Source organism: Peromyscus eremicus, chromosome 1 (genome assembly GCF_949786415.1).
Source record: "Peromyscus eremicus chromosome 1, PerEre_H2_v1, whole genome shotgun sequence".
Taxonomy (NCBI): domain Eukaryota; kingdom Metazoa; phylum Chordata; class Mammalia; order Rodentia; family Cricetidae; genus Peromyscus; species Peromyscus eremicus.
In genome coordinates this window covers 75,428,160-75,496,345 of record NC_081416.1, presented here as the reverse complement: position 1 = coordinate 75,496,345, position 68,186 = coordinate 75,428,160, and the positions used below count along the sequence as shown (strand labels likewise).

At 49.3% G+C, this 68,186-nt stretch overlaps 5 protein-coding genes across 7 annotated transcripts; 2 read left to right on the top strand and 3 right to left on the bottom strand.

Moving 5' to 3' along the window:
• Positions 1–11,681: 11,681 nt before the first annotated feature.
• Positions 11,682–15,823, bottom strand: Cd2bp2 (CD2 cytoplasmic tail binding protein 2). 3 transcript variants are annotated; one of them, XM_059250921.1, is made up of 7 exons: positions 15,712–15,823; positions 15,121–15,227; positions 14,776–14,911; positions 14,502–14,659; positions 13,967–14,402; positions 13,782–13,888; positions 11,682–13,707 (listed from the first exon to the last, which is right to left on the bottom strand). In XM_059250921.1, exons 2-7 carry the CDS (start codon positions 15,196–15,198, stop codon positions 13,597–13,599), a joined length of 1,026 nt encoding a protein of 341 aa, XP_059106904.1. In that variant the 5' UTR covers positions 15,199–15,227; positions 15,712–15,823; the 3' UTR covers positions 11,682–13,596. The 3 variants fall into 3 exon arrangements, with proteins under 3 accessions (XP_059106904.1, XP_059106912.1, XP_059106895.1); XM_059250929.1 differs by having other exon boundaries at positions 15,121–15,221; positions 15,712–15,819; XM_059250912.1 differs by lacking the exon at positions 15,712–15,823 and adding an exon at positions 15,515–15,705.
• Positions 15,824–17,411: 1,588 nt separating this feature from the next.
• Tbc1d10b (TBC1 domain family member 10B) lies at positions 17,412–28,444 on the bottom strand. The gene is made up of 9 exons (XM_059266586.1): positions 27,503–28,444; positions 24,409–24,508; positions 24,028–24,135; positions 23,823–23,929; positions 19,941–20,055; positions 19,750–19,815; positions 19,374–19,563; positions 18,930–19,084; positions 17,412–18,843 (listed from the first exon to the last, which is right to left on the bottom strand). Exons 1-9 carry the CDS (start codon positions 28,429–28,431, stop codon positions 18,223–18,225), a joined length of 2,391 nt encoding a protein of 796 aa, XP_059122569.1. The 5' UTR covers positions 28,432–28,444; the 3' UTR covers positions 17,412–18,222.
• Positions 28,445–31,400: 2,956 nt separating this feature from the next.
• Positions 31,401–34,189, top strand: Myl11 (myosin light chain 11). Its single transcript, XM_059250898.1, has 7 exons — positions 31,401–31,512; positions 32,784–32,876; positions 33,083–33,158; positions 33,332–33,436; positions 33,527–33,605; positions 33,894–33,942; positions 34,032–34,189. The coding sequence occupies exons 1-7, from the start codon at positions 31,510–31,512 to the stop codon at positions 34,134–34,136; spliced, it is 510 nt and encodes a 169-aa protein (XP_059106881.1). The 5' UTR covers positions 31,401–31,509; the 3' UTR covers positions 34,137–34,189.
• A 209-nt stretch (positions 34,190–34,398) lies between these two features.
• Septin1 (septin 1) lies at positions 34,399–41,597 on the bottom strand. Its single transcript, XM_059257701.1, has 11 exons — positions 41,574–41,597; positions 37,811–37,901; positions 37,638–37,724; positions 37,277–37,400; positions 36,554–36,688; positions 36,347–36,464; positions 35,700–35,801; positions 35,481–35,580; positions 35,131–35,296; positions 34,817–34,907; positions 34,399–34,724 (listed from the first exon to the last, which is right to left on the bottom strand). Exons 1-11 carry the CDS (start codon positions 41,595–41,597, stop codon positions 34,638–34,640), a joined length of 1,125 nt encoding a protein of 374 aa, XP_059113684.1. The 3' UTR covers positions 34,399–34,637.
• A 5,128-nt stretch (positions 41,598–46,725) lies between these two features.
• Positions 46,726–64,490, top strand: Znf48 (zinc finger protein 48). Its single transcript, XM_059257584.1, has 3 exons — positions 46,726–46,783; positions 59,488–59,712; positions 61,911–64,490. Exons 1-3 carry the CDS (start codon positions 46,726–46,728, stop codon positions 63,704–63,706), a joined length of 2,079 nt encoding a protein of 692 aa, XP_059113567.1. The 3' UTR covers positions 63,707–64,490.
• Positions 64,491–68,186: the final 3,696 nt, after the last annotated feature.

Below are 68,186 nucleotides of genomic sequence, written 5' to 3'. Positions count from 1 at the left end.
ACAGCCACTCAGACCCAATCAAGTAAACACAGAGACTTACATTGGTTACAAACTGTATGGCCATGGCAGGCTTCTTGCTAACTGTTCTTACAAGTTAAATTAATCCATTTCCATAAATCTATACTTTGCCACATGGCTCGTGGCTTACCGGCATCTTCACATGCTGTTTGTCATCGTGACGGCTGGCAGTGTCTCTCTCTCAGCCTTCCACTTCCCAGCTTTATTCTCCTCCTTGTCCCACCTACACTTCCTGCCTGGCCACTGGCCAATCAGTGATTTATTTATTGACCAATCAGAGCAACACATTTGCCACACAGAACATCCCACAGCACCTGGCTGTCCTGGATCTTACTCTGTAGACCAGACTGGCCTCGAACTCAGAAATCCACCTGCCTCTGCCTCCCAAGTGCTGGAATTAAAGGCAAGTGCCACCACCAGTCCCCAGGGAATCTTAATTTGTTTGATAGAAATCAGGTGAAAATATAAAACCACAAAAAGTAGATTGACATCCTCTGAGTTTCTCTTAGCTTGCTGCTTTATTGATCCTTCCTGATGGGGTTGACAGGGCTCTATGGAATGTTTGTTATTTCTAAATAGGCCAGCCCCCTTTTTTGTTAGACGACAGTATCTTTACTATGGTCAGGTCATGAGTACTTACTGGAAAGCAGTTCTCTCTGTGCCTGGCTGTGGCTCCGGAGCCAGGCAGCAAAGGTGCCCACCCCTAGTGTGCAGACTTGAGACGAAATTGCTTAAAATAAAAGGAAAGATAGAGATTGGCTTGCTCTGATGTACATTTGGAAGGTTAGAAAAATTTGAACTGAATTGTGGTGATATGTTCCCCAAAATATTGTGCACCCTAATAAACTTATCTGGGGTCAGAGAACAGAACAGCCACTAGATATAGAGACCAGAAAATGGTGGCACTCACACCTTTAATCCTATCACCAGGGAGGCAGAAATCCATCCGGATCTCTGTGAGTTTAAAGCCACACTGGAAACAGCCAGGCATGGTGACTCACACCTTTAATCCCGGGAAGTGAGCCTTTAATCCCAGGAAGTGATGGCAGAAAGCAAAAAGGTATATAAGGTGTGAGGACCAGGAACCAGTGCTGGTTAAGCTTTTAGGCTTTTGAGCAACAGTTCAGCTGAGATCCATTTGGATGAGGACTCAGAAGCTTCCAGTCTGAGGAAAGAGGATCAGCTGAGGAATTGGCAAGGTGAGGTAGCTGTGGCTTGTTCTGCTTCTCTAATCTTCCAGCATTCACCCCAATAACTGGCCTTGGGTTTGTTTTTATTAATAAGACCTTCTAAGATTCATGCTACATTGAATAAAAAAGGAAAGGACATAAAAATGCCAGCTGGAGCCTGGAATAAGGAAGAACAGCTGAAGGACGGGCTGGGATAACAGCTCACTGCATTTGGAACAGGAAGTTCCCGGGGAACTTTACTTGGTGTTTCTTGTCTGAAACAGGATCTTACTCTGGAGCCAAGGCTGGTCTGACCTCAGAGCTATCCTTCTGCCTCAGCCTCCCAAGTGCTGAGGTTACATATCTGCACTACCACCTGAGTTCTCAGTTTGTTCTGGTCTGCTTGGCCAGTCCTGATTTGCTGACACTGTGGACCAATACAGGCCTGGGCTCCATCCCACAGCATCCACTCATAGCCACCCCCCTCTCTCCTAGCATCCCCTTCTAAGTGTCCTTGTCAGCAAATACTTACTGACCACCTATCACAGTGCCTGGGTTAGTGCTCCGTCCTGGGGATATGTCTTTCTCCAGGGTTCCGACCTCTGAGGGAGCCTATTGTGAGCACTAGTCTGAAAGTACAAGGATTATAGGGGCCCCACCCAAACCTGGGGTCAAAAAACCACTTCTAGGGCTGGAGAGATGGCTCAGAGGTTAAGAGCACTGACTGCTCTCCCAAAGGTCCTGAGTTCAATTCCCAGCAACCACATGGTGGCTCACAACCATCTGTAATGAGATCCGGTGCCCTCTTCTGGCCTGTAGGCAGACATGCAGGCAGAACAGTGTATACATAAATAAATAAATCTTTAAAAAACAAAAAAAAAAACAAAAAAAAAAAACACTTCTAGCCAAGAAGTGGTGGTGCACTTTAATCCCAGCACTTCGGAGGCAGAAGAAGGATATCTGAGTTTGAGGCCAGCCTGGCCCAAAAACTGAGTTCCAGGACAGTCATGGCTACACAGAGAAACCCTGTCTCAAAAAAAGGAAGAGAAGGAAGAAAGGAAAGAGAGAGAGAGAGGAAGGAAGGAAAGAAAACACCCTGGGCTGAGGGTAGAGCTTGAGGGTAGAGTGCTTGGGCTCCATCTTTGGCACTGATCAAAGATTGGCAGGTGGGGTGGAGCTTCCTGATGCAGGCTGGGATGATGACGTCTGCCTGTAATCGCGGCAGACCACGTCTCCAACAACAGAGAAACTGAAACAGGTCTATGCCTCATGCTGTACAGCTATTGGCCAAGCAAGCCTTGTGTTTCCCTCAGGATGGGCCCCTGCAGGCCCCACATTCCAGCTACCGGGAGGGTGACATGTGTATAGCAATCCCTCCTGTCAAGAGCGGATATTCATGAAATGTGTGCAGAGATGTCTCCGTGCACACTACTAGGCCTAAACGCATGAGCACTCGGGCACTTTCAGGAATAATCCTGTCAAGAGAGTTGGCTCAAGGTTAAGAGTTCTTGTTCTCTCAGAGAAGCCAGGTTCAACTCCCAGCACTTATATGGCAGCTCACAACCCGCTGTATCTCCAGTGTCTAAGGACCATTCCACAGGTTTTAGACCTCCAGAGGGAGAGCTCAAATGCTCCACCTCTACATGGAGCCAGGGAGTTGGTAACAGGAAGGCTTCAGGCAGCCTTACCGTGGTGGTCACAGCCAGTCTCCCCAACTGCTTTTCTCCCCACACCTGTCCCTAGCGTATGCTGCAGGACGTTCACAAACACGGAGAATGGAGCCCCCTGCTGACCTCCAGAGAGAACTTCAGGGTGGTCAGTGGAAAGCTAAGTCTCTCCCAAGCCCGTTCCTGCCGCCGCTGACCAGGGACATAAATCGGGGTTAGGTTTGGACACCAAAGAAATTAGTTAAAAAATAAAAACAAAGCCCAGAGGTCAGGCATGGTAACCCACACCTTTAATCTCAGCACTCAAAAGGAAGAAGCAGGTGGATCTCTGTGAGTCTGAGGCCAGCCTGGTCTACATAGCAAATTCCAGGCCAACCAAGGCTACATAGTGAAATCTTGTCTCAAAAACAAAGGCCAGGCACGGTGACCCACGCCTCTAATCCCAGCACTCAGGAGGCAGAGGCAGGCGGATCTCTGAGTTTGAGGACAGCCTGGTCTACAGAGTAAATTCCAGGACAGCCAATGCTATGTAGAGAGACCCTGTCAGAAAACAAACAGGGGCTGGAGAGATGGCTCAGCAGTTAAGAGCACTGGCTGCTCAACCAGAGGTCCTGAGTTCAATTCCCAGCACCCACAGTGGCTCACAGTCATCTATAAGGAGATCCGACGCCTTCTTCTGTCATGTAGGCATCCATGCAAATAGAGCACTCATATACAAAAATAAACAAATCTTTAATAAACAAACAACAAATAACAACAACAACAACAAAAAAACCCAAGAAATGTGGTGGCACAGGAATCCAAGGGATTGCAGAGTGGATAAGAAGCTTGTTGCCAAGAGTGACAACCTTTCACCACCCAGGCACACGGGGTAGAAAAACTCCCATGATGCCTCTGATGTCCCAGACACGTGCAGTAGTATGTGAGCACATACATCCGTACACACCTGGGCACACGAACTAGATAGATAGATAGATAGATAGATAGATAGATAGATAGATAGATAAACAAATACTTTTTAAAAATAGAGGAAGGCCAGGCAGTGGTGGCACATGCCTTTAATCCCAGCACTTGAGAGGCAGAAGCAGGCGGATCTCTGTGAGTTCGAGGCCAGCCTGGTCTACAGAGTGAGTTCCAGGACAGCCAGGGCTACACAGAAAGACCCTGTCTCAAAAAAACAAAAGAGACAGAGAGAGATGTGGTGACACAGAGCTGTCATTCTAGACTTGTAGGGCTGTAGCAGGAGGAACAGGAATTCTAAACCAACCCAGACTACAGAATGAGACCTTGTCACCAGAAAAAAAAAAAAAAAAAAAAAAAAAGGAGGGAGGGAGGGAGGAGAAGAGAGAGGAGGACAAAGGAAAGGAACATGAAGGAGCGAAGAATTCCTGTTCCTGTGGGGAGATGGGCAGTTCTGGGAGACTGGCGGGGAGGAGGTTCTCCACAACCCTCCTGTCAACAGCTGCTCTGCATCCATCCATGTGGACGTGGGGCATTTGACCTCTCCCAGGACCCTCTGGAGGCATGCAGCCTGTGGGCTTTGATCCTGAACGTGTCTAGGTTTGTTTTTACCTAGTAACTTGCCTGGCATCTTTTTTTGTTTGTCTGTCTGTTTGTTTGTTTCTTCAAGACAGGGTTTCTCTGTGTAGTTTTGGTTTTTGTGCTTGTCCTGGATCTCGCTCTGTAGACCAGGCTGGCCTAGAACTCATAGAGATCCGCCTGCCTCTGCCTCCCGAGTGCTGGGATTAAGGCGTGGGACAGCACCACCCGGCCTTGCCTGGCATCTGTCCTGGTCTTGTTCTGTGCTTAGGCAAACGTACTACTGCTGTGGGATGGTCTGTATGTCAAGTGTGTTGCTGATTGGTCAGTAAATAAATCACTGATTGGTCAGTGGCCAGGCAGGAAGTATAGGCGGGACAAGGAGGAGAATAAAGCTGAGAAGTGGAAAGCTGAGAGAGAGACACTGCCAGCCGCCACCATGACAAGCAGCATGTGCAGATGCCGGTAAGCCATGAGCCACGTGGCAAGGTATAGATTTATAGAAATGGATTAATTTAAGCTGTAAGAACAGTTAGCAAGAAGCCTGCCACGGCCATACAGTTTGTAACCAATATAAGTCTCTGTGTTTACTTGGTCGGGTCTGAGGAACTGTGGGACTGGCGGGTGAGAGAGATTTGTCCTGACTGTGGGCCAGGCAGGAAAACTCTAGCTACATACTACCACTGCCTGACACTTGTCCTTGTCATTTAGTACGCTCACACATACAGCGCTGCAGCACAGGACCCAACTGGCAAGTGTGTAACAGGCTACACCATTTAGGTTTGTATAGTAACACTCTGTAATGTTGGCACAACAATACAAATTGTATAAAAAAGGAAAAAGCAATCACCTAATGAGGTGCTGCTGAGATGGTGCCCCCCCTTTTATCATTTTATTTTATGTGTATGGAGGTTTTGTCTGTATGTATATCTGTGTTCCACCTGTGTGCCTGCTGCCTGTGGAGGCCAGATGGGGACCTCAACCTTACTAATATTGTGACCCTTTAATAAAGTTCTTCATGTTGTGGTGACCCCTCAACCATAAAATCATTTTCATTGCTACTTAACTGTAATTTTGCCACTGACATGAATCATAATGTAAATATCTCTGTTTTCTGCTGGTCCTAGGTGACCCCTGTGAAAGAGTCCTTCAACTCCCAAAGGGTCATGACGCACAGGTTGAGAACAACTGCCCTAGAGCCAGAGTTACAGGTGGTTGTGCACCTCCACGTGGGTGCTGGGAATTGAACTCAGGTCCTCAGTAAGAGCAGCCAGTGCTCTTAACCAATGTACCAACTCTCCAGCCTGACACCCCCAATTCTTTTTTTTTTTTTTTTTTGTTTTTTGTTTTTTGTTTTTTGTTTTTTGTTTTTTTGAGACAGGGTTTCTCTGTAGTTTTGGAGCCTGTCCTGGATCTCACTCTGTAGACTAGGCTGGCCTTGAACTCACAGAGATCCACTTGCCTCTGCTTCCCGAGTCCTGGGATTAAAGGCGTGGGCCACCATCGCCCAGCCTGACAACCCCAATTCTTAAGTGGCACATGACTAGATAAAACTGGACAAGGCACCTCAAAAGCTTGCCTAGCACCTCAGCACGCTCAAGGCTCTGGGTTTCCTTGCAGGGAGAGAGTCCAGGTGGTGGCTTAGAGGGACAGACACAAAACAAAACAAAAGATACTGATTTAAAAAATGAAAAGCAGGGGCTGGAGAGCTGGCTCAGCAGTAAAGAGCCCTGGCTGCCCTTGTGGAGGACCCAGGTTCATTCCCAGCACCCACAGGTGGCTCACACCTATAACTCCACTTTGCAGGGTTCCAGCACCCTTTCCTGGTCTCCAAAGGCAGCACTACACACTCATGGTGCAGACATACATGCAAACATGTATACACATGAAAACAAGTAAAATCTTGAACAATGATTCCCCCCCCACCTTGCCACACACACACACACACACACACACACACACACACACACACACACACCCCAAATATACTAAAATCCAACAGATGGATGTCGTGGCTCTGGAGCCTCCTCATGTGGGAAGGAATGGTGAGTGTGTGTCAAAGACACTGACATTAAGACCCCTCCAACCCGCCTGGCTTGTGGAACAAAACCACTCATTTTTTGCTTAGTTGGGTTTTTTGTTAGTTGGTGGTGTTAAGACAGATCTCGTGTAGCCTAGGCTATCCTTAAACCTGCCATGCAAACTAAGGATGATTTGAATTCCTGATCCTCCTGCCTCTGAAAGGACCAAGCAGACTCCATAACAGGCTGCTCAGTCTTCTCTCAGAGATCAGGCCTCAGTTTCAGTTTCCTGAGACTTGAGCAAGCAGTTTCTGGGAGGGTCATGAACAAAAGACATAGTCCTTGCAGTAGCTCCCTTTCTGCACGTACTCTGACCACTCAAGGTTCAGCCAGTTGTTTACTGTCTGGGACCCCTCACCAACTTAGAGCTACGTGCATTGGTCAACGTAAACATGCGAGGCCAGCCAGCCCTCATGGTAGCTTAAGGACAGAGCCTGGGACTTGTCCAGGCCTGCCCAAAAATGATAACTGTAACCCCCAATCAGTAAATTCAAAGGTTACATACCCTTACCCAATCATATAATGCAAAGGCTTGTACCACCCTGCTTGTGGTTTTTCCTTTTAAAAAACCCTCACCCTGAGAGCTCAGGGCCATCCTCCTCCACCCTCTGTGTCAAGTGTTGGACATGGACCAAGCCCAGGCTTGCTTGTTATCAATAAACCACCGTGTGTTTTGCATCAGATATCGGCTCTGTGGTAGTCTTTCGACGTAGACACAACACCTCCACCTCCCAAGTGCTGGGTTGCAAGCATGTATCAGCACACTTGGTTGTTGTTTGATTTGGGGGGCTCTATAGCTCAGGCTTTCCTGAAACTTGAGACTCTCCTGTCTCAGTCTGTGGAGTGCTGGAATCACAGGTATATCTGACCACACCCCATCCCGTTTATTTTAGCCACTTTAGTCCTTGTCTCCACCGGTTCTCCAGATGCCCAAGACAGAATCCAACACCCTGGACCTCACCCAGAGTGTCCAGACCCCCTGCCTCACATGGCTTGTTATTTCTTTGGTAAGAGGCAGCAGTCCGAGTTAGGTGTGTTGAATGCTATGGTGTCATCTACATCTTTGACCTTAAGCCCTTCTTGTAATTTGCTCACAGGATACTCCACGGAGTAAGTTTCACTCACTGTGTTAGTTTTATGTCACCTTGACACAAGGTAGAGTCATACGGGAAAAGGAACTCTCAACTGAGAAAATGTCTCCATAAGATTTGCCGGTAGGCAACTCTGGAGTACATTTTCTTGATTGATGATTGATAGGAAGGGCCCACGCTCGCTGTAGGGCCCATAGTGTAGGCCATCCCACCCCTGGGCTGGTGGTCCTGGATGCCATAAGCTGAGCAAGCTAGTAAGCAGCATTCCTCCATGGCCTCTGCTTCAGTTTCTGCCTCCTGGTTCCTGCCCTGACTTCCCTCAATGATGGAGCATGACCTGAGAATAAACAATGAAATAAACCCTTTCCTCCAGAAGTTCTTTTTGTTTTGTTTTGTTTTGTTTTGTTGTTTTTGAGACAGGGTTTCTCTGTGTAGCCCTGGCCGTCTTGGAACTCCATCCTTAGACCAGGCTGGCCTTGAACTCGGAGATCCATCTGCCTCTGCCTCCTGATTAAAGGTGTGTGCCATCATCACCTGGCTTAGGTCATGATGTTTTTATTACAGCAAGGAAAACATTAACTAAGACACCCACCAGTGCCCTCTGGGTTCAAACGTCTATATACCATCATCCAAACTACACCTTACCTTCCTAGTCGGCAAAGCAAACGGCCCCACAAGAACTTCGGCTCCTGATCCTCCTGCCCGGCCTCACAAGGGCTGGGCTCACAGGTATGAGCCACACCTAGCCATCACATTCTCTTTGGTCTGCCTCTGGAAATACGGACGGGGAAAAGCTGGCTTATTTTCTCTGTCATCAGCACTCTACCTCTCTCTAAGGCTAACTAGTGGAGAACACTGTGGGAAAGGTGGTTGATAAGTTTTAGGTCTCCTGAAGGCCTCTCCACCGACGCAGCAAACTGAATCAGACTGAATTAGGAAAAGCCCAGGTTTAATGGGTAAAGCGTTCACAGGTGATTCCCGGCCCCTCAGAGAGGAGACAGGGCCTAGAGACCGGAAGAACCATGTGTCTGTTTTCTGGGATGCAGCTTACATACTTTATGGGAGTGGTCTTGAGCTTCTCTGGGGGAGCAGCTGTGTTTGGCGGGCTTTGGGGAAAGAAATAGGGGAGGGGAGTGGAGGTGGATCTTCCACCAGACTCCTTCCAAACAGTGGTTTAGTTACTGAATTACACATCTGAGTTACACACTCAGTGGAAGAAACAACCACCAAGCTGGCAAGTGGGGAGTGGAAACCGGGAAGCCCAGAGCTAAGCCTGTAGTTGTTTGTTTACTGTTTGAAGGCCCGCCATCCAGCTCCCAAATAAATACATGGAGACTTATTCTTTTTCTTTTTTTTTGGTGTTGTTTTTTAGATTTATTTATTATGTATACAGTGTTCTGTCTGCAGGCCAGAAGAGGGCACCAGATCTCATTACAGATGGCTGTGAGCCACCATGTGGTTGCTGGGAATTGAACTCAGGACCTCAGGAAGAGCAGCCAGTGCTCTTAACCTCTGAGCCATCTCTCCAGCCCCGGAGACCTATTCTTACTTATGAATGCCTGGTCTTAGCTTGGCTTGTTTCTAGCCAGCTTTTCTAACTTCAATTATCCCGTTTCTCTTTAACTATGTTGTGTCTCTGGGCTTTTACCTTTCTTTATTTTATACATCTTTCTTTCCTTCTTATTCCGTGGCTGGCTGTGGCTGGCCCCTGATGTCTTCCTCTCCTTCTTCTGCTCCTCACTCTCTTCCCCCAGATTTCTCCTTCTATTTATTCTCTCTGCATGCCAACCCCGCCTATCCTTTCTCCTGCCTTGCTATTGGCTGTTCAGGTCTTTATTAGACCAATCAGGTGTTTTAGACAGTCACAGTAACACAGCTTCACAGAGTTAAACAAGTGCAACATAAAAGAATGCAGCACATCTTCACATCACTAAAAAAAATTCCACAGCATAAATGAATGTAAGACATCTTTAATATTCCACAACGTAAGTCCCTATGAATTGGTCTTTCCCTGGTAGCGGGAGAGAAGGGCTCCCAAGGTAAGCTGCTTTCTTTCAGTCTTCTGCTCCATGAAGTTCAGCCTCGCCATAGGCCCACAGCAATTGTGGGCTGAAACCTCAAAAACTAACACAAGAAAAATCTTTCCTGGTGGTGGGGGTGGAGGAGGGGGACAGGGAAAGAGGGAAACAGTGCCTCGGGCCAGGCTTGGGGGATTAAAATTATCTGCTCCACTCGGCAGTCTGTGACTGGTATATGGTGAAGGCAAAAGAAAAAGGAAAAAAAAATAGTAGCAGGGCTGGAGTCAGACAACAGAAGACCTTCTCAAGTAGCTTCTAGCTTTGGGACTTTATCTCAAGAGCAGGAGGCAGCCATTAACAGTGTTAAATAAAAAAAAGAAAAAAAAAAAAGAAAAGAAACTGGGCATGGCACACCTTCTAACTCCAGCAGTCAAGGGGGTGAGACAGGAAGAGTCATTCAAGGGCAGCCTGGGCACTGAGAAATAAAAATTTTTATAAAGGGGCCCGGGAGATGGTTCGGCTGGTAAAGGTATTTGCTATCAAGCCAAACCACCTGATCAATCCCCAGGACCCACATGACTCCCATCCTCTGTCCTCCACATGTACAACATGACGCGTGTGAGTGTGCACACATAAATAAATGTAATTTTAAAATACGTTTAAGGGTTAGGGATGTTGCTCAGTGGTAGAGCAGTTGCTTAACACAACACCTTGAATATAATTCTCCCAAACCCCTCCCCACACCAAAAAGGCAAACCCTACAACTGGGCTGGGCAACTCCTCGGTGGTAGAATGTTTGCCCAGCAGATGCAAATCCCTGGGTCCACTCCACTGCAGTGGGCAACGCAAGCTGGACTTGATGGGGGGGGGGTCAAATCTGGGTGGGGAGGGAATAAGGTCGGCTATGAGAGGCATTGGAGAAGGGAAATGAATATAATTAAAATACATTGTATGAAATCCTCAATTAATATATTTTTTTTAAGTCCTGGGTTCCATCACTTGCATCACATTCAAGAATAAAAATACAGGACAGTAGGGGAAAACCACTAAAATCCAAATAAAATGTGAAGCCTATGTAATAGTAACATGCCATGCATCCAAAAGACAATTAAAACAACAAAGAACGAAGCAATAGGGCTGCCGTGGTGGCGGAGCACACCTTTAATCCCAGAGCTTAAGGCAGAGGCATGTGGATCTCTAGGTTAGAGGTCACCTTGGTCTACAGAGTGAGTTCCAGGCTAGCCAGAGCTACATAGAAAAACTCTATCCAAAAATAAATAAATGAATAAAGTTACATACTACACCATGCATAAACTCTAAAAACAGGTATAAAAAGTGAGACAGAAGAGATCATACGCTGTATGGTTCCATTTATCCAAAACACCCACAAATCTAGAGACAGGGTGTTGGCAGAGGCCGCCGGGGCTAGAGAATGAGTCATCAGCTAATGACAAACAGCTCAGTTGTTTTAATTAAAAAATTTTTTTAATATTATGTGTATGGGTGATTTGCCTACATGTTATGTCTGCACCACATATGTGCAGAGCTAGAAAGCATGCCTGCAGAAGCTAGAAAGCATGACATTCCCTGGAACCCAAGTTAGAGATGACCGGGAGCCAATGTGTAAGTACTGAGAATCAAACCTTGGTCCTTTCAACTGCCCAGGCATCTCTCTAGCCCTTTTTTTTTTTTTTTTTTTTAAATTACATTGTAGTTTTATTATTGAGGAGGGAATTTACCTAGCACTTGAGAAACAGAGACAGGTAGACCTCTGTTAAGTTCAAGACTAACCTGTCTACATAGTGAAATCCAGGATAGCCAGAGTATAGAGACCCTGTCTCAAAAAACTAAACACCACAAAACAAAAACCCACTCAATTACTGGCTTTGTGCTGAGAAAGTCCATGGTCATACCACTTTGAATGTTGTATCCAATCTCAAAGCTAAGCAGGGGTGGGCCTGGTTGATGCTGAGATGGGAGGAGACCTACAAAGACCTCTGTGGTGAGGCACTAATAGGATTCCAAGGTGGTTGTGGCTCCCCCAAGCAGGTGTGTATTCATTTCCCACTGGTGCTTTATCAAATGACCACAACTCAAGTGGCTTAACACAGATTTATTATCTTACAATTCTGGAGGTTACAAGTCCAAAGCTGGGTTATCACTGCTGCACTGCACTCGTCTGAGAACAACCCATCTTCTGTATTTTCTGTTTCTCCAGGCCATCTGCACCCTGACACATACTCCTCTCTTCCATCTTTCAGACAGAGTCCTCTGCTCTCTTGCTGGGAGTCTCTCAGTTCCTTTTCCAGCATAAGGACCAGTGACCACAATGGTCCCAACCCAATAATCAAAGGTAATCTCCTGGTTTCAAAGATTCTCAATTTTGTTCAGCATGTGGCTCACACCTTTAATCTCAACACTTAGTAGGTGGAAGCAGGTAGATCTCTTGTGAGTTCCAGGTCAACCAGGGCTACACAGTGAGACCCCCATCTCAAAAAATTTAAGGGAAAAAAAAAATCAACTTCACCAAATCTGCACAGCCCCCTCCCCTCTGCCACATAAAGCGTAACGTAATATTCACAGGGTCTGGGGTCAGGAGTGGGTACCTTTAGGGATTGATATTCTGCCCCCTCATGGATGTCAACAGTGAAATGCACTCAGAAAGCAGTAAGGGGAAGAAATCAGCTCTAGACCGGTCAAATCTGAGAAACCTGGAGGACAGACACCTAGGGGAAGCACTTGGTATCCATCTCACCAAACTTGTGAACACTCACTCAGGCTACGGGCACGGCAGGATTTCACCCATCCCTAGACACCAGCTTTTCACTTCTAGTATCTCCGAAAGCAAGTCCATCCTTGAACCAGTAACACCTTACACTAACATTAGGGATGTCTCACCACTAATGGGCTTCTCGAAGTCAAAGAAACTGTGGTCTAGGCTGGCAGTAACCAGGGTCTAATTGTTAGAGAAGTCAGAGGTCTCTGCATCAAGCAGCCCCAACCAAGCCAAAGCCCCTACTTTCCAAGTTCCGAGCCTGGTCCTGCTAGTCTGTAGCTCGGGTACTTCTCATGTACAGGTGTGTACAGGGGAGGTGAGCACAGAGCAGCAGGGTGTGTGTGTGTGTGTGTGTGTGTGTGTGTGTGTGTGTGTGTGTGTGTGTGAAGCACTGTTGTTAGGTCCCTGTCTGACCCACAGCACTCCACTGCACTCGGCTTCCTGGCAGGGGAAGAGTCCAGGGATGTTTCCTCAAGGCACCAGCCCTATGCCAGAGATGTGGGGCTGCAGGGCCTGAGAGGCCAAGGAAGCAAAGCTTTCTGCCAAGAAAGGTCAGGGGAAGCAGCTCACTGGGTCTGGGCCAGCTCCCTAATTTACTCTGTGATCTCCAGGAAGTCACTGGCCCTCTCTGTGCATGGTGGCCCAAGTGACTCTGGAGGGCTACTAAGTTCATACTTTACCTAAGAGCTATGGGAACTACTGCAAGGGACAGAAAAATCAGACTGGGGGAGAGGAGAACCCATGTTTAAGAGACTTCCTGTGCATTCTCAACAGGATCTCAAACTCTCTCAAATGTTCCAGTTATGAGCAAGGGGGCCACCGGGCCAGAGAATCTGAGGTCCTAAAAGCCAAAGATCAGCAGAACAAGGACTTGCAGGGGAGGCGGGAGAACAGAGTGACTGAAGGGAATTTAACATGGCAAGTCACAGGACACCAGGCGGGCCCTACCATTGCCACCAAGGGAGAAAACATCTGAGGTGGTCCAAGACACCAGAGAAGCACCTGAGGAAGTCTCTTGGGAGGAAACACTCAGGACCAGGTGAGGCCAACAGGAGCTATGAAGAGCCCTGGCTTCTGGCTATCAGCACAGTCCAGGCCCTGATGCACACTCAGGGTTTATTGGGAAAGGGAAACAGGCTGAAAAGTAGCTTCCAATATCCTCACTGCCCAGGGCAGCTGGGGCCTCCTCTGCCAAGTCCGAGAAAGAAGGGGCTGCCACGCTGGGCCCTTGGGAGGCTCACGTGTAGAGATCAAAATCAATGCGTTTGGAATTGTAGAACTGACCGCCTGGAGGGTCCAGCTTCCGGCAATAGACGCCATCCGGGAAGTAGCCTTCACTCACCCAAGTCTGCAGGAAGAGAGGACAAAGCTGAGGAAGGGGACAGGAGCGGGGAAGGACACACAAGACAGGAAGGGGCTTACCTGCATCTGGGCGCTGGTGAACGGTCCGTACAGCTCTGCATCCCCAGTGTTCTCCCACTTATACTCCCACATCACATCCATCAGACCATCTCCCACCGACTCTGCTTCTAAAACAACAAAGGTATTTGGGCCTCAGGCACCCAGTCTCCTGCCCACACCGCCCCTCCTGTGCCCGCCAAGCTTACCTCCTTTATGGGCAGGGGTTGGGGTTTCCAGCTCCCCCTCGGTCACTTCCTCGGCAAACATGTCCAGGGAGGGCGGAGGTGTGGGGTTGTGGGATCCCTGGGTCTGACACCCCAAGCCCTTCAGTCTCATGGCCAGCCGTTCCCTCGTCTCCTGGTACACACCGAGGTTGCCTCGGGCCACCATTTGATCAGCCAACCCAGAGAGCCGGTCCAGGCGCTGTGGGGAACTGGGCCGTCCAGTCCCCTTGCTGTCCCCTTTGCCTCCTCCTCGGGCCCCCAGGCGCCTAAGAGCCCCAGCCACTGTCTCTCTTGGCAACAGCAGCTCCAACAGTCCCTCCAGGAGGGCTTGGGCACTCATTGGAGTCTGACCCAGGCTGTCTTCCTCCTCTGAGTCTGACACCTGGTGCTTGTCAGGTGGCCGTTCCTTGATCCTCACCTATGAGGGAAAGACAATTATTATTTCCTACAAACTTCCACCAGGGCCCAGGCCCAGCACCTCCGTTCTGGCCCAGCCAGGACAGCTCCTGGGCCACACCCAGTCAATGTTGTCCAACCAGCTGTCTCGGATCTGCGCATCCTGGTTCAGGAAGTAGTTGCCGTCAGCGTCAAAGTGGCCTTCCTCCATCTCTTCCTGCAGATTGAAGGGTGTGATCCTCACACCCCCCTCACTTGGGAGAGTAGCTGCTTCCTGACCTGCACCAAAGACATGGGGACCCCACGCTAGGCATGCAAAAAAGAAACCGCTCACCTCCCACCTCCATATTCAGACTCGTCCCTCCAACACAGCTAATGCTTTGGGAACAGCTCACCTTCTACATCCTCTGAGGCCAGGATATCATACTTGCTGGACCCCTCCTCATCATCATCCTCCTCATCACTGTCTAAAGAGTGTTTGCCTTTGAAGCGGCTCCCAGGACCCCCTGCTCCAGCCACAGGGTCCACCAGCTGTGAGGAAGCAGCAGCAAATGAGAAATTCAATCTACTGGCTAGTTTCCCAAATACTCCAGGACCGGTATCCAAACTGGAAACCTCCCAAACCCAGTGCACCAGGGAAAACTAACCCTTTATTTCCTTTCCCAGCTTTCCTCCCAGCAGACTCCTTCCTCCTATTTCCCCTCAGTCCTCCACAGAACTTAGGCGTCTGACCATCTCACCTTCTTTTTGGGGACACTGATTTCATCTTCATCATCCTCATCTCCCACACCTTGGAAAGTCACTTTCCTCTTTGGCATGACTGACAGAACACTTCCTCCAGCTGGACCTCGGATAAAGATATGGAAGGAGTAAGGAAATCAGGTAAGGAGAGCCGGCCGCGAGAGCGCCTAGGCACCCAAACCATTTTTCTTGGTAAGCGCCAGGTCCCGTTTGAGAGAGGAAGGACCACTACCCCATCCGAAAGGAGAGCTAGCAGGCAGGACGTCTGGAACTGGTTTGGCAATTCCGAGCCGCCGAAGGGAGGATACGTGAAGGACCTCCGCCCCCGCGTGGACCCTGTGGGTACTCCCACCCAGGAAAGAGAGCCAGGCTCCCTACGTCATCACTCCCTACCAGTCCGGAGTACAGAACTCAACCAGCTCTCCCACCCGGGTGCCCTCAGAGGCCGGTCGGACCCAAGAGCTGGCGCCCTAGTTGCTTCGAACTCTCAATTCCACGCAGAGACTGCTCGACCACGTTTGATTCGGCGTACAGATTAAGGAGGAAGCAAATCCGCAGGGATTCGAACAGACTCGCCGACTGGTGCTCACCTAGGAACCCAGGGTCAGGCGGGGAAGAAAAGGAAAGATGCTTTCGCCAGTATTACATCCGGGGCACTCGCCTCCATCACCCGGAAGGAGATTTTGGGGGACGCCATGAGGGCCGGAAGTGGCTTCACTCCTATCCAAAAGACCGTGGGAGCGGGCGGATGTATACCTTTAGCCGAGGCATCCTCCGCAGGAAGTGACGTAAGGTCCAAGAACGACTCGCGTGAACTCTTGTATACCTGCTTCACCAGGCTCTGAGGATGGCGGGGAGTGTTTGTTATTCCTCTGCAGTGGAGGCTCTGGTGAGGACGTGGCGCTCTGTCTGCTTACAGAGGTGGCCAAGGCCTGGATGGAAGGACAAAGGCCGCGCAGAGGCTGTGGTTCCAGTTTGACATTATAGAGAGGGTTCTTTGCGCCCAACGGCGTTCAGTAGAAACCCTGCTTTCCAAGTTTGACACAGTTCCAGCCCTCGGGAAATAGAGGCAGCATTGATTGTCTTGAGATTGAGCCCAGCGGGGACACAACGTGAGACTGTCTTTAAAAAAAATCCTTTTCTTCCTGAGTCCTGTTTCTGATTGTCAGCACTTGGGCACTTTCCAAACCTAGCTCCTTTTAGGACCCAGGAAGTCATTTGCTGCATGTCTGTTCCCTACTCAATTCCTAGTTTCTGCAGTGGAACAGCCATAACAGGAAGTGGCACTGACATTGGTGCTCAGCGCTCAGCCAGAAACCCATAATGTCCTGCTCTCAGGTACACCCAGAAAAGCTCCTGAACTAATTGCAAAGTGAAGCCTACCCCACCCTTTAGCAAACTGCGAGGTGATGGAATCCGGCTCCGGCAGAGGTGGAGCCAGGTGAGATCTTCCCGTACAGTGAGGTCTAGATACGGAGCTCTTGGGAACGACTCAAAGCCAGAACACCTCCACCCCAGGCTAGCTAGGTCAGGTGACCCTGCAGGAGCTGGATGAGGGTGGCCACATGGACCACACCTTTCTCCTCCAGGATTTTCTCCATTCTGAATCACCATGAAATTTCATTGGAAATGTGTCCTCAGTTCTTGCATGAGCACAGAACACAGGTCCTCGCCCAGGAGGGCATCTTGCTAAGGAGCCTGAAACACCAGCTCCCAGCACTGCTGGTTCATCCGGGAGGGAACTTCCTCTTCTACCTACCTGGAGACCACACACCCAAGCCTCATCCTGCTGAAGAACTGCCAAGAGGAGCTCCACCTTAGGAGCTCCACAGAACCCCATGCCTTTACTATCCTGACCCCTGGGTAGAAAGGTGGGGGGGCCACAAGGTAGCCACAAAAAACAGCTGGGCAATAGGTTGTGCGCACCGGCTGAGGTGAACTGAAGGCAGCTAGTCCACCCTAGAAACGCAGTACAGGAACTGTACCAAGCTGCTGACCAAGAACTTAGCTCAGTCTGAAGACTGGTTTTACAGCCCCCCCTCCCCCCATGCACAAGCATGGAAAGGAGATCCCGGTGCTTTGAGCTGTCCCAGGAAACCAGTGATATTTGAGGCAGCAGATCTCAAGCAAAGCTGAGGCAGGAGGTGGACCACTATGCTTGTTGATCAGAGATGGAGCAAGGGTCTAGATGTACCTGCTAAGGTCAGCAGACTGCGCTTATGGTGACTCAGACTTTCTTCCTGGCTCCCCTTACCCCAAAGCCCTCTTTAAATAACAAGGCAAGAGACAGTTCCAGGTATAACAGCAGGTTCTTTTTCCGGTTCCTCAAAGCGCCACAAAACCACCACTGGGATGGGACCAAGACAGAAGAGAATGTAAACATTGGGTTCCACCCCTGGACTCAAGGGAAGACCCTTACTCAGAGAGGGGCTTGATGGCTGGAAAGGAACAAAATGAGACAGGCTTCCTGATGAGGCAGCAGAGAGGCCTGAGCATACAAAGCAAGTGGGTTAGGAGGGAGAGCAGGACACAGGTGGAAAGGAAATGGAGGACATTTCCTTGCATGTCCCCTTAAATAAACTGGAGTACAGGAGCACTGTGGGACACAGGTCAGAGCACTCCACCCCAGGCCAACCTGACCTTCTGTACATAATTACAACACAAGGATATCCAGGAGAGAGAAAACAGCCTGGCCCCCAGAAAGACAGTGGGGTGACAGGCAGGGCCCCAAGACGGGAAAAGGAACCTAGCTCCACCATCTAAGGGAAGCCACTGGAGTGTAAGAATCTGCAACTGCTAACTGTCATTGCCAAGAGTCACCCTTGTAACAAACGGCAAATGAAGACAGCACCCCAGAAGGAATTCGTAGGCCTGACAGAGACCCAAGCTGGGCCTAAGTGGACGAAGAGTCTCCAGACTTGGTCACTGCTACCCTAGGAAATATAGCTGTCCCATGCACTGTGGCTGTCCTGGCCATGTAGGATCAGCAGCTGGCAAGGAGTCAGGGGAATCAAGCCACTTTCCTCAGAAAAAGGAAGAGCCTGCCAAGGGAGCTGGGAGAACACCCCTGCCAGGCCATGTCATCCCGACCCAGCAAGAGGTCAGAAGTAAGCATCCTGCCGGGCTTCAGCCGCAGACCTGTCCCCACCATCATGGGGTGCGGGAGGCCCATCTGCCTTTCGACGCAAGGAAAGTTTCCGGCCTTGGCCCTTCTTCTCCTGTTTCTGCCGCTCCTTCTCCTGCTTCTGCTGCTCCTTCTCCTGCTCTTTTTCCCGTTTCTGCCGCTCCTTCTCCTGTCTCTGCCGCTCCTTCTCTCGCTCTTTCTCCTGTTTCTGGCGCTCTTTCTCCTGCCGCCGAGCCTCCTTGCTGGTGCCTAGTGGGGTGCTGTTGCCAGTAGGTGAAGGAAGTGACGGATGCAGTCCCTCAGCAGTGACGACAGCCCCAGGGACGGGGCCGGCACTAGCCCTGCGGACAGGAGGTGGTGGGGAAGGAGCCCCTCCAGCTGCCCGGGAACCTCTGCTCTTAAGACTAGGGAGGCTGAGGAGGCTGGAGGAAGGGCCCAGGGGTGGCTGCTGCCGCCTGCGCTCCTCATGGATGGCTCGGGAGCCATGTAGTCGCCGCGAGGGCCGATACTGTAGCTCTCCCCTCGTCTCCCGCCACTTCTTCAGCTGGGCTGCGTTCTCTCGCTCAATCAATGTTTCTGTCACTGGGAGGTTGGTTACCTAGACAGAAGACACGGGAGCCAGAGTAGAGATGGGTTTGGGAATGGGCTGAGGCGGATCAAGGGGTGCTGAGGCTCAAGGCCTACCTCATGCACCAGGAAGTCCTCCTGCATACACTGTTGTGGCAGGTTTCGAAGCTGCTCCATGGTTTCATACATGCCTTGACAGGAACGAAGCTTCTCCACAGTACCCAATGTGTGTCGCAGCAAGACCAGAGCCACTCGGAAGATGATCTTAACGCCTAGAGGGGCGCAAAGAGAGATCAGGTCCAGGGTCTCAGCCTGTGTCATGTAGAAAAGACAGTCCCTGTTGCTGTTTACTGCCCTCCTTACAGGTGAAGGAAGCTGCTAAGGCTGCAGGTTTCTAGAAGGCAAGCAGACTCTAGACTGATGGCTTGAATCAAGACGGGTCCTGTTTTCCTGCCTGCAGACTGCGTATTCTGAAGCTCAGGCCCAACAATACTTTTGTCCATGGTCTACCAATAAGTGACAAATCCTAGCCCCCCTCAGCCTAGGAGGCAACTGAAATACCTTCACAGAAAAACATGTCCCAGACACGCAGCACTGAAGCCCAGGGGAGGGTGCGGGCAAAGATGCACATGAACCATTCTGTCATGTAGAGCACGGGGTCAATGCGCTGCCGCCGAAGATGCCGATGTGCCAGCGGGGAAGCCCGGCGTAGGAGCGCAAAAAAGATTTCTCCATCCAACTGAATGGCCTCCTAGAAGTGATGGGAAGAGCAATGAGAAACATCTCTGGCTTGCTAAGTTCCCTCAGGGCACAACGAAACCTAAGAGGGTGTCTTAACCTCAGTGGTAGAGGAACAGGACAAATGAGGCAAGGCAAGGACCTAGGGCAGCCGTGGGGGAAATCACAGCCCCAGTGCACCCAGCTTCCAGACACTCACCAGCCCTGCACTGTAGTAACCTGGGAGGTACTTGTCGCAGATCTGTACCAGGCACCAAAAGGCTTGCTAAGAAGGGCAAGAACAAGGAGGCAGGGACGGGGCCTGAGAAGCAGGGAGTAGGCAGCTCTCCCATCACCACGGTATGTGGAGATCTTCCCACCCCCGCCCCAACCAGGTCCACATAGGCTGACCTCGGCAGGCATATGCATGAGCAGCACGGCAGCCACGGGGGCCTGGGCCTGACAGTAGCCCTCGTCAGGCCTGTAGATGGTATAGGCCTTCAGGATTCGGTACAGGTCTTGTTGCCTAAGTGAGTGCAGAAGATGGCGGTCATCAAACCTGCCCGAACCCCAGACCGAACTCTCTCACAGCAAGTTCCAAGCTAGTCTATCTGAGCTTTACCAACACTTAACCATCTGTCTTCCCAGACCTGCCTACCGAAGGTTCAGTCACACCACTCTAGGCCCTAGCCTTTCACCCTTGGCTGCATACCCCATAAACTTCCTACCCATTTCCTTCTTCACCTGCAACCACCCCCAAAGCAATCATGGTCATTGTCTCCAGGAACGTGTCAATAGCCACAGTATCAGCCCTTCTCTGGAACCAAGTGTTTTTATACCCCAGGGCAGGCAATCAACAGGGTCATCTGTTTCACTGGATTTCATCAGACCTCCCGGCATGTCAAATAATCCTGGTTCTTGGTGAAGGCCAGGAAACCAGCTGGACCTCACATCTTTCTCTTATCTCTGTACTGAAGCCAGATCTGTGCTCCAGCCCTTCTCCTTTTCTCTGCTGAGTTCCATCATATCCAGTAGTTCCATCTACTCCAAAGCAGCTTCCCAGAGGGCAGCTACCAAGTCTGAGCCATACTGTATCCTGAACTTCAGTGACATCTGTTCTATCTTCCCCTCCATAGCTTCTTCCTTCTCTGACTTCTATTTCTTGCCCCAAAATATCTATCGACCTCCCAGATCTCCCTGCTTCCAGTCATAATGCTAATACTGCTTATATTAGTACCACCCCAAATCCAGTCATTTATGTCTTATCTGCAACTACATCACTATTACTTTAAAAATTTTTTGAGGTGGGGTTTCACATAGCCCTTGCTGGGTTCTAACCCTTTGTCTCCAAAAATGGCCCTGAATCCTGATCCTCCTGCCTCCATCTCTCTAGTACCAGGATTAAAGATATGGACCATCACACTTAGTTTTCTGTGGTGCTGAAAATCACTCAGAGCTTCATGCATGCTAGACAAGCACTCTACTGGATGAGCTACATTCCCACCCTATTTACTTACTTTGTATTTACTTCGCAAAAGTTCTAATAAAATAACATATTTGATGATGCTGATTATTTTACCTAATACATAGTAAAAGTAATCTATACCGAACTAACACTAACAAAATACTGTAGTTGGAGAGATGGCACTTTTTGCTCTTGCAGAGGACCCAAGTTCAGCTCCCAGTACCCACATACATGGTGACTCACAACCATCTGTAATTCCAGTTCCAGATGATCCCACACCTCTTCTGACATCCTCTGGCACCAAACATACAAAAATGTAGCCTCTACCATATCCACCCTTCTGCCTATGACTAGATCCCAGCCTTCCTTTCTGCTGTGAGTATGCCATCTTTTCTGCTTCATCCATTTTTCTATTAAATCATTCCCATCTGCATAGTAATAATCTGCTTTTTAAATTATTTATTTTGCAGTTCTAGGTTTGAACCCAGGGCTCTGTGCATGCTAGGCAAGCACTCTATCACTGAGCTACATGTCCAGGCCTGCTGTTTCTTCTTTTTTTCTTACTGAGGTTGTCAGGCTTGTAAATCAAGTGCCTTTATTCACTCAGCCTCCTCACTGACCCTCACTCTTGTGTCCCTTCATCCCACTCTCCCCTCCAAAGAACACACTCTTTCTCTCCTTACCTAGTCAGCCAAGCTGCTCTAGGAACTACACTGTCCTAGAGTCCTGTGTCCTTCCTCCTGTACTTTCCGCAGGCATTTGCCTACTGCTCCCCAAAAGTGCTTTTATCAAATCATTAAGAAGCCAGCTGGAGTGGCTCACATCTTTAACTCCAGGACTCAAGAGGCTGAGGCAGGCTGAAGATTTCTGGAACTCTGAGGCTAGCTCAGCTATAAATGCAAGACTGTCTCAAAAACAGTCACTAATGACTTATATAGTGTTATGTCCAAACTAATTCACTAATTCTCAGATTGGATTTCCTCATCCCTCAGCACCATTTCCTGAAGTGGGTCCTTGAGGCTCTTCCTCACTTTCTTTTAGAAGTCACACTCTCCCTCCTACCCCTATGGCTTCTGGCCCTAGTGTCCTCTGTCAATTTTTTTCATTGTCTCATCCCCAAAGCACTGGTACTTCAGGGCTCAAGCTTGCTTGCTTACCTTCCTTTTTTTTTTGAGACAGGTCTCACTATGCATGCCTGGCTGGCCTAAGACTCACTCTGTTGTAGACTGGATTAGCCTAAAACTCGAAGGGATCCACCTGCCTCTGCCTACCCAGTCCTGGGATTAAAAGGTGTGCCCACACAGCAGGTCACATCTTCCTTTTGAGTCTATACTTGCGGTTCTGTGACCTCATCTTGTTCCATGGGGGAGTCTAATCCCTCCATAAGCACACTTTCAATTCCCAACTTATTGCCAATTTAAACTATTTTCCTGAAATCCAGACTTATAACTTATTGGGTACCCAAACTGCCTACATGCCCTGGATGTCCAATAAGCAACCACCCTCCTAGTTTGAGACAGAATCTTAATCTAGCCAAACTGTCCTGGAACTCAAGATGTAAGACTGGCCTTAAATTCATGGCAATCTTCCTGCCTCAGCTTCCTAAGTGTTGATTTGATACCCAGCTCCCACCCCAACACATAAAAGTCTACCTAAGTACCTGAGACTACAGGCATGAGCTACCAGGTCTGACTCTAAAACTTCTGACATAACCCCAAACCTACCTGTCCCCGCAATTCTCTGATCTTGACTAGCAGGTAACAAGTCTCTCACACTGATTGTTCTTGTAACCCTGTCCCCACATGATCTCCTCCTCCTTCAGTACTTCAGACCCCTCTCCACTATTTCACACACACGCTCCACTTCATCTGGGACTGTCTATTCCCACACGAAAGGATTTGGGGTTTTAGCCCATCGCTGTCATCTGTGACTGGAACAGTGCTTGGCAAAAGTAGGTACTCAACTGTTATTTGTTAAAAGATGGTCGTTTATTTAAGCTAGGCATGGTAGTACATATCTATAATCCTAGCACTCGGGAGACTGCAGCAGAATACCGAGTTCAGATCACTCTGGGTTACCCAGCAAGTTCAAGGTCATTCTTAAAAACAAAAAAAAAACAAAAAAACAAAAAACCAAAACCTCACACTGTCTATGGTAGTGGTGGCATGCTTTTTAATCTTAGCACTTGGGAGGCAAAGATAGATATGATTTTGAAGCCAGTATGGTCTACATAGTCAGACCCTGTCTCAAAGAAAAAACAAATACATATTGTTTTTTATATTACATAAAGAAAGAAAAATGTTCATCTAGGGCCGAGAACATAGCTCAGAGGTAGAAGACTTGCCTAGCATATGAGAGGCCCTAGGTATGAGCTCCAACACAACAGAAAGGCCATACAACTACCTAAGATCACCTTGTATACTAATAAGGAGTGGTACCTATATTTCATCTTGAGGAAGCTTAACCTACAGAACAAAAATCCAAGTGCTTTGGCTCTTAGTGAACTGGCCCAAACTTCCAGATTCAGCACTATAAAACCCCACTGTCCAGACACTGCTTATGCAACTTCTCATGGAAGAAAATCCTACCCTGTCCTAGCCCCAACTATCTTTTGAAACCCAGCACAAATACAACCTCAATAGTCCTTGATGTGCTACACAAAGGCCACATTAGAATCTCCCTAGACACTTAACTCTACTTGACACTCAAACGATTAACAACCAGTCTTCTAAGAACCCTAGAGGGCAAGAATTGCTTGGAGCAAGCCCTGTATCTACCCAGAACCTTCACAGATGATTGCTAACTGACCCACACAGTCAGGCTCTTACCCATGCCCTCCTCGAGCAGCAAACATTTCATGGAAAGGGAACTGGCGATGCAAGTCCTTCTCAATCACATCCAGCCACTTGGGGTCCCCAGGGGCCCGTTCCAGCTCCTACAATAGGAGAGCAGGGATTACCTCAGGATCTGGAAGAACTGATTTCTCCTACAGAGACAGTGCCATGTGTCCCCACACCTTGGAGTTGCACAAACCTCAAACTTGCCCGGGTTCTGCTCCAAAAGTTCCTTGCTATTAGACAGGTACTGCCAGGCCTTGGCTCTGAGAGATGAGGGGATCCCTTTCCGGCAGCGAAGTTTTACCTAAGGCAGAGTAGCATCAAGGGTGACAGCTTCATGGCTGGAACATTCTCCAAGCTTTCCCCACCAGCCATCAGGCTCCCAGAGACATTCCTCCCACATGCCAGATGTGACAAAGCTGGACCTGGCCTGGCTACAGTTTAAAGCTCCTCCTTCCAAGGCCTAAAGCACCACTGATCTTCAATGTGTTAGGAGGGCAGATAGCTTCCTGGGCTTTCCAGCACTGCCCCTCCCCCACCCCTGCACATGGCCCAACCCACCATACAGCCCTCAAACCTTCTGGAAACGCCGTGACAGCCACTTATCCCAGTTACTGAACATTTCCAGCCATTTGAGCTCCCTCTGCCGAGCCACATCCACAGGAATGGAACTCTCTCTGCAGAATCAGAGTAAGTATGGAAGAGGTCAGTGGCAGTAGAACAGAGCCCAGGCTACTGGGGAAACTGAGCCAGCCAGTTCCCTCAGGCTCAACTGAGAAACTAGAAATTGTGTGAGATCAAAATGTCTGAATATCTGGCCATCTAAAGCCTTGTCCACCACATTTTAAAGGCTTCCTTTTCTACTGGATCTTTACACCCAGAATTCAAATCCCATTTCTGACATATCCAATTTTGGTAAATACTGACAAGATACATGTGCTTGTCTTGCATGTGAAGGAGCCTGAATTCAGTCCCAGCACTGCAAAAATAATAATAATTAAATATAAGTCACATTTTGTATTAAATCTGGATCTAAGTCCTAGTTTTACCATTTATCCATTGCGTGACCTTGAACAAATCACTTAATTTCTCTAGGCCTCAGTTTCCCCATTTGTAAGGTAGAGAAAATAACAATATCCACCTGAAAGGACTTGTCAATTGCCTATAGTGAGGGCTCACTTAGTACACGTAGTGACCTCTCGTTTTAGCCTATGAGACACGAGATTTCTTGGACCATCTGTGACTTCCTCTCCCCCTCTTTGCAACCTTCCCAGATTCCCAAGCAAATGAATGCTCCTGCCCTGATACTGTTCTGTCAGCTCCATCTGTCTGGCAATGGTTGGTTACTTACAGGAACCAGTTCCAGGAGACAAAATGGAAGAGCGAGTGAGCACATGTTTTAGAAATTCCACAAACTAAGTAAAAACCCAGTTCTACCCCTTAGAAGCCAGGAAGTCTTGCCATGTGAGTGACCTGGGTGTTGTCCTTGGCTATCACCAGGATGCCACTACCTAGACTCAGAGGACTATAAGAAAAATGCATAAACTGGGTGGTGGTGGCACATACCTTTAATCCCAGCACTGGGGAGGCAGAGGCAGGTGGATCTCTGTGAGTTTGAGGCCAGCCTGGTCTACAAAGAGAGTTCCAGGACAGCCAGGGCTATTACAGAGAAATCCTGTCTCAAAAAAACAAAACCAACCAACCAACCAACCAATCAAGCAAAGAGCATAAAAAGACTGTTAAATATGAGCTCATCATATATTAATTTATTTTGTGCTAGATACTCCCTAAACAGAGACGTCATCTCTCATTTCTGTCAGAAATCAGCTCCACACTCTCAGAGCTGGGAAGACTAAGTTGCCTTTCCTGCCCTTAGGAACACCAGCACTTACAAAGGCAGGGAAGGACCGGAGAGATGGCCCAGCTCAAACAGCACTGGATGCTCTGGGAGAGAACCAGGGTTCAGTTCCCAGCACTCACATGGCAGCTAACCAAGGTCCAGAAAAAACTGCAGTTCCAGAGGATCTGAAGCTCTCTTTGCCTCCCTGGGTACTGCATGCACATGGGGCACAGACATGAGTGCAGGCCAAACACCCATCTACACAAGAACTTTGATAAATCTTACAAACAGAAAGGGTGTGCACGTCCACTAGGACACGAAAAATGCAGTGACATAAGAGTCATTATTACGAGGACAGCAGTATCAGGGAAGGCTTCCTGGAGGAAAGAACACCAGCAGTGTACCAAAAGGAGTGAAGAGAAACTAGGAGGCAGAGAAGGGGAAGAAGGGCATTCCTGGAAGGTGGATAGGCCTGAATAATCCACTACTAATTTAGAACAGAGTCTGGCACACAAAGCTTGGACTTTACCCTGTAAGAGAAAAAGTGTTCGCGCTAATATATTACCATCAGCCTTGTCTCGGAGGTAGTTCCTCTGGCATGGAAGACAGATTCTGAAGTGACAGTTACAGAAAGAGAAACGGCACCCAGCACCGTGCCTGACACAGGAACAATATTCTAAAACTGAATTTGACCCACGTTCCTCTGACTGGTACTGAGGAGTGTCCACTGGTCACAGATCCACGTTATTTGAGGGAGGGAACTCAAGGGCGCTAGTTTTGTCTCTTATAAGCTGAAAAAGGTGCGGGAGAAAGGACCAGGGCCAAACTCCAGTCAGTGGAGTTCTGACGGTAAGTGCTGGTACCAGGTCAAGTTTTCTGAGTTTTGTTAGCTTACAAGCCCTGCCTGTATTACTCCCACCCATCTTCCTGACTGACAGCCTCTTCGGCAGAATTCTCACATCCAGGTGCTCACAAAACCCTCTGATCTCTGGGCTAACCCCAACCAACTATACTGAAACCAACTGTTTAGACATTCCCTCCAGAAGAACTCCCTGAGAGTACTGCTTCAGTCCTGCTCAGTGCCGGCCTGGCTGCAGTGTCCTTGGGCGATGCTCGAGGCTGCACTAACCAGGTTACTGACTAGCGAGCAGGTTAAGAGAGCACAGGAACAACGGTCAGGATCCAGAGAGGGGGAAGGAAGAAGTCAGAGCGATCACACCCCCACCTTAGGAGTGACTCAGGCCCCTCCCTGGAAGGAACTAGGAAAGTCCGACTAGGGTAGGGGAGATGAGGAAATGGGGAAGAGGCCACCCCATCCCTTTCCTTCAGTGAAAATACAAGCCTGCTCTCTCACAGAAGCCCTGCCTTCGGGGCCTCTCCTCCATCAACCAGACTTCCTCCCCCCACCCTACTGCCTTTTTGAAGGTGCCTGCATCCTTCTTGCCCTCAGGGACCCAAGGTGTCTACCAGAACCCTGGTCCAACCCACCTTCCAGAATATTTGGCCTTTTGTTAAGAGTTTCACACCAAGCAGCTAGCATCTTAGCAGGTATCATCTCATTCAACCCTTCAATCCACAGGGGAAACTGAGGCACGGGAACAGGGACACCACTAGCTCAAGGACACAGACCTAGGCAAGGTCTAGGCTTAAACCCCGGTAACTGCCTTGATCCCTGATCCCCAACTCTGAAGTCACAGAAGCACCAGGATGCTCTGGGCACTACAGATCCCGCTCATGACTCCCTGGGTCAGGACTGGCCAGGCGCATCATTTCGCCTTCCCCCACCCCAGCTTCCACAGGCAGCCCCACGGGGTGTCCACGGTGTACTCACAGGCTGCCTGAGTACTGGCTGCCCCCAAGGAAACCATACTTGTCCGTCTTGCGCAGGGCCAGCCCATTTATCTCCGAGTCCGAACCCATGGAGCTCACATCATCCGCCAGGGACTCCAAGGTCCCGGACATGAGGCTCACGGAGTCCAGGTAGCTCAGGGTGTCCGGGGCTTGCCCTCGAGGCCCAGAGATGCCAGGTCCTAGGCTGGACGTGGAGCCCAGGTCTTGAAAGTTTTCAACAGGCTCCGGAGCTGGGGTCACCGTCACCACAGCCACCGGAGCCTCACACGTCCCGGGAGGGCCTGCGACAGGCCCCGAGGGGTCGTCGGGCGGCGCGGGCCCTGCCGATGCCGATGGAGCAGCTCCATGTCCACCTGTCACCTGGCCCGCTCCACCCCGTGCGGTCCCTCCTGAAGCCGCTGTGGTTCCCGGCTTGGGGGCAACCGGGGGTTTGGCAGTCAGGGCTCCAGGCGCCGTTCTGGAAGGGGTCCGAGTGGGGGTCCCTGGTCCTGGGACGGGCGAGGCTCGAGGCTCTTCCGTCTTCGGAGTGTCTGCCCTGGAAGCCAAGGCCACCGACGTCTCTGCTCCTGCCTCTGCCGCCGCCGCCGCCGCCGGTGCAGGGGACTCTTGCGTCTTCGCGGCTTCGGCTGCGGCCTCCAGGGTCAGCACCACCACCGTGCTGCCCGCGGCCGTCGCGGCCGTCGTGGCCGTCGCGGCCGTGGTCGGTGCCGATCCTGGAACCCAGGCGGGCTGAGCTTCCCCGGGGACCACCAGGTTGACCGGGGCAGACGTGGCCGTCGTCACCGGCGGTCCCGGTGCCACCACTACGACCGGCCCAGCCCGGGAACCCCGGGGCGGGGGCGAAGGGGCAGCCGCGGAGGCGCCGTGACGGCGCGGCGGGGCCACCAGGGGCGCCGGGCCCGTCTCCATAGCGCTGGGCCGCCCCTCACATCCCCCCCGCGCCGCGGAGGCCGCGGAAGGCGCCGCCCCTCAGGCCGCCCCGGAGCAGCCCGGCCCGGCTGCAGAGAGGGCGAAGGGCGCGGCTCGGCGCGCGCCGGGGGCGGGGCGGGACCGGGCGGCGGGCGGCGGGCGGCGCGCGCAGGCGGCCCAGGGGTCGGGGGCGCTCGCGCCGGGGGCTCCCGGCCTCTCACCCTGCTCGCGCGCTCGCGCCGCCCCCTCCCAGCGAGGGGCCGGCTGCCGACGTCGCGCCTGCGCAGACGCTGAAGAGCCGCCGGAGTCTCGGCGGACTGCGCCTGCGCGAGGGAAGGCCCGCCCACGCCCCTTTTTTTTTTTTTTTTTTTTCTTTTCCTCCCGCCCTCTCCCGAGGACCTGGACCGATAATAGGAGAGAGAAAACTGGGTTCCTGCCAATCGATGGGAGGGTGGGTGGGGTTGGAGGCGGGAAGAGGGTGGGTAAGGCTAGAAAGAGGAAATGAGGAGGGCGGAGACGGGACGAAGAAAATAGGCAATAGGAAAGAGGGACCCTGAGCCTCCTGGCCAATAAACACAGTCGAAAGCGTGAGTGACCGCGGAAGGGCGGGGAACGAGGCCGGGGCTGGGCAGTAAGAGGCAGGGCCTAGGACCTCTTAGCCAATAGAAACGGAGAAAAGGGAACCAATGAAAAAGGGTCTAGGCGGTCAGCTTGCCCCACAGTCATGTCTATTCACGGGATGACAGCCTCAGCAGTCAATAGAAAGAGCAGAAGAATTCGTAGACTTCCTGAGAGGGTCAGGAAGGAATGACAGCTAGAGCGAGGCGGGCCGAACCTGCGCTTAACTTATCAGCCAATGACGGTCTTTCTTCACTTTGCAAAAGGGCAGGAAGATAGATAACACTCTCAGCAAATGGTAGCTTCGAGGGGCAGGGATGCTGCCAGCAGGCGGTGCCAGAGCAAGAATAGTCAGTGACAACCAGAGACAAGCGCGAGAGGAGGTGACAGCTGGGGACATCACTGAGAAAGGGCCTGGAGCATCGCTGTGGCTCTTAGCCAATAAGAGTTTCGTGCTGGCCTGCTTGGGTTTCCAAAAGGGCCCCCATTCATTGGGCTCCTGAGCTGCACCACAAACCCAGTGCCCTCACGCGGTACTCTCCACCTGGGCGCCTCTAGTTAGACTACACTCAGAGTCTTCTAAAAGGCTCATCTCTCTGAATTCCCTGTTTCAGGCAGGAAACTCAGACCAGGTTTCTCTAAATTCTCATATATAAAGTGAGCTTCTCCTCTGAACGCTAGGATTTTTCAAACTTTATCCCTCTCATTCTCGAGGGTTCCATCTCAGAACCCCAATCTATGACTCCCCAGTACCATGAACCCTCCATATCTGTATTCCTGTTCTTTGGAGGATTCAAGAACCAAGCCCTATCGTTATGACAGCTCTTCAGTACTCATTATCTACTAACCTAGACTCCAATTTCATGGGCTCTCAAGGTTGCCCTCAGGCCAAAATCATAAAGACCAGACCTTACCGGAGCTAACCTAGCCTCTACACACCACTTCCTCTGTTCTCTGTTCTCTTGAGCCCCAGGATTAGTGGGCCCAAAAGGCATACAGCATCTGCCACTCTCAAATTCTAGTGAGACCCAGCTCTCAACTTCCCAGTTCCCCACTGGCTTTTGAGTTTTGAAGTTCCCCAGTCCTGTTGCCTCACTCCCCCACCCCCAACTCAAACCCAACCTGGATCCTGCAATGACCTGTCAGATCTTCTTTTCAACGTCCCCACCTTCCATCGGATTCAAGTTTACTGAGCATCCCCCCCAATTCCATTCCCTTTTCGGAGTCTTTCTCACCTCCCAGAACCCACTAACGAGTGGGCTCCTTCATGACGTAGCCCCCCATGGTACCCATATAAGGCAAAGCAGCCGCCAACTGAGGCAGGGAGGAGCTGTGCAGGAGGCCAAGGGCAGCTGCTAAGTTTAGGGTGGCTCCTTCTCTCTTCTTAGAGACAACAGGTGGCTGGGCCCCAGTGCCCAGAAAAGAAAATGTCTTAGTGGCATTGGCATGGACTGGAGGAGGGGAAGGGAGGGGACACATTCCTCAGGACATCAGGTCCTAAAGGGAGCAGGAGGAGATGGGTGTCCTTGCCAACCTAGGGTTTCCTCTGCTGCTAGTTCCCTAGACTTCTACTGCATGGCGGAGAATATGGCACTGAGGCCCAGAACATTATGAGAGAGTACCTAAAAGTCCTAAAGTCAGCCAAGCCAGTTCCTTCCCAGGAAGGACAAGTCACTGGCTATGCTACCTAGGAGAAGGTGACAGCTAACACTCCCCTCTGGGTGTCTTTGTCTCTTCTCTTCTGAGGTCCAGCCTTGATTCACACTAGACCTCTTTTGCCTCAACCCTCCCCAAGTTCACCAGCATCTCTGCTTGTCCTTGAACACCCCACATTATCTGCACACCAACCCTTAACATCTAGCCCCGTCACAATTCTGGCAAACCTAACAGCCGACCTTTCCCTGTTCTGGCCTTCGCCCATGTGCTATGCCTTCTGCCTTGCGTGTCTGCCCATCACCCTCACCTGAATCACTTCCTTACTTTCCACTGAATCTGTTATTGTCATCACTTGCTTCTTGCTAAAGCAAACCCGCAAAATCAAGCACATCGTAGGTCTGCAATACATGCTTACTGAGTTTAGATCTGAGCCACCCCACTTAGGGGCTCAAAGGTCATCTCTCCCAAAACTATGGGTTGGCTGGGGCCCCCCTGAATTCTGGCACAATCCAGTCCCCTTTTGGGAGAAAGAATACCCCTTCCTGCCTATCCTAATGAGACTTGCATCCCAAGACTTACTCCCTCCTCCCTTTCTGGGCTCCAGCTGCTGCAGGCCTCCAAGAAAGGAGAGGCCCCTGAGCCGGGCTATTTTAGTATCTGGGGTGGGTATCCACAGGGCTAAGGTTACCATGGTATATTACGGGCTGTGAGGGCAGGACTATATAACCCCAGAAGAGCTGCCCCAAGCAGAGTCTCTGCCTTTTCCAGCTGGAGCCTCTGCTTTGCCCCCAGGAGATCTGAGACATGGTGAGTGAGAATCCCCAGCTGCAGCCCAAACTATTAGCTCAGGGTAGCCTCGCCCTTCAGAAAAAAAAAAAAAAAAAAGTTGGTGCTTCTTAGTCTAAGTACAGGTAAGATATGAATCCTCTCTCAGCGCCAGAATGGGGCCAGAGAATAGGGCAGTGGACTGAAGGACTCCGTCAAGGATAGTGTGCTTGGATGTCAACCACGGGGAGGGTGTTAGACCTGCTCGAAGTCTGTTCCATCCCTTTCTGTCTTCTCTCTAAAGTCCTTGGACCAGTGAGATGATCCCACTCTCATTTTATAAGTGAGAATTAGAGGTTCGGATAGGGTCAATGAGTGGATTAAGCTAGCACGTATGGGTGCCCAGTTAGCAGGCCAAGGATCCTGAGAAGGGCACTTATCAGGCGGGATGAGGGGACCCGGGAGCTTCAGCGGGAACATAAGACAGGGAGCCAAAGAAAGCCCCTTAGCCAAGAGATGCCAAAAAAAGTTACCTTAGAAGAAGGGACTCAGAGAACTCTGATCTGATCAGGCATGGTGGTGATGTATGCCCATAATTTCAACTGCTTTCAAGGCTGAGGGGTAGGATCACTGGAACCAGGGGCTCAAGACCAGCCTGAGCAATATAATGAGAACTGGTCTCAAAAAGAAAAAGAAAAAAAGAAGAAAGAGAAGGAGGAGCTGGAGATGATGATGAATGTCTTTAATTCCAGCACTCAGGAGTTTAACTCCAGCATCTCTGTGACATCAAGGAAAGCCAAGGTCTAAATAATGAGTTCCAAGACTAACTAGTGAGACCATGTCTATTTTTTTTCCTTGTGGTTTTTGAGACAGGGTTTCTTGGTGTAATAGTCCTGCCTGTCCTGAAACTCACTCTATAGCCCAGGCTGGCCTCAAACTCACTGCGATTTGCCTGCCTCTGTCTCCCGAGTGCTGGGATTAGCCCACACCGGGCTGTGAGACCATGTCTTAAGAAGAAAAAAAAAAAGAGGGTTTGGGGATGTAACTCAGTTGACTGGTAGTACTTGCCTAGCACGTACAAGCAACCAAATAAAATCGGATGTGGAAGCTTAAGAGGATGACCCTGGTAACAGTACTTGGAGGTAGAGGTGGAAGCAAGAGATCAGAAGATCAAGGTCATCCTCAGCTAAGTAGCAAGTCTAGGGGCTATAGGAGACCTCGTTTTTAACAACACCACAAGTCTGGTTTATCTCTGAGGAGGGAGGTCCAGGAACTGGCCTCTGGACGCTCCTTCTCAACCTCCACCCTCACAGGCACCCAAGAAGGCCAAGAGAAGGGCAGCAGAAGGGGGGAGCTCCAATGTCTTCTCCATGTTTGACCAGACTCAGATCCAGGAGTTCAAGGAGGTGAGCGAGGGAAGCTAAGGAAAGCCTCCCCCCTCCCTGGAAAGTGCACCTGTTGAGGGAGGGGGAGGGTTTAGAATTCCTCCACTCCTGTGAAGGGTGGAGGGAGTCAGCTGGCAGAGAGCCAGAATCTGATCTGCCTGGGGCAGTAATGCTGAAGCCATGGGCCCATTCCTGGCTTCATCTGTCTCCACCCCCACTCTCCACAGGCTTTTACCGTAATTGACCAGAACCGGGATGGCATTATTGACAAGGAGGATCTCCGGGACACCTTTGCAGCCATGGGTGAGCCCTTTACCCATCCGTAAACAGTGAAAGCGACGGGCGCTGAGGGGAATCCAGCGGCTTTGGGCCTCAGTCTGCCCACATGAAAAGTGAATGAGTCAATATAGGTCTATGGGAAGCATAGCTCTGGCCCCCAGCACCCAACTCCAACCCCTGTTGCTCGCCCTGTGCAGGCCGTCTCAATGTGAAGAATGAGGAACTCGATGCCATGATGAAGGAAGCCAGTGGGCCCATCAACTTCACTGTCTTCCTGACCATGTTTGGGGAAAAGCTTAAGGGTGAGTCAAGTGTCCTCTGTCCAAGGCCCTAGATGCCTCTTCCTCGACCTTCGGGGGCTTGCTGAACTCATGTGTCCTCTGACCCTTCAGGTGCGGACCCTGAGGATGTGATCACTGGAGCCTTCAAGGTCCTGGACCCAGAGGGGAAGGGCACCATCAAGAAGCAGTTGTGAGTGTGCCCCCACCCCATAGCTCCACTAGGGTCTCCTTAAGTCCCTATGTCAGGGTCCGAGGCTGACAGAATGAGTGAGCAGGGACTGAGCCACAGGGTTACATTTTCACAGCAAGTAAGGGAGAAACTTGAGACAGGAGGCCACAGCGTTTGTGAGGTGGGCCAAACTAAAAGGAGCCACCCTGGTTTCGGGGAAGAATGGGGGGTTGGTGGTGGCAAGGAATGAAATGAGAGGGGACAGGACTCATGAACCCAACCTCACCTCCCCGAATGTCACCTTCTCAGCCTGGAGGAGCTGCTTACCACACAGTGTGACAGATTTTCCCAGGAGGAGGTGAGTTGGGGAGGGCCTGGGAAGGGGAGGGGCTCCAGCAATGGGAGTTCGAGGACCGGTCCTTGACCTACTCCTGTACCTTCCCACAGATCAAAAACATGTGGGCAGCCTTCCCTCCAGACGTGGGCGGCAACGTAGACTACAAGAACATCTGCTATGTCATCACACACGGTGACGCTAAGGACCAGGAATAGGGGACCCATCGTCTCAGAAGACCTAGATAGGCATCGAGCCTCCCCAACTCTCACCCGACCCCCAATAAAACTCAACTGGTCTTTGTTTCTAATTGGTGGCAACTTCAGTATGTGTATGCTCGAACTCAGGCAGGAGGCTGCCCAGCAAGGCTGGAGTGGAATGACTAGTGGCCGGGAGGCCCACAGCCGGCAGCTCCATTCTTGCTGGGAAGAAGACTCGGGCAGCTCGGGGTGGGGTGGGGGAAGCAGTTTTTATTATATGGAGAACTTAGAGGAACAGGGATACCCTAAGTGGAACCTGCCTTCAGGAGTCGGAGGGCGGTCCTCTCAGAACAGCACAGAAGGTAGATTTGGGCGGGGCTACAAACTTCCGGATTGGAGGGACCTGTTTCAAATACAAGGGCGGGCCTACCCTCTGGGTCTCCGGATTGGACGCTGGGCAGTTTAGAGCAGGGATGGGACCGGAGATCGGCGGCGAGCAGACGGGCGGCGGTGAGGGTCTCACAGCGAGTCTGACTGCTCGCCCTGAGTCTGGCTCAGCTGCATCTGAGCTTGCATCTTCTCCAGCATTTCTTGCATGCGGCGCAGCTGTGAGGAGCAAGATTGCAAGCAATGGGACCGGGCAAGGCCGGAGTGGGATCTAGGGAGCTGATTAGAGGGAAAGAGATGTGCTTGCTCACCTCTTCGTCTTTCTCGCGAATCAACTTCTCAGTATCAGCCAGAGGCAGCATGGGCAGCGGGATCTCTGTGGCGCTCTGCCGGGAAAGCTTGCTAGAAATGGGGTGGGGGGAGGTCAGAAAACAAGGACGGGGTCTGAAGTTGTGGGTCTAGCCGTGGGGCGAATTCTGGGTGTAGGAGGCGGGACCTCGTCCCTGAGGTGTGGGAGAGCCTTAGTTGGACCTGGGAGGCGGAGTTAAGCCTGGAAGCAGGACCAGTCAGGAAGGCTTGCCCAAAGAGTGGCGCCATGGAAGCACCAAAGCAGCCCGGCTCTCACCTGCGGCTGGCTCGATCCCGAGCCCCAGGTCGAGCCAGACTCTGTAGGCAGCGAGCCCGATAGCCCTCGTAGAGCAGATCGTGGGTCACTTCTTTCAAGTCCTGAAGATGGGTCTGTACCAGCATCCGCCTCAGGTTTAGGAAATCGCAGTGATGTGGGTTCTCCACTAGAGGGCGGACCAGGTAGCTTTCCGTCAAACTCCAACCTTAGACTGTGCCCTCTGGGAGTATCTCATTGATGCAGCCCGAGGATCAATCCCTCTTGTAGCTTCTAGGAACTCCCAGGACTAGAGCCCACCTCCAGTTTCACAGAGGATGCAGACTGAGCTCTCAGCGCATGCCTGGCCTTACCCTCCACGGTACCCCAAGAGTAGCGGCGTCCCCTCACTGGCCGGGTTCCGCCATCCCTCACCACTTCACAGGAACCAACGACCGCGAAAGGGATGCTTCCCTACAGGGTCGGAATCAGGGGTCACGTTGGCTCCTCCTGGGCATACACCTCTTTCTCAACGCTTTCGCCTCCACTCCTGCTTTCTGCCTCCCTGCCCCTTCCACGTCCCCCCGTCGAACCTTCATCTCTTCATTCTGCTTCTTGAAATCTTCATCCTCATCAGAGTCACATTCTGGGAACTGGTAGATGTTGATCTCCTCCTCCTTCAACTGGTCCCGGATCTCAGAGCGGACAGAGGGAGAAACTGAGGTGTGACCAACCGACATTGCATGGCCAGAAACAGTGAGGTACAGAGATACTGGGTAGTCAGAGGGAAAGAAAGATGTGAAGAACAGACAGTGAGAGGTGGCCACAGAAAATGACCAAAACCAAATCCTCAGAGACGTGGTGGTGAGAAATGCGGAAAGACAGGACAGACATCAAAATTCCCGGAAGTGGGACAGGGGGAAGCACTCTAAAGACAGCGGGGCAGGGAGTCATCACTATCACTGGACCAAAGGGATGCCAGGAGTTGTGGTGGCCATCCGCTTTTCCTCAGACTGGCCCTAGCCAAGCATCTAGTTCCAGGGCTGTATAGCCATTCTGTTCAAAGCTGTTACAGACAGGGCTGCAGGTTCATACACCCTTTCCTCATACCACCCACCCTCAGTCTAGCCTAATAACTCCTGCTCTAAAAAAGGCCACCACAAGATTAAAAAAAAAAAAAAAAAAAAAAAAGTCCAAGCAGAGGTGAGGTTCAGTGCTGAAGGGCAGGTTTCACCCATACCTTCTGCTTGAGGACCTGAGTCTCCCGAGGCATCAGGGCATCTGCTTTGCCGATGACTGGGATAATATTGACCTTTTCATGCACTGCCCGGAGGAAAGCCACATCCAGGGGCCGGAGCCTGCAGCAGGAATTGATCGGGGCTCAGCTCCAGAGTGCAGAGGCTTATCCAGCCTCCCCAGTCCCTCAACCCCCACGTGCCCTCCAGACCCTCTGCCGAAGGGAGAGATGAAGTAGAGGCAGCAGTGGACTCTGGAGTCCTGGATGTTCTTCCTGTTGAGGCCACTCTCGTCCCTGAGGTATTGCTCAAATTGCTCCTCAATGAATCGGACCACTGGCAGCCAGCTGGAGTGTGGGGAGAGAGGTATAGTGTAAGATCACAGGGCAAGAACGGAGCTAGCCAGGCCTGTGGGTGGGAAGAAAGTTCTTTGCTTCCAACCAAGGTCATCAGGGGCAACTGGAAAGGGCATGGATGAGACATCAAGACGTGAGGGGTGGTTCCACGCCTGTAATCCCAGCACCCAGGAAGCCGAGGCAGGAAGATTACCACATTTGAGGCCAGCATGGCCTACATAGCGAGTTCCAGGCCAGCCTGGGCTAATGTGACACCATCCCAAAAAGCAAAAACAAGCAACTGAAAAAAAAAAAAAAAAAAAGGCACTGAACCAGCCATGGCATAAGTCTGTAATCCTGGAAGGAGGACTTTGAGTTTAAGCCCAGTTTGGGTTACAGAGTGAATTTGAGGCCCCTGAGCTACACAGAGAAACCTTTTTCTCAAAAGAAGAAACGCTGGACACTTTGGGCCAGACTGTTTCCAGAAACAGGTGCCTCCTCCTTTTGGGCCAAGGAGCCATGACAAAGCAGCCCACAATGGATCCGTGGTCTTCCATAGCGGAAGAGAGGGTTAGCTCTTATCCATCCCCCCCGCCTCACCAGTCTGAGCAGTCCACAGAGTCCCCAAAGCCAGGCGTGTCCACCAAGGTCAGCTTCACCTTGATACCTCCTTCCTCGATCTCCACACCTCGGCGCTCAATGGTCAGAGTTTGTGTGGTGCGTGCTGTGGGTGTGGAGAAGTTGGCTGTGCAGGGCTCTGAAGCAGGGCTCCATTCCAGGGGAGGAAACAGTCTCAGAGAAAACCAGTGGCCATCCAAGTCCCCAGACCAAAAGAGAAAGAATGCAGTCTGGTGACACAGGAAGAGGCCAAGGAGACCACAGAGAGAAGACCAGGACAGCAGCAGGGTGGGGAGCCCGTAGGGGTGGGGAGCCTGCTGGGGTGGAGGCGGGCAGATCTTACCACTGGCATCTGGCACCTGCCGATCCTCATAGAGGTTGGTGAGGAACAAGCTGTTGATGAGGGTGGATTTCCCGAGGCCTGACTCCCCTGCGAACAGGACAGGCCCACGAGTCAGCTGGGAGGATGGCCGGATCTCCGGGGTACACCCCGACCTCTCTCCAGACCCCACAGACCTGCCACCATGAGCGTGAAGTCAAATCCCTTCTTGACAGATTTGCGGTGTAACTGGTTGGGGAGTGCAGCAAAGCCCACGTACTCCTTGTCCTGGGGGGGGGGGGGGGGACCATAGGAGGCTCCTGGACATGCCACGGAGTGCCCGGCACCACCGGAGCCCAAAGCTGGGAAGTCGCTGACTGTGGGTTCACTTTGACTTGGGGACCCTCGGGGGAGAGGGCTGGGCCCCAGATGAACTCACCATGGCTCTGCTGGTTGTCTCTGCACCTGGTGTTGTGCTCCCCACTTCCTCTGGTGGGGCAGGAAGTTGAATATATCAAACAAGGCTGGGGGTGGGGTGGGGATGGGGGGCAGTGCAGGAAGCCGAGCTGCTCAAAGAGCGGTGAGAAACCCAAACTACATTCCCTTTCTTTTAATTCAAAGATTCTATTTTTAATTATTTGGGGATGGGGATAGGTGCACATGAGTGCCCCAGAGCAAGGCATTGGATGTCACAGGTAGTTGTGAACCGCCTGTGGATAATGGAAACTGAATTCGGGTCCTCCGGGAGAGTAGCGCATGCTCTCAGTGGCTGAGCCACCTCTACAGTCCTGATGCATCTTTTTTCTTCTCTCCCCATACACAGCTTCAGCCCTTTCATTTTCCACAGGTCTCTATGCCAAGCCCCAGTGCGGCCCCATCATCCTGGTGAGAGGTGGGGAATGAGCAGTAAGAAAGGAAACAAGATGTTCTCCTTAGCAAGTCTGGTGAGGGGTTAGCAAGACGAGCCGAAGAAAAAAGAAAAACTTCCCAGGGTGTTTGTGAACAACAACAATATCAGGATTGGAGGAAGCAGGGGCCAACCGTTTCCCAGCTCAGGCAATGGATTCTTTTTCAGGGGTGGTAATGCTGGATGGAACTCAAGTCTTGGGAACTGCCAAGCTCGATTCCCACTACACTCCCAGCTCCCTGGATTTTGGATATTTTGAGACAGAGAGTCTCGCCATCTATCCAGGCTGGCCTTGAATTTTCAGGCCTGCCACCTTGACACCCTAAGTGTTAGGATTACAGGCCTTGATTGCACTTATTTTGTTTTGTTTTTGAGAGTGGGTCTCCTGTAGACCAGGCTAGCCTCAAACTATTTGACCAAGAGTATCTTACAGAAGAAAGGATTTTTATTTTGACTTATGGTTCCAGAAGGATAAGAGTCCATCATTAAGGGTATGGTAGCAGACAGACAGAGCAAGAAGCTAAGAAATCACACCTTCAACCAGGGGGGTGGGGTGGGGTGGTGGTGGTGGTGGTACAGGGACAGGGATGGGCACAGCAGTGGTGGCACACCTCTTTAATCCCAGAACTTGGGAGGCAGAGGCAGAGGCAGGAGGGTCTCTGAGTCTACAGAGTGAGTTTTGGGACAGCCAGGGCTACATAAAAAGACCTTGTCTGGAAAAAAAAAAAAGCTGGGTGGGGGGGAGATAATGGGGGGGGGCGGGAGAACGGGACTAGAAGTTGGGCCGGGCAGCAAACACTGAAAGCCCCCCTCAGGTGATTGATGTGCTTCCTCCAGCAAGGCTGGCCCACCTTCCTAACAGTTCAACTGGGGGCCAAATCTTCAAATACCCAAGCTTATGGGTGACACTTTTTTTTTTTTTTTTTTTTTTTGGTTTGGTTTTTCGAGACAGGTTTCACTGTGTAACAGTCCTGGTTGTCCTGGAACTCACAGAGATCCACCTGCCTCTGTCTCCTGAGTGCTGGGGTTAAAGGCATGCGCCACCACCACTGACAAGGGTGACATTCTTATTCAAGCCACCACAAAGACAAGCACCCCACCACTGACCTATACAAGCAACCAGCCCTGACACTTCCTTTTCTGCACCAGGTGAACAGTTCTTCAGGGAAATCTTCCTCAGTTGTTTCTACTTTAAACTACCTGGCACCTTTCTCAGCCCCTCCTCCAATGCCCACATTTGCTTACCTGTCTGTGTCTGATGCCCTGGCAGAACTCTGGGGGCAGGGATTATATCTTTCTAATTTCTACATTCTACGTGCTTCGTAACACTTGATCTGTTAGATGCGCGCGCACGGGCATGCGCACACACACACACACACACACACAGAGTAAATGAAGGTGGAGAGGTGACTCAGGGATTAAAAGCACTGGCCGCTCTTCCAGAGGACCCAGGTTCAAGTAGGTTCAGTACCTACAAGGCAGCCTATAACTCCTGTTCCAGAGGATCCAACACCCTTACACAGACATACATGCAGGCAATACATAAAATAAATGCACATAAAATAAAAATAAATTTTAAAAATGAGCAAAGAAGTTAGGCAGAATAAAGGCTGGAAGTCTGCAGAACATAAACAAAGATCCTTGGTTTGGGGCTAGAAAGAGGCCCCCACAAAATCTAGATCTACCACAGACTTGCTGTGTGACCTTAGGCAAGTCATTTGACCCCTCTCGACCTCAGCTTCCTCAAGGTAAAAGGAAGTACACCTATTCAGCATATCATCAGGACCATTCTGAGTTTTGTATGACCTGGGCTTTAGGTCCCATCAGCTAGGACAGACAAACTTCGTAACATTGAGCTGGGTGACTTTGGGTGTGTGGATGAACTGTTCTGGACCTTTAAAACTAGCCGCTCAGAGTCTACACCAGCATGTTTCATCTGGACCCTGCTCACTCTCCACTTTAACCCCATTTTAGGGTCTCCCTCTGTAGCCCCAAATGGCCTAGAACTTTCCATCTTGTCTCAATCTCCCAGTGCTGGGATTACAGGCCGGAGCAATCTAGCCTGGCTTCTCTGTTTCTTTTGATTTTACTTACTCTAGCCCTTTTAGCCCCTACTATGAACTGAACTTTATGATTGTGCCGCCCTCCCCCAGTTATACGTTGAAGCCCTGTGTGACTATATTTGAATATAGAGCCTGGAAGGAGGTAATTAAGTTTGGCTTAATCCTCCTTATAAGAGGGGAAAAACTACTCCTCCCACCCCAGGTACAGAGAGAACGCGTGGTAAGGATACATCGGGAAGGTAGCCCTGCACCCCAAGAGAGGACCTCACTGCTGTTTTTCATTAAATACAGTGGCTGCCCCTTAAGCAACTCCTATCCTAATGGGCAACAGCAAGTCCTCAGCTCCCAGCAGTGGTTCAGTACCAGCTCTGTAACAGCCAAAGGAAACTTTATCTAGATCTCTTTCCCTCTATAGAACTCAGGATTCAAAGGTTGAGGTGAAATTCTGCTCACTCAGAGAGGCCGAACAGCAAGCAGCTAACCTTCTCTCCTTGCTCGCTCTCCCAAAATACAGGGCATCCTCCTGCTCAACCCCCACTTAAGAACCCTGGCTACACTTAGTTCCTCCCTACCACTTCCTGTCAGCTAGTTGCTGACTCAGCCTCCTGACCCCAGGTTCATTTTATTTAATCAAACAAATGCAACACGTCTTTGCACCGTTAAACAAATATTCCACAGCATAAATGAATGTAACACATCTTAGATTAATATTCCATGGTACCTCACCAGATACCAGCCCTGCTCACACTTGTCCTTAGACTTCCAAACCGCAGAACTGTGAGACTATAAATGTTTGCTGTTTGTGACGCCCAGTCCATGATCTTCTGGTATGACAGTGTAGTGGTTTGAATAAGAATGCCCCCACCATCGGCTTAGATAGTTAATGCTTAGTCATTGGAGAGTGGCACTATTTGAGAAAGAGTAGAAAGTGTGGCCTTGTTGGAGGAAATGTGTCACTGAGGGTAGGCTTTGAGGTTAAAAAAAGCCTACCCCATCTGGATAGTGGTGGTCCATGCCTTTAATCCCAGCACTTGGGAGACAGAGGTAGGAGGATCTCTATGAGTTAAAGGCCAGCCTGCTGCAAGCCACAGGAAAATGTAATGGAATTCAGCTTCTATCACAAAACCTACTACTTGGAAAGGTCAAGGACTTTTCTGAAGGTCAAGCGATGGCTTAAGAAGTCTTGGTGATATTTTAGCTTTTATATATATACTAGCTGATTTATGCAATGATTTTCTTGTATGCTGTGTATGCTTCCAAGAACTCATAACAGTGTATTTTACCTGAAATACCTATCAAGCATCCAAGGCAAAAGATCTCCTGCATTAAGGTAAATTAAGCTCAGACCCTCCTTTCTTTCTTTCTTTCTTTCTTTCTTTCTTTCTTTCTTTCTTTCTTTCTTTCTTTCTTTTTTTTTTTTTTTCCGAGACAGGGTTTCTCTGTGTAGCTTTGTGCCTTTCCTGGATCTCACTCTGTAGACCAGGCTGGCCTCGAACTCACGGAGATCTGCCTGGCTCTGCCTCCTGAGTGCTGGGATTAAAGGCGTGCGCCACCATTGCCCGGCCAGACCCTCTTTTCTTATACAGCCCTAGTGGTATTTATACTAACGCTAAAGACTCCTAACATTTACCTAACCACCTCTAGGAATGTAATTTGAGCACATAAATTCCCTTTTAGCTCTTAGTTGACCTCCTCCCTTACCACTCCCCTTTTGGGTTGTAAAAGGAAGCCTGGCAGTCACTGAGGAAAACTCTTGTCTGCCTTTATGACTCTGTAAGAGTTCAAGCCTGGAGCTGGAGAGAGGCTTAGGGGTTAAGAGCATTAGCTGCTCTTCCAGAGGTCCTGAGTTCAATTCCCAGCAACCACATGGTGGCTCATGACCATCTATAATAGGATCTGATGCCCTCTTCTGGCATGCAGATATACATCTAGAACACTCATACACAAAATATAAATAAATTTAAAAAAAAAAAAGAATTCAAGCCTGGTGACCTTGCTTTGGCTAGAGCACTGCTATTGCATGGATATATAACTGTAAACCTCAGAGACTGGGAGAGGATTTTGACTGGAGAACAAGATGGAGAACTAGAAGAATGAAATGAGAAAGACCAAGATGAGGCAGAATTAAGATGAGAGAATTAAGATAGAACTTAGAGGGGATAGCAGATAAATGTAGAGAGAAATCGGGGAAGAAAGGAGCTAGGCATGAGAACAGAACTGAAGCTGTGTAGATAGGATTTTACCCCAGAAGAATAAAGTAGACAGACTAAGAGCTCGGTATACTTAGATTCTTTTCCTGAAAATAATTCTCGATGTTTGTAGCTTCTCTTCTGGGCCCTGGGAAGAAGATTATTAAGGCTGGACCATGATAATAATCGAGAATAGCCTGGTCTACAAAGTGATTTCTAGGACAGCCAGAGCTACACAAAGAAACCCTGCCTCAAAAAAAAATCTAAATAAATGAATAAATAAAACCCATACCAGGCTGAGCTTCTCTCTGCCTGTGGATCAGAATGTAGCTCTCAGCTACTACTCCAGCACCATACCTGCTGCCATGCTTCCTGCCAGGATGATAATGGAGTAAACCTCTGAAACTGTAAGCAAGCCCCAGTTACGTGCTCTCTTTGGTTGCCTTGGTCATGGTGTCTTTTCACAGCAACAGAACAGTGACCAAGGCAGTCTGCAGGGGACTATATACCACGTAGCTCCCTCCTTGCCCTAACCCTGCCTAAGGCAGCTTCAATAACATATTAAAGTGCTCTTTTCATTTGTTGTTTCCATGCATATTGGTGGGTTTGTTTTATTCTGGTATTTTGTTGTTGTTGTTGTTGTTTATTTGAGACAGGCTATCACTATGAGCCTCAACCTGGCCTTAAACCTGCAGTGATCCTTCCACCTCTGCCTCTCAAATTCTGGGATCACAGGTGTGCCCAATACTGTAGGGAGTGGAGGGAGCCTTGAATGAATGTGTAAAGAGTAGATGAACTCCCGAGTGAACGTGTATTGTTGATATATGGGCACACCATGTCAAGGACCCAGTGCCTCCGACCTATGGGAATATCACCATACCAACTCTGGACTATGGAGACAAGTAGACCCTGAGAGCTTGCTAGCCAGCCAGGGGGCAAGGCTACCTTCCAGTTAGTGACAGACCCCGTCTCAAGGCAGTATGTGGAGAGTTGTAGAGAAAGACACAAAGTTTGACCTTGCCTGCATATGTGTGTGTGTGTGCACAGCTGCACATTCATGGACATGTACAGATATATAATGATTTTAGAGGGTGTGTGTGGGGGTGTTGCTGGGATGGAATCCAGGGTCTTGTAGATGCTGGGCAAGTATTCTGGGACAGAATCACATCCTCAGCTACCATACACATACCTTATTCTTGCTTCAACCACATATCTAGCACTATTCTCCTTATACAACCTCAGAAAAATCACCTCTGGGCCGGGAGGTGGTGGTGCACACCTTTAATCCTGGCACTCAGGAGGCAGAGGCAGGCGGATTGCTGTGAGTTCGAGGCCAGCCTGGTCTACAGAGTAAGTTCCAGGACAGCCAGGGCTACACAGAGAAACCCTGTCTCAAAAAACAAGCAAACAAACAAACAAAAAAAAAAGAAGAAAAAGAAAAAGAAAAGAAAAAGAAAAATCACCCCAGGGTGGCAGGGTAGCACAGCAATAGAGTTGCCATCCTGCTGCTCAGTCATGCTATGGAGTCCTGGCTGGTCTAGAAATCAGTAACCTCCTGCCTCAGCCACCAGAGTGTTGGTATAGGTGTGTGCTACCACACTAAGCTAATGGTGGGATTTCTTGCTTAGTATTAGTGAGGACCCTAGTTTAGTTCTCAAAGCGTGCGCGTGTGCACGCACACGTATACACACACACACACACACACACACACACACACACACACACGTGAAGGAGGAGGAAGAGGAGTGGAAAGTCGTGTCTTTGAGCTTTTCTCCTCCTTACCTATCAAATGGGATTAAAGCTCTTGCCAAATTCAACTCACAAGTTCCATACTGTGTCCTCCTTTGCTTCCTAGAGCTGTGATAAAGACCACGATCAAAAGCCACTTGAGAAGGAAAGGATTTGTTTGGCTTGTATGTCTCAACCACAGTCCATTTTTGAGGGAAGTCAAGTCAGGAATTCTAACAGGGCAGGGACTTGGAGGCAGGAACTGAAGCAGAGACCATGGAGGAGTGTGGTTTCTGGCTTGCTCCTCCTGGCTTGCTCAGTGTTTGTTTGTTTGTTTGTTTTTGAGTTTGAGACAAGGTCTCTCTAGGTAGCCCTAGTTGTCTTGGAACTAAATATGTAGACCGGGCTGATCTTGAACTCACATAGATCCGCCTGCCTCTGCTTCCTGAATGCTGGGATTAAGGCTCAGCTTGCTCTCTTATACACCCGTGGTGGTTTGAATGAGAATGGCCCCCATAAACGCTCATATTTTATGTTTGTTTCCCAGTTGGTGGACTGTTTAGGAAGGATTAGGAGGTGTGGCCTTCTTGGAGTAGGTTTGGTCCTGTGGGAGAAGGAGTGTCACTGGGGGTGGGTTTCAAGGTTTCAGAAGCCCACACCAGGCCAAGATGCTGTTTGTGGATCAGATATAAACTCTTAGCCACTGCTCCAGAGCCAGGCCTGTTTGCCTGGTGACATGCTACCTGCCATGATGGTCATAGACTAACTTTCTGAAACTGTAAGCTAGCCCCCAATTAAATGCTTTTTTTAAAAAAAGATTTATTTATTATGTATACAGTGTTCTGCCTGCATGTATCCCTGGGCACCTGATCTCATTACAGATGGTTGTGAGCCACCATGTGGTTGCTGGGATTTGAACTCAGGACCTCTGGAAGAACAGCCAGTGCTTCTAACCTCTGAGCCATCTCTCCAGCCCAAATGCTTTCTTTTTTAAGTTACTTTGGTCATAGTGTCTCTTCACAGCAATAGAATGCTGACTAGGACAATACCTCAGGATCAATGTCCAGGGGTGGCCCTTCTTTTTTTTTTTTTTTTTTGGTTTTTTGAGGCAGGGTTTCTCAGTGTAGCTTTGCACCTTTCCTGGAACTCGCTTTGTAGACCAGGCTGGCCTCGAACTCACAGAGATTCGCCTGCCTCTGCCTCCCGAGTGCTGGAATTAAAGGCTTGTGCCACCACCACCCGGCCAGGGGTGGCCCTTCTACATTGATCATTAATCAAGAAAATGCCCCCAACAGAATTCCCTATAGGCCAATCTGATGAAGGCAAATCCTCAGCTAAGGATCTCTCTTCCTGAATGACTCCAAACTGTGTCAAGTTGACAAGAAACTAAGCAGCACAGCTGCCCATATGACTCTAGAGACAGATGGTCATTCAGGGCCGTGTGACCTTGTGGGTTCTTCCTCTGACATCTCAGTGATTCTGTTTTGTTATCTGCTCAATAGCTTCATTGATAATTCCCCTTCGTAAAGACATAATGAAAGCCAGTCGGTGGTGGCCCACATCTTTAATCCCAGCACTGGGAGGCAGAGGCAGCCAGATCTCTGTGAGTTCCAGGCCAGCCTGGGCTACAAAATAAGTTCCAGGACAGCCAGGGCTACACAGAGAAACCTTGTTTCAAAAAACCAACAAACAAACAAACAAATAAGCAAACAAACAAAAAAGGACATAATGAAGGTGTTAGCATGTGGGCTAGTGCACACACGTAAAGCTTTCAGAATAGTGCCTTGTGTATGCTGTGAGCTTCTGGGAGAAGTTGCTCATTCTCTCAGAAGCTCTGCAGTACAGTGGAGTGTCAGCTAAAGCTAGAGACTGCTCTTCTCTATGAACCTCCTGTTGGTTTTAAATATGGCACTTGTTACCATGCGAGAAAGGTCACAAGGCACGACAAAACCCAGTATCAGAGCTTTATTGAGGGGTGGGGGGGACAGAGAGAGTGACCAGGCCTGTGAAAGACACGTGCAGGGAGAGAGGGGGATAGGGAAGAGAGAGCAGAAGAGGGAGGAGGAGTCTGTGACTGGCTTTTTAAGGATTCTCCTGCACATGCGCCTGTGGGCTTACACCACACATGAGCAGATTGCATGACCACGCTGTGCGCATTAGTAATCATGCAGCACACGGATGACGTAAGACCCCTTGCTTAGCTATTGAATTGCGCATGTGCGATGATGCAGCTGGAGGAGTGGCAGAATCCTAACACCCCTGACAACCCAAACGGAGAATTAGGTTAGCATCCATGGAGGAGAAAGAAAGTTATGAGCACAACTCACAGCACTCACAATAACAGTGTCAGCAGAGAAATTATATTAGATACAAACAAAAAGAAAGTGATAATTAGCCGGGCAGTGGTGGCACATACCTTTAATCCTAGCACTCAGGAGGCAGAGGCAGGTGGATCTCTGTGAGTTTGAGGCCAGCCTGGTCTACAAAGTGAGTTCCAGGACAGCCAGGGCTGTTACACAGAGAAACCCTGTCTCAGAAAAAGAAAGAAAGAAAAAGAAAGGGATAATTACATCCTTCCTCAGGGTACCACTGCCCTTCCTCTTTATTTCTCACCAGGTTGAACAGGCTTGTGAGGAGTTGGAGTGTGAAGTGTGAAGCCCTGGATTCTATTCCTGGCTCTGAGAAGGGAGGGACAGAAAAAGAAGCCTATGAATTTCCATCCTTGTATGTAATCCTAGCACTTGGGATGCTGAGGCCAGGAAATTTTAAGTTCCAGGCCAGTCTGAGCTGAATGTTGAGACCTGTCTTTTTTGTTTGTTTGTTTTTGTTTTTCAAGACAGGGCTTCTTTGTGTAGCCCTAACTGTCACCACTACCTGGCTGAGACCTGTCTTAAATTAAATTATAGAGAATGAGGAAAGGAAGTAATCCAAACTCTTCTTACTTGAATCCTTCACAAATATGTCGTTTGTTTCCAAATCCCATCTATCCTTCATGAGGGATTCATTTGTTTCAAAAAGAGCAAAATGCAGCCAGTTGCAGTGTCTTGCACCCATAATCTCAGCACTTGGCAGGCTGAGGCAGGGAGATTGTCCAAAGTCTGAGGCCAGCCTGGGCTACACAGTGTATACCAGACTAGCTGAGGCTACATAGCAACACTGTCTTGGAAAAACAAAAACAAGAGACTGAAGAGATGAGTCAATGCTAAGAGCATTGGCTGCTTTCCCAGAGGATCCAGGTTCAATTCCCAGCACCCACATAGAGGCTCACAACTTTCTGTAACTTCAGTTCCAGGGAATCAGTTAACCTCTTCTGGCCTCTGGCGACTCTAGGCAAAAAGATGTTTCACAGACAGGTGTTACAGCCTATGGCAGTGGCGCACGCCTTTAATCCCAGCACTGGGGAGACAGAGTGAGGCGGATCTCTGTGAGTTTGAGGCCAGCCTGGTCTACAGAGCGAGATCCAGGACAGGCACCAAAAACTACACAGAGAAACCCTGTCTTGGGAAAAAAAAAAAAGCAACCCCCCCCCAAAAAAAACCACATAGGTGTTACATAGAGGCAAAATACTCATACATGTAAAATAATAATTAAAAAAAAAAAATGTCGCCGGGCGGTGGTGGCGCATGCCTTTAATCCCAGCACTCGGGAGGCAGAGCCAGGCAGATCTCTGTGAGTTCGAGGCCAGCCTGGACTACCAAGTGAGTCCCAGGAAAGGCGCAAAGCTACACAGAGAAACCCTGTCTCGAAAAACCAAAAAAAAAAAAAAAAAAAAAAGTCAAAACAAACCAAGAAGTGTAGACTGAAGTTTCTTGGTCCTGCCTAGGCAGTAGCCGTTTTTTTTATAAAATAAACACAAAGAGGCTCATATTAATCACAAACTGTTTGGTATATGGCTCAGGCTTATTACTAGCTAGCTCTTTCTTCTTTTTTTTTTTTTTTTTTTTTTTCGGTTTTTCGAGGCAGGGTTTCTCTGTGTAGTTTTTGCGCCTTTCCTGGAACTCACTTGGTAGCCCAGGCTGGCCTTGAACTCACAGAGATCCGCCTGGCTCTGCCTCCCGAGTGCTGGGATTAAAGGCGTGCGCCACCACCGCCCGGCTAGCTCTTTCTTCTTAAATTAACCTAATTCTATTAATTCTGTTTTGCCACGTGGATGTGTGGCATTTCCTGTGTTCCATTAGATCTTGCTCCTCAGCAGAGCTCAGTGCCTTCCCTGACTCAGCCTTCCTTTCTTTCTGTATCTCTGCTTGGATTCCCTGCCTGGCTCTATTCTGCCTTGCCATAGGCCATAGCAGCTTCTTTATTAACCAGTGGTAGCGACACATATTCACAGCATACAGAAAGACCATCCCACACCAAAGAAGTATGTATGTTCATTCATTTATTTGTTTATACAGTCAACATGTTGTCATAGAAAAATGAGGATGTTAGGGGCTAGAGAGATGGCTCAGTGACTAAGAGCAGTGGCTGCTCTTTCACAGGACCTATTCCCAGCACCCATATGGCAGTTAACAACTGCTTATAACTCCAGTTCCAGGATATTTGACGCCTTCTTCTGGCCTCTTCAGGCACTACATGCGTGGTGCACAGACATGCTGGCAAAACACTCACATCTATAAAAATAATTTTATAAAAGAAGAAGAATGAGGAAGTTAAATGAATTGGAGAAACTTAAACCTAATGCATCACTACACTGGTAGAACCATGTTAATATTTACTAATATTTACTCTCCTAGATTGCCCCTTTGCCTAGACATAGGCTTACATGTATTGGGATGGCTACCGTTATGTTGATGGCTCACTCTATGATTAAAAGTTTAAAATTACTGTACTTAAGAGAACTATAAAACAAAATTGGACTTCAGAACGGTAAGGGCTGTTAAGGGTTGATTTTTGTAATTGCCTGGTCTTGTATAATTTTAACAAATCTGTTGTTTATGCAAGGTCATAAGGTCAACTGCTGTTTCTGCTTCTGTAAACAAACTTTGCTTTGCTCCAGAGGACTTTCTGCTTGCACTTAGACCGACTGTAACTCTGTGTTATTTGCCTTTACAATCCCGACTGGGGTGGCTGGGCGCTATACTTTGGAATCCTGAATCCCAGGAGTAGACCTGGCGCCAGTATATGAAATAAAAGCCTCTTCCTTGTTACAATTTGCTAATGGTCAGACTGGTGAATCTCTGAATGACCCCAGACCCATAACAGTATATTTCTAAAAGTAGTCACAATATGAATTTGTTTGAAAACCTGTTCTGTCACTTTATATGTTCTGTACATAAATTATCTAGCAATAAACCCAACCAATTAGGAAAGATCTGTATAAGGAAAACTTGAAGACAATGAAAGAAGTTGGAGACTCTAAACCATAGAAAGACCTTCCATGCTCCTGGACCGGCAGCATTAATATTGTGAAGATGGCTTTACTACAATTTACATGGTGTACAGACGACATACATGCAGGTGAAGCCCTCATACACATGAGTTAAAATAAAATAAAATTTAAAAATAAAATAAGCCGGGCGGTGGTGGCACACCCCTTTAATCCCAGCACTCGGGAGGCAGAGCCAGGCGGATCTCTGTGAGTTCGAGGCCAGCCTGGGCTACCAAGTGAGTCCCAGGAAAGGCGCAAAGCTACACAGAGAAACCCTGTCTCGAAAAACCAAATAAATTAAATAAATAAATAAATAAATAAATAAATAAATAAAAAATAAAATAAAATAAAACCAGAAATGTTGAAACTGCTAAACAGAAACACCTCAAGATTTAGATATAGGAAAGAAATGTCTGGCTAGAAACCCAGTAGCACAGGAAATAGTCCCAAGAATTAACATATGGTATTCTATAAAATTAGAAGGCCTCTCCATGCAAAAGAACCTATGGACAAAGTGAATAGACAGACTACAGAATGGAAGAAAATCTTCACCAGCTGTTTCAGACAAGGGTTCATATCTAGAATAAATGAAGAAGTGCAGGAGTTGGAGAGATGGCTCAGTGGTTAAGGGCATGTGTTGTTCTGCAGAGGACTTGAATTCAGTTCCCGACACCCTCATCAGCTCACACCTGCCTGCAACTCCAGCTCCAGGAGATCCAATTCCTCAGGCCCCCATGGGCAACTGCACGCCTGTGCACATACCCACATATACATATACATAATTAAAAACAAATACATCTTTTAAAATATTTATTGTTATTTAAGTGTGTGTGCACCACATGTGTGTATAGGTGCACTTGGAGGCCAGAAGAAGGCATTGGATCCCCTGGAGCTGAAGTTGCTACAGGTGGTTACAAGCTGCCCCTTGAGCCCATAAAATAAATAAACCATAAGAAAAAAAACCTTGGCACTGTGCACACCTTTAATCCCAGCACTCAGGAGGCAGAGGCAGGCAGATCTCTGCGCTTTAGGCCAGACTGATCTACACCACAGTGATTGTTCCAGGATAGTCAGAACTATACAGAGAAACCCAGTCTCAAAAAAAAAAAAAAAAAAAAACAAAAGAAAGCCAGGCGGTGGTGGCCCACGCCTTTAATCCCAGCAGAGCCAGGCGGATCTTTGTGAGTTCGAGGCCAGCCTGGTCTACAGAGCGAGATTCAGGAAAGGTGCAAAGCTACACAGGGAAACCCTGTCTCAAAAAACCAAAAAAAAAAAAAAAAACCCAAGAAGGAGCAGGAGGAAGAAAAGGAAGGAGAAGGAAGAGAAGAAGGAGGAAGAGGAGGAGGAGGAAGAAGAAAGGAAGAATTATAAAAACTAGGAACTAGGGGCTGAGGAGAAGGCTCAGTGGTAACAACGTTTGCTGTGCAAGCATGAGCACCTGAGTTCAGCTGTGTAGCACTCATATGCTTTTTGGATTGGCAAGATGGCCGAGTGGGTAAAATCCTACATCACAATATACTAGGCGACAACTCACATAGAACCCAGTGCTGCGGAGGGGGGCAGAACGGAGACAGGAGGATGGCTGAGGCTTGCTGGCTGCCAAAGGGCAAATCCTAGGTTCAATCAGAGACCTTGTCTCAAAAGAGGAAGGCCGAGAGCATCAGAGGAGGAGCACCAGAGAGCATGCACCCACACAGTGTGCACACATACAGAGAGGGGGTGGGGAGAGACAGACAGACAGAGAGAACTATAAACAAACCAACCTGTCTGCAACACACGGGAACATGCACTAAGCAGGTGGTTCTCAAAAGAAGAAATACAATAGCCAACAAATATTCTTAAATGTGCCCGATATCCCAGCTGTCAAGGAAATGCAGATGAAAGCCGCTTTGAGGAGGGCTGGAGAGTTGACCAGTAGGTAAAGATGCTTGTTGCACACTGCTGGTGACCTGAGTTCAATTCCTGGGACCCACAAGAATGTGGATGGAGAGAGCCAACTCCACGAAGTTGTCCTTTGATTCCCACTATGCCTCGGCACATCCTCTCCATCTCATCACACACATACCAACAAATTACACAAATGAACTGTTCTGAGACTCCGTCTCACCCCAGTCAGTACGGCTAGCTCAAGAAAACATGACAACAAGTTCTGGGGAAAATGTGGGAAAGGGAGAGCCCTTATCCGTTCCTGGCCAGAGTGAGAACTCATACAGCCACTGTGGAAATCAGTGTAGATGTTTCTCTGAAAAACTAAAAGTAGGAGCTGGAGACACAGTTCAGTGGTTCAGAGCACTTGCTGCTCTTGCAGAGGACCTAGGTTCAATTCCCAGCACCCCGGGTGGCCCACAACCATCACCAACTCTGATTCTAGGGAATCCAATGCGGTCTTCTGGGAGTACCAGGTATTATACTAGTGCTGCACAGATGTATAAACACTCACCCAAATAAAATAATAAAGTTTAAAAAACAAACTAAAAATAGCAGGATGTGGCAACCTATGCCTTTACTCATGGCATTAGGGAGACAGAGGCAGGTAGATCTCTGTGGATTACAGATTAGCCCGGTCTACATACCGAGTTCCAGACCTGGCTGGACTACATAGACTATGTCATAGAGAGACCCCGTTTTAAAGGAAAACAAACAAAAATCTAGACCTACCACATGACCCAGCTGTACCACTCAAGGCTGTGTACTGAGAAGCGGAAGCTCGCCACAGGGACACCTGCTCATCCCACACCTATCTTTTCACGACAGCCAGGAAATGAAGACAGATAGTGAGTGGATACTCAAAGTGTGGTGCTTATCCACGATGGGGTTTTATTCAGCTCTAAAGAAAATGTAATTAGGAAAATTTCAGGAAGGTGAGATAGACCTGGAAAACATTACATTAAGTGAGGTAACCTGCTTAGAAAGACAAACATATGTTCTCTCATATGCAGATCCTGGCTTCTAATTCTTCAATGTGTGTATCTGGATGGTTGTATATGTGGGTAAAGACCAGGAAAGTAGGAAGGGGTCCATGAGATGGGGGGAAAGAAGCTTTAAGAGAGGAGGTGGGGTCTGGAGAGGTAGCTTGGCCATTAAGAACACACACTGTTCTTGCAGAGACCCAAGTTTGGTTCCAAGCACCCATGTAGGGTGGCTCACAACCTTCTGTAACTCCAGCTCCAGAGGATCCTACTGTTGTGGACTGTTACTTTAACTATGTGAAGGTATGTTGCATTTGTTTATGCTGCATTTGTTTAACTATGTAAAGGTGTGTTGCATTTGTTTATGCTGCATTTGTTTAACTATGTAAAGGTGTGTTGGATTTGTTTATGCTGCATTTGTTTAACTATGTAAAGGTGTGTTGCATTTGTTTATGCTGCATTTGTTTAACTAGGCAAACATGTTGCTGTTTCACCTTGCCTGCCTAAGCACCTGATTGATCTAATAGAAAGCTGAACAGCCAATAGCTAGTCAGAGGAAGGATGGGCAGGACTGATGGGCAGAGAGAATAAGTTAAGAGGAGGAATCTAGGCTCAAGAGAGAGCAAAGAAAGGAAGATAAAGAGGGGGAGACACCTGGGCCGGAGAGCCCAGCAGCCACCAGCCAGCCAGACGCAGAGGGAGAAGTGCATATAGGACATAGAGAATGAAAGAAAGGTAAACAGGCCTGAGGCAAAACAGAGATAAAGCTGGGTGGCGGTGGCCGCACGCCTTTAATCCCAGGACTCGGGTGGATCTCTGTGAGTTCGAGGCCAGCCTGGTCTACAAAGCAAGTTCCAGGACAGACTCCAAAGCCACACAGAGAAACCCTGTCTCAAAAAGCCAAAAAGCCAAAAAAAAAAAAAAAAAAAAAAGAGCTATACAAAAACAAGCCTAAACTAAACTAAGGCTGAGCATTCATAATTAATAAGAAGTCTCCGTGTCATGATTTGGAAGCTGGTTAGAGGCCCAAAGAAAGCCTGCTATACCCCACAGGCTCTCCTGGCCTCCATGGACACTGTATTTATGTGCACAAACCCACACACACACCACCACCACTACCACAACCAACAATAATATTACCTTTTCACCTCGCAAGGTGGTGCACACCTTTAATCCCAGCACCCAAGAGGCAGAGGCAGGTGGATATCTGTGAGTTTGATACCAACTTGGTCTATGTTCTGGTGGACGATCCACCTCAACTCCCCTCCCCATCTTTCCCCAAACCCGCCCCTTCAAAGCTCGCCAAACATGGCTCCTCCCCCAGAGAGACTCAAGCCCCCTCCCACAGAGTGTTTAAGCTTCATGCCAGAAAACAGACACATGGTTTTCTAGTCTCTCATCCCTGTCTCCTGGGGGGGGGGGGGCAGAGAATCAATCAGGAACACTTTAGGCATTAAACCTGGGCTTTTTCTAATTCGGAACCGAGGCTTTTTCTAGTTCAGTCTGATTTGGTCTGATTTGGATTGCTGCCGGTGGAGAGGTTTATCAGGATGCAAAAAAACTTATCATTACTACATAGTGAGTTCCAGGCCAGCCACGGCTACATAGAAAGACCCTGTCTCATAAAACCAAAATAAATAAATAAACCTCTTCTAAAAAGTGAGAGGTGGGGAGGACAATAGAATGCATGCGCTATCAAATGGAAGGGGGTACAGGAGTTAAAGGGGGGGTCAAAGCAATAGGAGAAGAGCTGATGGCCATGGGAAACAATCAACCAAAATGAAATATGTATAAAAAATACCATTAGGGCTGGGCATTGGTGGTTCACTCTCTTAATCCCAGCACTCAGGAGGCAGAGGCAGGCAGATCTCTGAGTTCGAGACTAGTCTGGTCTACAGAATGAGTTCCAGAATAGCCAAGGCTACACAGAGAAACCCTGTCTCAAGAAACAAAAACAAAACAAGACAAATAAACAAAAATACCATTAGGAAACCTGTCATTTTATAAGCTAATTATGTTTTTATATGAATTAGAAACTTTTAATCTAATATCTCTGTATTAATATAACACCAGCTTACTATGTATTCTTCTAGATTTTCCTCTTTGCCTATACGTAGGTATTTATGTATATGTCTTTTTGTTTTTTGAACAAGGTCTCACCATATATCCCTAGCTGGCCTGGAGCTCACTCTGTATAGATCAAGCTGGCCTAGAACTCATAGAATTCTCCCTGCCTCTGCTTCTCAAGTGCTGAGATTAAAGGAGAGAACTACCATGACCCCCTTCTTTCTTTCTTTTAAAATTTTTATTTATCGTGAGGGGTGAATGCATGTCATACTGCAAGTATAGAGGTCAGGGGACAACTTGCCAAAATCAGCTCTCTGCTGCCACCATGTGGGAGTCCCGGGGATCAAATGGAGGTTTTCAGACTTGGTGGCAAGTCCCTTTACCCTTGGACCTTAACCCTCTGACTCATCTTGTCGTTGCCAGTGATGCATTTTTAAGGTGTAGTTTTCTTTATTGCCGTATTATCTGTATTTCCTATCGAATGTTTTGGGCCAAAGGAAAGACGAAGTTTTTTGTTTGTTTGGTTTTGGTTTGGTTTTTTTTTTTTTTTTTTTGAGAAAGTAGTAAAGATTTTTATTGTCAATACAAGAAAACACAAATAAATTAATTTTTACAACAATCTTAGACTCCAGAGCTTCTCTGTGAGGTTAGCTCATTATGTAAACAGACTAGTATCTAAAATGATCTAGCAAGCGAATGTGACAGTGTGCAAGACCAACAGACTTGTGAACAATGAGAATCCTTTCCTCAGTAAGATGTGTTATTGTACATATGAGGCTAACTTGGTGGAAAATGCTCTCAAGGTTATCACAATAAGGTGACACCAAGTTCAGATGAACCTGAAGACTATAATCCAATTGTACCTATCTTTAACAAAAGCTTGAGCTGGATGTGGTGGTATATGCCTTTAATCTCAGCACTGGAGGCAGGGGCAGGTAGATCTTTGAGTCTACTGGTTTTGGTTTTTTCGAGACAGGGTTTCTCTGTGTAGCTTTGTGCCTTTCCTGGATCTCGCTCTGTAGAACCAGGCTGGCCTTGAACTCAGAGAGATCTGCCTGGCTTTGCCTAACACTGGGATTAAAAGCGTGCGCCACTGCCGCCCAGCGAAAGACCAGGTTTACTGGCGATATTTTACATGTGCATGTGTTTGTGTGCATGTGGGTGTACTCACCTGTGCAGGTGCAGGAGGAAGTCAGAGATAACAAGGGGATGTCTTCCACAACCACCCTTTTTTTAAATTTTATTTTATATGCATTGGTGTTTTGCCTGCATGTATGTCTGTGTGAGGGAGTCAGATCCCCTAGAACTGGAGTTACAGACAGTTGTGAGCTGACATGTGAGTGCTGGGAATTGAACCCGGATCCTTTGGAAGAATACTGAGCCATCTCTTCAGCCCCTTCCTCATTCTTACCTTAGTTTTTGAGACAGGGTCTCTCACTGAAGCTGGAGATTGCTGTTTTGATTGGCTGGCTGGTCAGTGAGCCCCGAACAACCGGCAGCTGCCTGATTCTCCCTGCCAACACTTAGGTTACAGATCGGCTACCACGCCTGGCTTTTACATGGTTGTTGGGGATCTGAACTTAGGTCTTCATGTTTGAGCAGCAGGCCCTGTTAGCATTCGGGCATCTGTACTGGCCTGCCCTTAGGGTCGTATAGTGGTTAGTACTCTGCGTTGTGCCCGCAGCAACCTTGGTTCGAACCCGAGTCATGGCACCATATTTGTATTTTAAAAAAACGGCAGGAAGGAGTCACACCATACCACAGGGTCCACGTGGGGGGTTTATTGAGGGGAGGGTAGAGAAGGGACAGAGAAGGGGCAGAGACTGGTCCCTGGGGTGGAGCGTGAAGGAAGAGAAAGGTGAGAGCCAGGCAGGGCCCGCCTTTTATATGAGAATGTAGCACATGCGCACAGTAGGTGCTCTTAGTGGCTGCGGCTGAGGATGTATCCTGTCAGGACCCTAAGGGCAGGCCAGCACAGACGCCTGAATGCTAACAGGCACTTTACCCTCTGAGCCATCTCCTCAGTCCTATGATAACGTTTTGAAATTTATTTTTCAAAGCTTTGACCAACCCGATTCCAAATCTGTCATTATAGTTTCAGGATTCAACTGATTTGGCTCAGGCTTTGTGATGGTTAAGAAGTCCCAAGACAGGCCTTTGGGGAGTCTGGATGCCAGTAACATAGCTCAGTCCAAGACCAATGGCCTGGCCTCTGAACCAAGCTAAATGACTAAGGGCCTGTGGTGTAGAGGACTGGTACAGGAACAGTCTGGGCCGGGCAGTGGTGACGTATAACTTTAATGGTCTAGAAATCGAGTTCCAGGACACCCAGGGCTCTGTTACACAGATAATCCTTGTCTTGAAAAAAAAAAAAAATTAATTTGTTTATTGAGATATAGCGTACATAACCCTGGATGGCCTCAATTTTGGGATCTTCCGGCCTCAAGCCCCTAGAGTGTTAGTGTTAAGTAACAGGACAGTAGGGTGAAGAGTGAGGTCAAAATTAGCACATGAAAGAAAGCAGCTGGCAGGAAGGAAAACTGGAAATACCCACACCAGCAAGGCTGACAGAGCAGAGAGTATGTGCCATAAGTGTGTTATACAGATGACCTCTAAAGATCCCAATCCGTCAGGCATGAGCACCTCTGAGCTTCTAACCTGTCCCCCAGCTCTGGCCCACTTCCTCTCTTGGAAATGTTTTCTTCCTTAATAAACTGTCTCTGCTTCTACCACTAATCTATCTGTCCCCATCCAATTCCTTTAAAAACAAAACAAAACTTGGATAGGTCCATTTAAGTGTCTCTCTTATTTATTTATTTATTTATTTAGGTTTTCGAGACAGGGTTTCTCTGTGTAGCTTTGTCCTGGATCTCGCTCTGTAGCCCAGGCTGGCCTTGAACTCACAGAGATCCACCTGGCTCTGCCTCCTGAGTGCTGGGATTAAAGGCGTGCGCCACTGGCCTCTTATTTTATTTTTATGTATATGTGACTGTGTGTGTAGGGTGTGTGTGTGTATTTGTGCTTGTGAGTTCGGTGCCCTAGGAAACCAGAGAAGGGATTCCCCTGGAACGAGTTACCCACATCAGCACCGCTAGATGTGGGTGCTGGGAGCTGACGTTGGTCCTCTGTAAGAGCAGTGCATGCTCTTAATCACCAAGCCACCTCTCCAGCTTTAATTCTCAATCTGTCTGTCTGTCTCTCTTTTTTGAGACAGGGTTTCTCTGTGTATATCCTGGAACTCTCTCACTGTAAAGCAAGTTGGCCTCAAACTCACAGAAATCTGCCTGCCTCTGCCTCCCAAGTGCTGGGATCAAAGGCGTGAGCCTCTGTCTCGATTCCACAGACCCTCGTGAACCTACACCCACATCCCATATACAACAAACCCACCTATTTGCCTGCCAAATACCCCATTTGGAAACCCCCTACCCTGGAGCTATTAAAACCTTACCTGCCCAGTCCAATGCTCTTGAGACCTGCCTGAGGGGAGGTTACATGAATAAAAAAACTTGCTTTAATGAGTTTGGCCATGATAATTTGGGTCGGTGGTCTTTCCTCCCATCTTTGGGATTAACAACACCTAGCAATTTTTAGTTTCTTTTTTAAGTTAGAATTTCTTTAATTTGGAGTAATGGGGGGCGCATTGCACGGGTGCATGTGGTCAGAGGACAACTTGTACCCTCTTTCCACTGTGTGGGTTCCCTGGATAGAACTGAGATGTCAAGCTTGGTGACAATCACCTTTAACCACTGAGCCACCCCACTGGCCCCGATTCTCTTATGTCTAATGATTTGTATGCTTTCCTTTAAAACTGGTAGCACTCAAGGGACCGATGATTCATATTTCAACTTTATCTCAAACTTCTGCTTTAATGTAAGATGCTAATACATATGAATTAAAAACGCCGTCATCGTCTCTTTTCTGTGGCAGGACCGAAGACTCCAGGCACTCACCTCTACAAAGGGAAGCCTGCCTACCACCCAAGTTCCTGGGATTGCTTCCCGGGACTGGGTCCCGTGGAAGACGGCCCCACCAAGATGGAGGCAGGGTTTAACTCTCCACTCTCTCCCTGGGCTTGACCTCCGCTGGCAGCCTTTCTTTGTCTCCACCTTTGTCTCTGCCCGGGGTCCTTTGTCCTGCCTCCCGCCCGTTCCTCTCCAGGCTCTCCGCATCTTAGGGCCCACGACTCCGCTCGGGTGACTGGCCGTCTCTTATCTTGCTTCTACATCTCTTTGTCTCCGGTACCCCGTCTCTAGCTCCTGCCACTGTGTGCCCCTCGCCGCCGACAGTGTCCTGACTCGTGGCTTTCAGGCGAGGACCGGGCAGGCTGAGCTCGGTGCCGAGCCCCAGCCCAGCCCCCACCCCGAGCCGGGCTTTGTTTCCCCCGCCTCGGCGCCCCGCCCCGCCCGCCCGCCCGCCCGCCGGGTCTCCGGAGCCCTTTGTCTGCCAAGGTCTCTCCCACCCGATCCCCGGGCTCCTGGCCCGTTGTCCCGCGCGGGCGGCCGGGCCCCACCGCGCCCGCTAGCCGAGCCGGGGAGGCACGCCGCCAAGGCCGCGGGGTCCCGCTAGAGCGGTCTCCGTGGCCGCCGTGGCCGCCGTGGCCGCCGAGCCCGCGGCTCCTCCGGGTCCTAGAGCGGCTCGCTGAGGCCCGTGCTTCCGCTTCCCGTCCCGCCCCGCGGCGCCCGGGACGTGGGTCGAGCCCCCTCCCGGCGTGGCGCGGAGCCCGCAGCGGAGCCGCTGGCGGCAGCGGGGAAGGGGACGGCGAGTGCCCGCGGGGTCACCGGAGCCGCGCCCCGGTCGCGGGCCGACGACGGTGCAGCACGCGGCGGAACCCCGAGGCAGCGAGCTCCGCCGCTCGGCCGTCGGCACAGGTGAGGGCGCCGCCAGGTAATGGCTTCTTGGGGACCCGGGAACGTCGGACGTGGGCGAAGGGGCGCGGGAGCAGAACCCGAGGGCAAGGAGCCAGCGTCTCTGAGCACCTACTGTGTGCCAGGCCGGGGGGCGGCCATCCTCCACGGCCCGCTCCCCTCCCCCGCGGGCCTCCACTCGTCCGTTCTGCCTCGGCTCTGCACAGGCCTCGGGGCTCAGTTGTGATAACCTCCCCTGCCCTGTCCTCTGCATGCTTTCTGCAGCAAGACTGGTGTAAATCCAGCTCTAATCCTGGCTCCCTTCTCAAAGCCTTCCTCGCCTTCCTTATTTCTGTTAATTAAAAGCCTTTCGTGAACCTAGTGTTAACGTACAAACCTTGTTTACTCCGACTAGTCTCAGTATCCTTTCCCAAATAACCCCATTCCTTTCCATAGTTTTCTCTTTGCTGCCTGAGTGATGCGCGTCCTTGACTTCTTATCTCTTGTCTCTTGTGACAACAGAGTTGTTAGGAACCCACAGTTATAGATAGTCCTTGCTACCTGGTCATTTCTCCCACCACCCCACAGTATCTGTAAGGAAGTAAGTACATGTAGAGTCATTGAAGTTACAAGGGACAGAATAGAGCCAGTGGTCTATTCTCCATGTACCTGTAATCCCAGGGGGGTGGAGAATTCAAAGCCACCCTGGGCACTATAGTAAGAATGTTTCAAAAACTGAAGGAAAAAAGCAAAACAGATTGAGTAGGAAGATCCCATACTAGGTTTTCTAAATAGAGATACTGTAATATAACACAGGCTTGGGTAGATGCAAATTAGAAACTTGACTGTTCTCTAACTTTCCAGCCTTAAGAAAATTACTTTAGTTGGGTGGTGGTAGTCCAGGCCTTTAGTCCCAGTACTTGGGAGGCGCAGAGGCAGGAGGATCTTTGTGAGTTCCAGGACAGCCAGGGTTACACAGAGAAACCCTCTCTGGGGCAGGGGAAAGCTGGGTGATGGTGGAAAACAGCTTTAATCCCAGCACTCAGGAGGCAGAGGCAGGCAGGTCTCTTTGAGTTCAAGGCCAGCCTGGTCTACAGAGCAAGTTCCAGGATAGTCTTGTAAAGTCTTGTAAAACCAAAAAAAAAAAAAAAAAAAGGAAAAAAATGTGGAATGTTTATTTAACTAAGCAAAAATGTGTTACATTTGTTTATGCTGCATTTGTTTAATTATGTAAAGATGTGTTGCTTTGCCTGCACCTGACGAGTCTAATAAAAAGGTGAATGACCAATAGTTAGGCAGAGGGGGGATAGGTGGAGCTGGCAGGCAGAGAGAATAAGTAGGAGAAGAGGAAAAAGAGAAAAAGGGAGTCAGTCACCCAGGGCCAGCCCATCAGCAAGACACAGAGTAGGACAGGAAGAAAGTAAGGTAAAAAGCCTGAGGCAAAATGTAGATGAAGAGAACCGGGTTAATTTAAGTTAGAAGAGTTAGTGGGACAAGCATAAGATAAGGCTGAGCATTCATAACTAATAAGTCTCCGTGTCATGATTTGGGAACTGGTTGGATGCTAAAAAGAAGGCCTGCTACAAAAAAAAAAAAAAAGAAAAAGAAAACCAAAGAAAGAAAGAGAAGAAAAAGGAAATTAATTTTCTTTGTTTCCATGAGTGTAAAAATAAAGAGAATATTATTGATAGGATTTTGAGGGTTCCGTATTGTTTAGTTTAGTGGTTGTTGCTTAAAAACATGGTAAGCCAGGATGGTGGTACATACCTATAATCCCAGGATTTGGTAGGCTGAGAATGGTTGTTTCGAAACAAGTTCTTACTTTGTAGCCTTCTTGGCTGGCCTTGAAGTCCGATCCGCTTGGCTCTGGCCCCCCTCCCCCCCCCCCCCCAGTGCTGTGATTAGAAGCATGTGCTACCATGCCCGCCAAGATTGAAAGTTTAAGACCAGCCTGGGCAGGTTATCCAAACTCATGTTTCAAAATAAAACAAAAAGAGCTAGGGATGCAGCACAGTGGTACTTATAATTATTGAGAGACAGGTAGTTAGTGCTCCCTAAATTCAGTAGAGAGGGAGAAAAAGTCAGGGGGTCATCCATTGTTAAGTCTTACTGGGGAAATTACCACTCGGGGTAGAGGCCCCGGGTTCCACTTTAGCAGCACTAAAAGAAAAAGTGAGGTTGAGCCGAAGGGTGAGATTTATAATTCTGTTTTCTTTCCCCAGTTCTAGGGAGTGAGAATATGGAGGTTTGTCTGGTGGATGAGTTTGAACATACTCCACAGGAGGAGAATGGCTTAGAGTTCAAGGAAGAGGAACAATTAGCCCCAGATCATGAAGTAGGAAATGCTTCTCTCAAACCTGAAGGCATTCAGAGCTGGGATGACTTATGGGTCCACAGAGAGGGGCTTGGAAAGCGACAGCCTCGAGACCCCGTCCCCAGGGTCCTGGGAGAACCCCGCTGGGGACAGGCTAGTAATGACCGAGCTGCCGCCGTGTGTGGTGAGTGTGGCAAGAGCTTCCGGCAGATGTCAGATCTGGTGAAACACCAGCGGACTCACACAGGGGAGAAGCCCTACAAGTGTGGAGTCTGTGGCAAGGGCTTTGGGGACAGCTCCGCCCGAATCAAACACCAACGGACTCACTCTGGGGAGAAGCCCTACAGAGTGCGGACACCAGCCTCGGGCCCTCCCAAGATGCCTCGGTCCCGGGTTCCTGCTGGTGAGCGCCCCACTATCTGTGGGGAGTGTGGGAAAAGCTTCCGGCAGAGCTCTGACCTGGTGAAGCACCAGCGGACTCACACAGGGGAGAAGCCCTACAAGTGTGGTATCTGTGGCAAGGGCTTTGGGGACAGCTCCGCCCGAATCAAGCATCAGCGGACACACCGAGGGGAGCAGCTTCCCCGGCCAGTGGTTCCCCGGCGGCAGCCATCTCCGGCAGCTCCGACAGCCGCACCGAGACCCAAGGCCCAGGACAAGCCGTACATCTGTCCTGACTGTGGCAAGAGGTTTGTGCTGAGCTGCAGCCTCCTGAGCCATCAGCGCAGTCACCTGGGACCCAAACCCTTTGGTTGTGATGTGTGTGGGAAGGAGTTTGCCCGGGGCTCTGACCTGGTGAAGCACCTGCGGGTGCACACAGGCGAGAAGCCCTACCTGTGCCCCGAGTGTGGCAAATGCTTTGCCGACAGCTCTGCCCGGGTGAAGCATCTCCGCACCCACAGCGGCCAGAGGCCTCACGCCTGCCCGGAGTGTAACCGTACCTTTAGTCTCAGCTCCACGCTTCTGCGTCACCGCCTTACCCACGTGGAGCCCCAGGACTTCAGTTTCTCCGCGTACCCTGTAGCCCCCCTCATCCTCAGCCCACCTCCACCTCCGCTTGTCACTAGCCCCTCCCTGACACCTCGGAGCCCTTCACATTCCAGTGATGGGCCCTTTGGCCTGCCCGGCTTGGAACCAGAGCCTGAGGGTCCACAGGCCGGGGAGCCTCCCCCACCACTGGCAGGTGACAAGCCCCACAAGTGTCCTGAGTGTGGCAAAGGCTTCCGCCGAAGCTCTGATCTGGTGAAACACCATCGTGTGCATACAGGGGAGAAACCCTACCTCTGTCCTGAGTGTGGCAAGGGTTTTGCTGACAGTTCCGCCCGAGTCAAGCACCTCCGAACCCACCAGGGCGAACGCACCAGACCACCACCACCATCTACCCTCCTGCGGCCACATAACCCACCTGGTCCTATACCCATGGTCCCTCAGTCTCGAGTGCGGGGCCAGCCCTCTGGACCCAGCCAGCTTCATGTGTGTGGCTTCTGTGGGAAAGAGTTCCCCCGGAGTTCAGATCTAGTCAAGCACAGGCGTACACACACTGGGGAGAAGCCATACAAATGCTCCGAGTGTGGCAAAGGGTTCAGTGATAGCTCTGCCCGGATCAAGCACCAGCGTGGGCATATGGTCTTAAGGCCCTTTGGGATAGGGGATGGTCTGTCAAGGCCTCTCCTCCAGGAGGAGTCACCAGCTGGAATAGAGTGACGGGGAGTCCAGGGAGGGTAGAGGCCCAGGGTACCAGAGGGAGGGTATCTGCTGCCGAAGGCAGAGAAAAGCCTGGGAAATGGTGGGAGGGATGTGGAGGGAGGATGAAAATAGAAACAGATTGAAGACCATAATGTTCATGCTCAGGAAACTCTTGGCTAGGTGTTGGGAACCTCGCCAGTATGAGCTGTACCACAGCTTCTAGAACACTGCCCAGCAGAGGAAGCTCGTCATACTTGTAAAGTTGGTAAGCTGGACTCAACTCTAAAATCCTGCTGCCTTTTGTTAAGAATGCATCCCTTTGCTGGGCACAGTAGTGTACAACCTTTATTCCAGCACTCGGGAGGCAAAGGCAGGCGGATCTCAAATTCATGGCCAGACTGCTCTACATAGAGAGTTCTAGGTCAGCCAGGACTACATGGTAAAGCAAAAAGCAAAAAAAAAAAAAAAAAAACAAAAACAAAAACAAAACCCACAAAAAAAAACCTTAATCCTCCCAACCTTAGGCTGGGAGAACATGGATTGTTTGAATTTAAGGTGTCAAAACAAGGCAGGGACATCTTGACTACCCTAGGGGGGGGGGAAGTATTGCTGTGGCGCAGGCAGTTTCCACCTCTACCTGTGGATCACTGGATGTGGTTGTATCCAGGAATGGCCCTTTGGGAAAGAGCATAAGTCTGTGCTTTGAGGGCCCTTGCAAGGGCAGGGCCAGTGAGGCCAGAGAAGCTTCAAGTCTCCACAGCCAAGCATCTGTCTCCTTACTAATAAACTGTCCCTTGTCTGAGGTTTGGTGTGTGTGTGTGTGTACATGGATAAATACAAACTCCAGCAAGGATTGAAGTTGGTACAGAAGCACTGTTGGAGGTAAAGCCCTCCGCCGTGATAAACTTACATGGGTCCCTTGCCTTAAGTTTGTTAAATAGATTGCCTTAGATGATTTAGCTGCTCTCATTGAAGGCAAGTGTCCTGGCTCATGCCTGTAATCCCAGAATTTAGGAGGCTCACTGGGATCCAGGACAGTCTAGTGAGATCCAGACCCAAAGAAAAAGTCTTCAGTTCTGTCAGCCGATTTCCTAGGCTAAGGTCTGGTTGTTAACAAAAACTTAGCTACAAACTGGAGCATGACCCTTGAAAAGAAGAATGTGAAATGCCAAGGAGGGAAGGCCAGTGACTGGGACTCGGAAAGCTGGTTATCAGTGAAGTGGCTGTTGCCAAGCTCCCTGGGACATGTTCAGAAAGTTTGGATGCTAATTCATCACCAGCCAGGATGCTGGGAGACCCACCTCCTCGGGCCTTTGAGTTGTGTTACTTCCCCAGGACTAGAGCTTCCTCTGCAGCAGAAAGCTGGTCCCCATCTTGTCCTGAGTAAAGCATCAGTAGGCAGGGAAAGGAGCTGGCCTCATCGGCCAGTGGCAGGAATCCTTAGTTCCACTCATTTGGCAAGTTCCTGCCAGACCTGGTAACTCAGATAACTGCTCAAGAGTAGTCCGACAGTTTCCCAAGATCTTAGCCATCGATGCTTCCCCAGAAATCAGCTATCCAGGCCCTTGTGAAGTTAGATGCATACTTGAAATCCTGGGACTTTGCAGTCTGCCCCAAGGGCCCTTAGAGGCTTGTGTCTCCGTGCATAGGAATCCTGTTGGCCCTAAATGAAGCCCTTAAAGGGGCTTTTGAAGGACCCTTCCTGACTCTTTTTCTATCCAAGCAGACCCCAGTGAACTTTGTAAAATTCTGTCAGGCCATGTCACCGTTCCATTGAAAACACTGTGATCACTCGGTGCTCTCTGTAAAGTATAACTCCTGGGCTGGGCAGATGGCGCCCATATAGTGGCTTACAAACCAGCCCTAGCTCCAGGTTTGGAGGATCTGATGCTGTCTTCTGAATTCTGCTGCACCAGGCATGCACATGGTGCACATACATGGATACAAGAAAACAAAATACACATAAAATTTTGAAATCTTAAAAAAAAAGAGGGGGGTTGTTTGTTAATCCAAAAGATGCAAGGAGAAAGACCACCAACCCAAATCCTGGCCAAATTAATTAAAGCAAGCTGTTTATTCCTATACATGGGTTGCCTCCCCCTAAGGCAGGGTTTATGAGGTCAATGTCGGATTTGAGGAAGACAAGGTTTTTATAGTTTAGGGGTAGCGGGTTTCCAAATGGGGGATTTGGTGGGCAAAATAGATTACAGGAGCAGAACATAAGCATAAGTTAATCATCACCACCTAGAACAAAGACATCAATTGCAAGGTTGTTGAAATAAGGTGGTCATAACAACCTTTTGAAACAAAGGGTTGCCAGACGATGATAGACAACTTTTTGAAACAAAGGTATGGTTGAAATTTCCTGGAATAGGCAGTACAGAACCATCTGTAGTTAAGGTTATACGTGGTGCATGTCCTGGTCCTTGAGAAACATTTAACAGAAATGAGCTGTTGGTCTGTACCGTAAGATGGTTTTTGAGTCTAAATGGAGGCCTGCTGCTTCATCAATTGTTAGCATTAGGCCCTCCACTGCATTGCTTTTTATAGAGACAAGGGCTCTCTGTTGCTGTCCTCCACTGAGAATTCAGCTAAGACAGTTAAAACTGAAGTTTAGAGATCTGAAGACGACTGATCCAGAATGGCTGGGATAAGCAGCCTATTGTGTCCTGTCATGTGGATCTTTTAAGTTTTCATGAAGATTCTGGGGTGGAAGGTATATTCAGGGGAGAAAGATGCCTCCTTTTCCCCCTCCCTTCATGGTGGATCAGACATTTTTAGATTATTTTTTTCCACATTCCTCTTGAAAAGCCCACAAACAGGGAGAGGGGAGGGATCGAAAACACAGTGCAAATAATGTATTGAAGGAGGTCTTTGACCTTCCTTGGTGCACATGTATGACAAAGTGCTGTAGGGTCATAGTTTCTTTTTTCTTTTAACATTTATTTATTATGTATACAGTGTTCTGCCTGCACACCAAGAGAGGGAACCAGATCTCACTATAGATAGTTGTGAGCCACCATGTGGTTGCTAGGAATTGAACTCAGAGGACCTCAGAAGCGCAACCAGTGCTCTTAACTGCTGAGCCATCTCTCCAGTCCCCTGGCCATAGTTTCTTATACAACCAGAACCTAACTGCCATTTTAAGAATATTTAACTAGGGTTGGGAAGAGGGCTCAGTGGCTAAGAGCATTTACTGCTTTTGCGGAAGACTTGGGTTTGGTTCTGAGCACCCATATGGAGCCTTATAGTCAGTCATCAGTTACTCCAGCTCCAGGTGATCTGATGCCCTCTCCTGACCCCTGGGGGCTCCTGCATGAATGTGGTGCACATACACGTACTCAGGTACACACAAATACATATTTAAAAAACAAACAGCTGGGCAGTGGTGGTGCACACCTTCAATCCCAGCACTTGGGAGGCAGAGGCAGGCAGATCTGAGTTCCAGGCCTGACTGGTCTACAGAGTGAGTTCCAGGACAGCCAGGGCTACACAGAGAAACTGTCTCAAAAAGCCAAAGACCAAAACAAAACAACAAAAAACTTAATTAAAGGAGCTGGAGAGCTGGCTCACCAGTTAAGTGTTTGCTGCTCTTTCAGAGGAGCAGAGTTTGGTTCCCAACACCCATGTACATCCCTCACAACTGTCCTTAACTCCACCTCAGAAAATTAGATACTTTTTTTTTTTTTTTGCCTCTTCAGGCACCTGCAAGCATGTGAGCACACACAGACATGTGTCTTAAAACAAAACTGCGAAGAAGCATTCTGACACCTGTAGTTGGGTTTTTTTTTTACTCTTTACTCTTTGTTCTTTGGGGGGCTCGCCACCCAGCTCCCAAGTAAATACAGAGACTTATTACTTATAAATGCCCGGCCTTAGCTTGGCTTGTTTCTTGCCAGGTTTTCTTAAATTATCCCATCTACCTTTTGCCTCTGGGCTTTTTAACTTTCTTTATTCTGTGTATCTTTTCTTTCCTTCTTATTCCATGTCTGGCTGTGTAGCTATGTGGTTGGCTCCTTCTTTTCTTGCTCCTTGATCTCTCCCTCTTCCCAGCTTTCTCCTCCTATTTATTCTCTCTGCTTGCCAGCTCCGGCTATCTCCGGCTTTCTCCTGCCTAGCTATTGGCTGTTCAGCTCTTTATGAGACCAATCAGGTTTTTTAGACAGGCAAAGTAACACAGCTTCACAGAGTTAAATGCAATATAAAAGAATGCAACCCATCTTTGCATCATTAAATGTTCCACAGCATAAACAAATGTAACACATTAAAATAATATTCCACAACAACCATCAGAAGACAGCCATCAAGGTAAGCTAGAGCTGCCTCTTCAGTTACCTCATGCAGTACTTCCCTCTTTTTCCTTTTGAAATGGACACTTCTATATTGTTGCCCAGCTCGCTTTGAACTCAGGATCCTCCAGAGTAGCTTGGATTACAGAGGTGAGCCAACACACCCAACTTCAAATTTAATTTTCTGTTCTCAGTCCTATCAGGTGCTG

What these genes read in the sequence shown, in the direction of transcription:
- Septin1 (XM_059257701.1), bottom strand. Translation starts at nt 41,597, where the DNA reads ATGGACCACCACTATCCAGATGGG. An exon ending in ACCACCACTATCCAGATGGG is followed by an intron (nt 37,902 to 41,573) that starts GTAGGCTTTTTT and finishes CCCCCCCCCCAG; the next exon opens with GACAAGGAGTACGTGGGCTT. An exon ending in CGGGATCGAGCCAGCCGCAG is followed by an intron (nt 34,908 to 35,130) that starts GTGAGAGCCGGG and finishes CCCCATTTCTAG; the next exon opens with CAAGCTTTCCCGGCAGAGCG.
- Cd2bp2 (XM_059250921.1), bottom strand. Translation starts at nt 15,198, where the DNA reads ATGCCAAAGAGGAAAGTGACTTTCCAAGGTGTGGGAGATGAGGATGAT. An exon ending in GGCCTCAGAGGATGTAGAAG is followed by an intron (nt 14,660 to 14,775) that starts GTGAGCTGTTCC and finishes TCTTTGGTGCAG; the next exon opens with GTCAGGAAGCAGCTACTCTC. An exon ending in AACCCCTGCCCATAAAGGAG is followed by an intron (nt 13,889 to 13,966) that starts GTAAGCTTGGCG and finishes TTGTTGTTTTAG; the next exon opens with AAGCAGAGTCGGTGGGAGAT.
- Tbc1d10b (XM_059266586.1), bottom strand. Translation starts at nt 28,431, where the DNA reads ATGGAGACGGGCCCGGCGCCCCTGGTGGCCCCGCCGCGCCGTCACGGC. An exon ending in AGCCAGTACTCAGGCAGCCT is followed by an intron (nt 24,509 to 27,502) that starts GTGAGTACACCG and finishes CTGATTCTGCAG; the next exon opens with AGAGAGTTCCATTCCTGTGG. An exon ending in GTTACTACAGTGCAGGGCTG is followed by an intron (nt 19,564 to 19,749) that starts GTGAGTGTCTGG and finishes CATCACTTCTAG; the next exon opens with GAGGCCATTCAGTTGGATGG.
- Myl11 (XM_059250898.1), top strand. An exon ending in GGACACCTTTGCAGCCATGG is followed by an intron (nt 33,159 to 33,331) that starts GTGAGCCCTTTA and finishes CGCCCTGTGCAG; the next exon opens with GCCGTCTCAATGTGAAGAAT. An exon ending in ACAGATTTTCCCAGGAGGAG is followed by an intron (nt 33,943 to 34,031) that starts GTGAGTTGGGGA and finishes ACCTTCCCACAG; the next exon opens with ATCAAAAACATGTGGGCAGC.
- Znf48 (XM_059257584.1), top strand. Translation starts at nt 46,726, where the DNA reads ATGCAGCTGGAGGAGTGGCAGAATCCTAACACCCCTGACAACCCAAAC. An exon ending in CAACCCAAACGGAGAATTAG is followed by an intron (nt 46,784 to 59,487) that starts GTTAGCATCCAT and finishes CGGCTCGCTGAG; the next exon opens with GCCCGTGCTTCCGCTTCCCG. An exon ending in CCGCTCGGCCGTCGGCACAG is followed by an intron (nt 59,713 to 61,910) that starts GTGAGGGCGCCG and finishes TTCTTTCCCCAG; the next exon opens with TTCTAGGGAGTGAGAATATG.